This window comes from Hibiscus syriacus, unplaced genomic scaffold (assembly GCF_006381635.1).
Source record: "Hibiscus syriacus cultivar Baekdansim isolate YM2019G1 unplaced genomic scaffold, ASM638163v2 tig00002847_pilon, whole genome shotgun sequence".
Classification (NCBI taxonomy): domain Eukaryota; kingdom Viridiplantae; phylum Streptophyta; class Magnoliopsida; order Malvales; family Malvaceae; genus Hibiscus; species Hibiscus syriacus.
The window spans coordinates 136713-208801 of record NW_024061949.1 but is presented as its reverse complement, the minus strand read 5'-3'; the positions used below and the strand labels follow the sequence as shown (position 1 = coordinate 208801).

At 34.7% G+C, this 72089-nt stretch overlaps 5 protein-coding genes and 1 pseudogene across 5 annotated transcripts; 1 reads left to right on the top strand and 5 right to left on the bottom strand.

The window, feature by feature from the left end:
* Nucleotides 1-9848: 9848 nt before the first annotated feature.
* Nucleotides 9849-13949, bottom strand: LOC120160096 (probable ADP-ribosylation factor GTPase-activating protein AGD8). The gene is made up of 7 exons (XM_039170540.1): nt 13770-13949; nt 13556-13674; nt 12089-12521; nt 11694-11957; nt 11069-11194; nt 10254-10346; nt 9849-10149 (listed from the first exon to the last, which is right to left on the bottom strand). Exons 1-7 carry the CDS (start codon nt 13839-13841, stop codon nt 10042-10044), a joined length of 1215 nt encoding a protein of 404 aa, XP_039026471.1. The 5' UTR covers nt 13842-13949; the 3' UTR covers nt 9849-10041.
* Nucleotides 13950-21288: 7339 nt separating this feature from the next.
* LOC120160086 (transcription factor MYC2-like) lies at nt 21289-23589 on the top strand. Its single transcript, XM_039170534.1, has one exon. The coding sequence runs from the start codon at nt 21393-21395 to the stop codon at nt 23250-23252; it is 1860 nt and encodes a 619-aa protein (XP_039026465.1). The 5' UTR covers nt 21289-21392; the 3' UTR covers nt 23253-23589.
* Nucleotides 23590-31318: 7729 nt separating this feature from the next.
* On the bottom strand, nt 31319-31994 carry LOC120160116 (annotated as a pseudogene).
* Nucleotides 31995-32953: 959 nt separating this feature from the next.
* Nucleotides 32954-35415, bottom strand: LOC120160105 (mitochondrial carnitine/acylcarnitine carrier-like protein). Its single transcript, XM_039170551.1, has 3 exons — nt 35366-35415; nt 33582-33973; nt 32954-33499 (listed from the first exon to the last, which is right to left on the bottom strand). Exons 2-3 carry the CDS (start codon nt 33971-33973, stop codon nt 32998-33000), a joined length of 894 nt encoding a protein of 297 aa, XP_039026482.1. The 5' UTR covers nt 35366-35415; the 3' UTR covers nt 32954-32997.
* Nucleotides 35416-38272: 2857 nt separating this feature from the next.
* LOC120159655 lies at nt 38273-38659 on the bottom strand. The gene has a single exon (XM_039170228.1). The coding sequence runs from the start codon at nt 38657-38659 to the stop codon at nt 38273-38275; it is 387 nt and encodes a 128-aa protein (XP_039026159.1).
* A 5383-nt stretch (nt 38660-44042) lies between these two features.
* On the bottom strand, nt 44043-46290 carry LOC120159957 (protein LOL1-like). The gene is made up of 6 exons (XM_039170444.1): nt 46075-46290; nt 45814-45956; nt 45323-45436; nt 45091-45204; nt 44792-44901; nt 44043-44412 (listed from the first exon to the last, which is right to left on the bottom strand). The coding sequence occupies exons 2-6, from the start codon at nt 45890-45892 to the stop codon at nt 44374-44376; spliced, it is 456 nt and encodes a 151-aa protein (XP_039026375.1). The 5' UTR covers nt 45893-45956; nt 46075-46290; the 3' UTR covers nt 44043-44373.
* Nucleotides 46291-72089: the final 25799 nt, after the last annotated feature.

The window sequence follows — 72089 nt, the reverse complement described above, 5'->3', positions numbered from 1 at the left end:
ACCACAATGCTCTATGTCTTGAGCCTTAGTGACTTCAGTATTACTAGGTAGACTGCCATATGGGCAAAAATGTAATGTTGTGGCAATTCGGCCAACCTGACCCTCCAAGGCCCTCAAAGACGAGTTGTGACTTTGAAGCAAAGCTTCTTGGCCTTTTATAGAGGTTGCATGGTCATGCAGCATGGTCTTTGTTGTTGCGATAAAATCTTGCATCGTGGCCTCCAAAGAGCTTGTGTTAGATGAAGATGGTACTCCCTCGTTAGAATCATGCCATTGCATATTCGTTTGAAAACCCTGGGAGTCACTGAAGTTCTGCTGCCTAGTGGGCTGACTAACACTGCTGGTTCCTTGATTTTCCCAATAGAAGTTTGAACGCTGACATCATCCAATATTATTAGAATAAGGGTTGTTGTTACCTCGATTGTAGTTCTCTACATAGTTGATGGACTCCTGATTGGTCGGACACTCGCTCTCATTGTGATTGTCATGGCATAATAAACATGCTGAATTAGTTGCCTTCACTTCTCTCACCTCACTTGGCCTTTGCAAATTATTCAACATATTGGTGATAGCAGCAAGTTAGGCGGACACCGTATCCATAGAATCTAGCTCGAAATCTCCATGTGATTTTTGCCCAAGTCCAAGCCTTGTAGATGGAAATTGATAATGCTGTGGCAAAATAAGATGGATGTTGTAGAAATGGAAAGGTGGTAGTAAGGTAGCAGATGGATATGTCGTGGCAAATTGAATTGTGTTGAGTGCAAACAAATGGAAATGTAAGACAAAATAAATTGTAAATATACGAGTTAATTAATAGGACTTTGTCTTTCTCACACGACAAGCTGCTATGGGATGAGTGATAGGAGTCACTCTGGAAAATCTAAGTTTACTTCTCCGAACAATCTTATCTCTATGTCTCTTCTGCCCGACAGAGTATACTAAGGTGCCCTATGCTATCTCTAGTAAGGGACTCGACAAATTGAAGATACCCTGACAAAACCGGTTGGCGTAAACCCATGCAGTGATCCTATTGGTTTAGATAATAAGATATGTCTCGGTAATACCTTTATGCGGCAGTATTAACATCTAACCTATCGCTCATGCACAACTCTTTTTAGTCGAATAAAATCCTAGCCTTATCTCTAAGGTGGATTAGGCCTAGTTACTATCTAGAACCCCTTGTTTATGTGGTTCCTCCCTAGTTTCTCTCGAACACTAAGGATGTGTTACCTAGGTATTCTCTCGAACCCTAAGAATCTCCTAAGAAATGACTACTCTCGTAGCTCCTACAACCTTAAGGCACTAAGCTTCATAAACAAAACAGATTATAGCATAGAAAAATAACCATTCATTGAAATGAAACTTAAACATCCAAAATGAACTCCCACCAAATAGGATTAGTTCATGGTGGGGTTCAAAATAAACAAGCACAAAGCAAGTTTTATCCATTCCTTATAACCCAAGTGATAAAATATTAAAGCAAAGAACAAAGGGAAGGAGAAAAAGCCTTCGACGTGCACTGCCGAGCTTCCCTCGGCCACCACGAACTGCCCCCATCGAACTAGCTCCTCTCGGATGTCTAGAATGCCACTCCCTCAAGCTTATCACGGAGAAATACCACGACAAGTAGGATTGACGGAGAAAGATAAGACATTCTCTCTCTAACTTTTTAAGCTCATATCTGGGTGTAATCAAAGTCTCTAACATTGTGGCTTTATCCTCTATTTATAGGGGAAATTAACCCTATGACTTGGTGTTAAAATTCCTAAAAAACCCCAAACCATACTTAAATCACGTGGGTATCGGGCAGAGCATAGCAATGATCAAGTCTGGGTTGCCGACTGAGTACCCGACATAATCCCGCTGCAGACGCCCAAGGACAAACAGGATCTGCAGAGCAGGCGACGTGGTCAGCAGGATCGGCTGTAGCAGCGCCGACCCCTCCAGGCGGATCTTCGAGGCAGATTTCTCAGGCAGAGCTCTCGGAAAGTCGGAGACAGCTGACTTCAAAAATATCTTCTCGCACTTTAAGTGCTATTGAAATGCCAGTCGAACTTGGCAATTTCATTTTTCTCAACAATCTCCTTATGTCACGACATTTTCTTTCCTTTTCTCCTTGCTTTCAATTCCTGAACATCATCAAACAAGCACCTTTCCCATAAAGCAACACCACTTTAAAAATAAAATGCAGCTGCAAACTGAATTCCACCACATGCAACTAAATGCTTCTAAATGCATCTATATGTTCCTAAATGAGCTATTAGACACTCAATAACTTAAGTGAAAAGGTCCCAAAATGTGGCCTTTTACGGAGTTATCAGAGTACCTTGGGACCTTAGAGTGTACCCAAAGGAGTACCTTAGGGCTTACCCTTGGGTCCGTAAGGATTTGCCAGCTTGATCAGAGTTGAACCTCCATTATCTAGAATCCTACCCAGACAGTATCCCAATAAAATAATTCAGGTAGTAACAGTAGTTTCATGATCCATAAATCATGCATATTATATTTTCCAGTAAAAACAAATGACAGAGAGCATGTATCAGTTAAACATAGTTCATGACTAGTAAATCGAGAAATCATGATATTGATCAGGTAAAACATTTATAAATCAATTCAAGTAACCCATCACTTTTCAAAATAGATAAAACAATTATATAGCACACAAGGAACACAACTCAAAAGGATCAGTTTGGAAGGTCTACTAATCACCAACCTCGCTACGTTCTACAGTACTCGAACCTAAATCATAATGAATTCAAGTTACTATTAAAGAAATATTTAAATATAAATAATTATAGGATTCACAAAAATACACGAGTAATCACGAGCTCGCGTGGTCAAATGGATTGAGAGAAGTTGGGTTGAGTTGATGAGCGGTCTGGAGAGTCTTGAGTACCTTCAACAAATCAATATAATAAATAAGTCCTTGACCTTAAAATAAATGCACTTAAGTAAATTAATTAAATACATATGCATGCTTGGGTTTAACATTCGATTCGGGGGCTTTCGAGTTAGAATTTGGTTTGGACTCAGGATATCGAAAAACATAAAATATGACTTTTTGAAAATTTTGACTTTTTGGTCAAAGTTAACACTGTTCAAAGTCAACGGTTCAGTTAAGACTCAAACCTGTCTGAGATAACTCGATTACGAGTTGACTCAATTTCTCAACAATTCAGGTCGGTTGAGAAGCCCACACACCAAGGCAGTGTGTGAGGGTACGTGAGGTGACAGAATCAATAACGGTGACCGTCTGATTTCTCCCAATGCGTTAATCTACCTTAATCGGCCTACAACAACTCGTAAACCAGCGAAAAACCAACTAAAATAAATGAGAAAATATCAGAGGTGTTACCAACGACGATGAAAAAAACGAAGACGATGAAGATCAACCGATCAGATTTTGTTTAGATTAATGAAAGGATGATGCTAGTGAAGTGCAACGGTGACTAAATTAGCCGAAATCAAAGAAATTATGTGGTAGTAGTGTAGTTCTCCGATTGGAGATCAAGGACAGATTCACGATGAACAACGATGTTTTACAGTGAGGAGTTAAAGGGTTTTGGTCGTGAGGTCATGATGATCATGTTGTTATTGGCAGTGTACGTCATGGTTGTCGGACGAAGCTTAAACAATGGTAGGGATTGCGGTGGAAGGTTAGAAATTTAGGGATTTGGCTTGAGTCTGATTGTGAGGAAAATAGATTTTGGATATTTAAAATCCATTTTAAATGATAGTTTAGCCTTATAGTTAAGACACAACACACCATTCTTATGGTTAGGGGTTTAATTCCCCTTAACCACAAATTTAAGAAAAATCTCAATTTTTCCAAATTTTTCCTTTGGCTGAAAAGGAGGGGTAAATGCCAGTTTGGGTCCCCTAAACTTATAAGAATTTCAAAACTAGCCTAAGGTCTTTAGAATCTTTTAATTTGGCCCCTTAATTAATTAAATAAATTTGAATTTAAAAACAAATAGAAATTGAGGGTGTTACAATATCTCTTTAAAAATGCTATAATTTTTCTTTTCTTTTTTTATTTCTGGTTCGAATCAATGATGATTCTGACATTGGCGATTAATGAGACGCATGAGAGCAAGTGGACACGTGCATCTTACATGCAATCGATCGGATGGTTAGGATACTTCTGTCGGTGGTTGTTGAGGTAAAAAGTTTAGGGTGAAACCCTAGTCATTCTTCAATCTAGATTGTTAGATCTGGTTAGATCCAACGGCTTCCATGTGCAGCAGCTAGATGGTAAAATAAGGAAACCCTAATTGTTTTTGGGTCTTCACGTGGGCTTGCTGAATGAACTTATGTTGGATTGTTGGGTCTCATTTATAAATGAGTTGGATGTATGTAGTTTGGGTCCTTGTAATACTTGGGTTGCACAAATAATAAAAAGTTAAAATTAACCTTGTTTTAAAGTTTAATATTTAATTATCATATGAATAACTAGTAATATTATCTAATAATAATAAATAGTAATATTAAATGATAATAATATTAATAAATAATTAATGACTAATAATAATAAACACCATTAATAATTAATAATAATATTAATAATAAACAATGACTAATAACCTGGACAAAAACAAGTGTCTACAACTATAATAAGAGTATGTATGTATGTATGTATACATCTAAGAAAGAAAAATAAGTTTTTTTATTAAATTTATTGATAATAATAATTTGATATTCTGGCAATAATTTTTAATTGAACAACCAATATTAAAAAATCACTATATATATATATCCTTATTTAATATTTAAAAATAAAAAATATGAATGAGATATCAAGGTTTTTTAAACCAACTGAAATTTAAAAATTATAAATGAATTAATAATAATAACTCTTAACGACTACATATTGTTCCTACAAATGCATGATTTGATTATCATATAACTCTATAGGTGTGTTTGGTTGGGGGATGGGACAGCATTGTAGTTGCTCAAATAATAAGGGGCTCCACGTTAATAACCCAATCAATTCTTAGAAAATTTATTATATTACATTCATTGATAATAGCTAAAAACATTGTCCGTATGTTATTATTTCAATTTCCTGAGTGGTCCGAGGATTTAAAGGATTGGAATCGCGAAATGCATGTTAAATGCACTTATAATGGTGTTCCATTATCCGAAACCGAATTTCCAAAAAAATGGTTAACATACGGTATTCAGATAAAGATCCTATTTCCTTTTTGCCTGAAACCTTGGCATAGAGTTAAACTACAACCCTCTCATAAGGATCCAATGAAAAAAAAGAAAGGTCAAAAGAATGATTTTTGCTTTTTAACAGTTTGGGGAATGGAAACTGAACTACCTTTCGGTTCTGCTCGAAAACGGCGTTCGTTTTTTGAGCCTATTTTTAAAGAACTAAAAAAAATAAAAAATTGAAAACGAAATGTTTTATAGCTTTAACAATTTTAAAAGAAAAAACAAAATTGTTTCGAAAAGTCTCAAAAGAAACAAAAAAAGGGTTCGCTCAAAGTATTCTATTTCTAAAGGGAATAATAAAAGAACTTTAAAAAATAAATCCAATTCCATTTTTTGGGTTGAGAGAAATATATGAATTGGGCGAAACTAAAAAGGATTCGCTAATCAGTAATAAGATGATTCGCAAATCATCCCTTCAAATTCAATCTATGGAGCGAACAAATTATTCATTAATAGAAAAAAAAATAAAGGATACTACGAGAACAAACACAATCAAAAATCAAATAGAAAAAATTAGAATTATAAAAGACAAGAAAAACGAATTTCTAACTCAAGAAATAAATATTATTTCTAACAAAATAAGTTATCGGGATAAAATATTAGAATCATCAAAAAAAAATTGGCAAATATTAAAAAGAAGAAATATTCGATTAATCCGTAAATTCTATTTTTTTATAAAATTTTTCATTGAAAAGATATACATAGATATTCTTCTATATATCATTAATATTCCAAGAACCAATACACAACTTTTTCCTGAATCAACAAAAAAAATGATTGAGAAATTCATTCACAATAATGAAACAAATCAAGAAAGAATTAATAAAACAACTAAAAATACAACTCATTTTATTTCAACTATAAAAAACTCACTTTCTTCACTTTCTAATGTTAGTATTAGAAATGAAAAAGCTTTTTGTGACTTATCCTCCTTCTCACAAGCATATGTATTTTACAAATTATCCCAAACCCAAGTTATTAGTTTTTTAAAATTAAAATCTATCCTTCAATATCATGGAACATCTCTTTTTCTTAAAAATGAAATAAAAGATTATTTTGAAGAACAGGGAGTATCTCATTTTCCCAGATTAAGACATCATTATGGGTTAAGACAGAAAATCTTTTGGCATTTTGGAATGAATGAATGAAAAAACTGGTTAAGGAGTCGTTATCAATACGATTTAGTTCAAAGTAGATGGCTTAGATTAGTACCAGCACAATGGAGAAATGGAGCCAATCAACGCTATCTGGCTCAAAATAAAGATTTAACAAAATGGGATTCAGATGAAAAAGAAAGATTAATTCATTACGAAAAAAAATGATTTTCAAGCAAATTCATTACTGAATCAAGAATATAAACTGAATCAAGAACAAAAATATAAAAAATCAAATTTGAAAAAACACTATGGATATGATTTTTTATCATATAAATCTATTAATTATCAAGATAAGAGGGACTCGTATGCTTATGGATCACCATTCCAAGTAAATAAGAGGGAAGAGATTTCTTATAATTACAACACGGATAAACGAAAATTGGTTGATACATTGAGGGATATCCTTATCCATAATTATCTAGGCGAAGACGATATCGTAGATGCTATGGGGAAATTTCCGCATAGAAAGTTTTTTAATTGGCGAATTCTTCATTTTTGTCTTAGAAATAAGGCCGATATTGAGTCCTGGGTCGATACCAATACCAAGAGTAACAAAAATATTAAGACTACGGTTAATAATTATCAAATAATTGATAAAATGGACCTTTTTTATTTCACAATTTATCAAGATCAAGAAAGCAACCCATCCAATCAAAAGGGCTTCCTTTTTGATTGTATGGGAATGAATGAAGAAATACTAAGTCGTCCTATATCGAATCTAGAGCTTTGGTTCTTCCCAGAATATATGCTGCTATATAATGCGTATAAGGTTAAACCATGGATCATACCAATAAAATTACTTCTTTTAAATTTAAATGGAAACGGGAACATTAATAAAAATATTATTGAAAATAAAAAAAAGGACCCCCTTATAGCACCGAACGAAAAAATAGCACCGAACGAAAAAATAATGATTGGATTGGAGAATCGAAATCAAGAAGAAAAAGAACTCATAGGTGAAGGGGATCTTGTATCAGATGCACAAAAACAATGAAATTTTAAATCTGTTCTCTCAAACCAAGAAAAAGACGTTGAAGAAGATTATGGTAAATCAGACAGAAAAAAACGTAGAAAGAAAAAGCAATACAAGAGCAACACGGAAGCAGAGCTTGATTTTTTCCTAAAAAGGTATTTACATTTTCAATTGAGATGGGATGGTTCTTTAAATCAAAGAATACTCAATAATGTCAAAGTATATTGTCTCCTGCTTAGACTGATAAATCCAAAGGAAATTGTTATATCCTCTATTCAAAGGGGAGAAATGAATCTGGATATTTTGCGGATTCAGAAGAATTTAACTCTTAGAAAATTACTGAAAAAAGGAATATTTATTATCGAGCCAGTTCGTCTGTCGGTAAAAAATGATGGCCAATTTATTCTATATCAAACTATAAGTATTTCGTTGGTTCATAAAGATAAACACCAAATTAATCAAAGATACCAAGAAAAAAACTATATTGATAAAAAGAATTTTGATGAATCTATTGCAAGACATCAAAAAATGACTGAAAATAAAGACAAAAATCATTATGATTTGTTTATTCCTGAAAATATTTTATCCCCTTACCACCGGCGAGAATTGCGAATTCTAATTTCTTTCAATTCAAGGGATAAAAATGCTATGCATAGAAATCCAGTATTTTTAAATACTGTAAAAAACTGTGGTCAAGTTTTGACTAAAAACAAACATCTTGATAGTGATAAAAAGAAACTAATTAAATTAAAGTTCTTTCTTTGGCCCAATTATCGATTAGAAGATTTAGCTTGTATGAATCGCTATTGGTTTAATACTAATAATGGCAGTCGTTTCAGTATGGTAAGGATACATATGTATCCGCGTTTGAAAATTAGTTAATGGTACATTTTCCCATATATTATGTATGTACCGTGCCGGGTCTATGAAAACAAATAGATGGGCACAAGGATTGTCTTACATTTCATTCTGATACATGATACTAATTTAATGACATACATATCAAATATATATTACAAATATATATTAATTAGAAATTAGATCGCCAAATGAATCACTAAGATCCTCTTATTTGAACTCTAAAATTTTCTCTTTTGTAGAAATATATCACTCTTTTGTATCACTGTACGAATCAAATTGAAAACGGGATTGATTAATTTTATTTGAACAAATTAGAAAGCTCATAACGAACTTAAAATCATTGTGTATATCAAAATGACTGGTATTATTATTACTGATCAGTAAAATTCACATTCAAAAAAAGGGGGAGAGAATATTTTGTTTTATGGTAAAAAATTCATTCATCTCAGTTATTTTTCAAGAAAAAAAAAGAAGAAAACAGGGGTTCGTTGAATTTCAAATAGTTAGTTTCACCAATAAGATACGAAGACTTAATTCACATTTGGAATTGCACAAAAAAGACCATTTATCTCAGAGAGGTCTACGTAAAATTCTAGGAAAACGTCAACGGCTGCTGTCTTATTTATCAAAGAAAAATAAAATACATGTAAGATTCTCATGGGAATTGAATACATATTCCCCCCCGTTTGGTTGGCCGGGAATGTTATTCCCGGTAATCTTACATTACCAATAGTGAAATTTTTGGGGTATATTAACGAGAATGTCATTACCTCCCTTTCCTTAGGTATTGTTGGATTACCAGCGTTTTGGACTAAAATGCCCTTAAAAAAATATTTCTTTCAAAAATATTCTTATTCTGTCGTTGAATAATAAAAATTCTACGAAAGTTCAATTACAAATTTATCCTTAAACTATTTTAGATTTACAAAAAAATCTATAATTAAAATTTTATATGAAGTTCATGGGTTAAAATAAAATTTTACCATTTTATTAAACCTTTTTTATATTTTTAATTTTGTAAAAAAAATTATATAAATTTTATGAATTTAAATTTTTAAAGAAAATATATAATTATTTTCCAACTTGTTAAAAAAATAAATATATAATAAGGACAATTTGATAAAATATACATTCCAATAATCTTTTATTCCTTTAACCAAACACGGTAATCTTACATTCCTGCTAAACCAACCAAACACAAAATACAACATTCCCAGTAATCCTATTCTCGGATAATCTTTTATTCCCACTGGTAATTTTACATTCCATGAACCAAACGCACCCTATGAGTTTTAACGACTACTATTAACTACTTTTCAAATATTTTTAAACGACTACCAATACTACTTTTAAAATATTTCTAAACAACTATATATTTAAAAAATATTATTTTAATAAAACTCGCCACCTTGACGTAATGAATTTTAATGTTTTTTATTTTAATTTAATTTAAATAAATAACTAGAAAAAATAATATTATTGTTTTAATAGAATTCATTACCTCGAAAAGATAAAAAGCCATTTCGGAAGCTTTGAAGTTGGATTATGTAAGGTCCAAATTTGGTTTTTGGATAAAGTGAAAGTGATATATTTATAATAATACTATGAAAACCCAACACCACCAACCAGTGCCATGAAGAAAACCATCCCGTTACTAGTCTGGAGGGTTTTTTTTTTACTTGACCCTGTGAACCAAATTTATAATAAACCCCCCGAAAAAGAAGTCATTGCAAAATGCAAACAAAAAAAAATGATGAAACCACTTTGCATTTCTTTCACTACAAATCTTATCGGCTGGTCATACCATGTCATGTGTGCATTCAGACCACATCAGAGGATTCTATCCTGAAGATCCGACATAAAAGTGGACGCAAAGGAGCTAAGTTTCTTTCCGGTCTCCCCTGCAATGTTCTTTAGGTTCGAGATATCCTGTTGTGCCTGACAATAAATTTCACAAACAACAAAACAAAACAAAAGATGAATTCCCATGTATATAATACGCACTAAAACACACAAGGGATGATGCAATTTAGACGGCAGACCTGGAACGAGAGTCGGTTGATGAGGTCACTAGCGGAGAGGTCTAGATCCCCATCCTTGCCAAATAGCTCAGCACTGGAGATAGCTGTTGAACCCTGCAAAAAGTATTCATCTCAGGAACCACATTTCAAACGTAAATTAGCTTTTACCCACTACTTCCTCTTATGCCTATGTTTTTGGTTAAAATAAGCATTTGCTATTCTACCTTACCGCTATTAACTGATGCTATTACATTAAAACTTATGATGATAAAGAAAAAATAAATAAATCTTATGACTACAGTTCTTCTAAGCATCTAATTTATTTACAGCCGACCGTCTATCAGAAAATTAAAGGAAAATATATTGTACAAACGTAGTAAAAATTCGTAATTAGAGATGGTAATGGACGGGGCAGATGTTTCCTCGTCCCGACCCTACATAATAGAAACCTAACAACTTGATTTCAACATAATTTATTTCGACTCAAATCCAAACACAAAAGTAAATGATATATCCGACCTTTTTATAACAAAAACCCACCAGATCTAATTTTTTAATAAAAACCCTAAATATATTATATTTAAAAAATTAGAAAATGATATCGTAGCAAATATACGAGGGAGAGATAAGTTTCGTCTAAATCATCCTGCCATACTTCAAAATTGTTACCAAAAAACCCACTCCAAAACCCGACTTACAAAATCAAACCTTATTAAGATTGGGTTAGAACTCGTCGGTCTCGGTTTTTTTGCCATCCCTATTCGTAATAGAATAATACAGTCTCTTGAGCACATAAAGTAGATATCTTTCGAGAAAGGAAAAGCCAGTGTACATACAGAGAATTTCTGCAAAGTAGCTTGAGCTTCATTATCTGCTGCTCTGGTCTGATTACCAAAAAATTGGGCTGATGAAATAGATTTCGCATTGGAGAACTTTTTCCTAGCTTCATCAGTTTCCTGAATCTGGGATAAAAAAAAAAGCAATAAGAAACACAGCGAGAAGGCAGAACAGATGCAAGAAAATAATAAAAAACATTGACCACTTCAAGGGACAATTAGAAAAAAAATATAATCACACAAAAACTTCCTACCCGTCGAGTTTTCCAACCTTTTATCATGGACGTGTGATCCAAGTAGATTCAAGGTGTCTCATAAAGTTTCCACAAACACAGAATGCAAACTTAAATGTCATGTATTGAAATTTGATTTTCAAGGAAAATATAAGTTCACTTTAGCTAAAAGCATGACCAGAATTATGTATACTGGGTTCAATCACTTGATGTCAGACATCCTCAATATGAAAGTTATAAATATATTTAGCAGAAGTTTTGCAATTGACCTCGAGTGATATGAAGAATCAAACGGAAGAGCCGTATGTTCAAACCAGAAAGAGACTTTCCATCAAACTATCTATAGACAAAATATGCAAGTTCTAGGTCTTTGACAGAGGTACATTACTTACTTGCACTTTTGGGGATTTTGAGCTTGATTTCTTCTCAACTCTACTGTTCATTTCAAAATCAGAAAAGAAGCTAGATGACTTTGGAGGAGCGACGTGGCTAAGCACTTGTGGGCCACCAGAATTCAACTCCGTAGATTGACCATTTTCTACATACTCAAAACGTGATGAAAATGATGTGGCAATGGGTGCTGCAGGCTTTTTTGTTGAGGAAGAAACAGGGACAACGGGTTCTTGAGGCTTCTGGTCATATATATTTTCACTCGACTGCAATTAAAATGATGTTATAAAGAGAAAAAGCACCAACAATAACTCCAAAATAAGTAATCGTTCTAATTGATATATCCTTGTGATCAGTCTAATGTAATTGCATTGCTCAAAATAATCTATGTGAATACCTTAGAAGCAAGCTTTCGGGCACCAAGGCCCCCAGCTTTCCCAGATTTCTTTGAACCAAGAGGCTTCTTGACAGTGCTTGTAACAGTTGTACGAGAAGACTTTTGCGGAGCAGAAACTTCTGTTTTTTCTAACCTGTCTAAAGAACTTTCTTTGGTAACCTCATCAATCTCGCTATCAATAAGTCCATTGGATGCTTGTGATGACTGAGAGGCAACCAGTGATGATGGAAAACTCGACTCTTCTGCCAAGCTTTTAGTGACTTCTTTTGATAGTATTTGCCTATATAACTCAGCAGCCCTTGAAGTATATTTGGACTCAATTTTGCCTCCATCAGTCCATCCATGCTGCTTAAAGAAAACTTGTGCACGGTTGTTTCCTCCATAGATCATCATTTTCAATTGTTCAGGAGACCATGAATCTAAATTTGTAGACCTGCATAGAATATGAGTGCTGTTAAGAACAAGAAGAGAGGAATGCAAAGTCTCACGAGTATAATCAATAGAAGGGACATTGTATGATAGTATCAACATCAAAGATTCTCAAGTCACAAGTCTTCACTAATGAACATGTGAACATGTTTCAGAGTAGACAGAATATCTGAAAGCTCATGCTTTTCTGGCTAGTAAGGAGGACACTCTTGAAAAAGTATTTTTTGGGCCAGTATGGATGTATTCTTGAGAAAGTGCTTAAGTGATTATGTATATCCAAATTTGGCTAAACATGAGTACCAAAAAACCTACTACCCAGAAAATAGCAAGTTGGGAAAAATATGCATACTGCATGTTAAATATGATAGCAGATTAATATCTAAAAGAAGGGTTCCAACTATCGAACCATTACACCCCCCTAGAAGAAAAATTATCCTGAGTAGTTTTTGGAAACTTAGTAGCAGCTTATCTCATATGCATAATATGCCAGACAATGAATTTATCACATTCATACAAAAACAGAAAAACACAGAAAAAGAGGATATTTCATATTAGGTTTCGAGTACAATGCAAAACATCATTTTAAATATGAACAAAACTCACACAAAAAAATCGGGGGGAGGCAACATTGAAAACAAAATATAAACCAACAAGAAAGAATATATGCAGATCATACTTCAGTTGAGGCGCTTATAAAAAAAATAACATTAACTATAAAAGGAACAAAATTTTTCTCAAAATCATTCATTTGGCGATTCCACCTTCTGGAGATCCTCTCCAACAGTAATAATATGATAGCTCAAACCTCACATATTAAATTTATAAATTTCAACACCAGAGAGTTCGGTTTCTTTATGAAGAGATGAATCGGAGGGCAAAGCCAAATCAATTTTCTTCCCTTTAAATAATTCAGCAAAAAAAAATCCAACGTGTTCACACATAATTCGGAGCTTAGATGACAACTAAAATTAAAACTAAAACACAAATGAAAAATAAACAAAAGGCATGGGGTATTTAATAATAAGAAGATGCCGATACCTGACAAAGCTGACGTGGACACCGAGACTCCGATGAACGGCAGAGCAATCAATGCAGAGAAAAATCCCATACGTCACCGACGCCCATGTCGGATTCCTCGCATTACAATCGAAACACATCTAGGAAATAAAATAACGATGAATAATTGGAAATGTAGAAAAAAATTCCAGATCTTAAAAAAATAAAAATCAATCCAAAAAACAAACAAACAAACCTTGTTATCTGATTTAGTTTTCAGCTTTCTGAAAACAGCGTTCTTATCGCTCAGATTGTCGGAGGACGCCATAGACGTTGTTGTTTTCTAATATTATTTTGATTAATTATTTAGGAATTTAAAAAGAAAATTGGCGTAACTTTGGTTGTTTTTTGAAGAAGAGAAGGTTTGTTGTGGAGAGGCGTTGTATCCTCTCCTCTCTTTTCTTCTCTTCTCCTCAGCAAGGCTTTTGAGCCGGCGACGACAATGTATAAATGCAACCAAGTTTATTATGGAAATGACGATTGTAGCATTGTTAATGTCCAACAAATTGACGTAAATGACCTTGACAGGAACGTGGTGGCGGGAAAGGAGTCCCGCAGCAGAGGATTGTCTCCGGAAAGACATACTAATATATAGTTAATATACGGTATTATTGAATACATTAAAAGATATTTGACAAATTCGATTTAACGTTACCGGAAATATCGAGTAATAATAATGTAATAGGTGGAAATCATGAAGAAATATTAAAAAATTTGATAACCGGCAAACTTAACTTGTCGATTTCTGTCGATACTTTATAAAAATATATTAATCCATAATAATATGGCAAGAAAAAAAATTACAAAACCGGTCTATAAATGACAAAACAGGTAAAGCGCTCAATACTTTATAAAAATGTATCGATCCATAACAATATAACAGGTAAAAAAAATGACAAAACCGGTCTATAAATGACAAAACAGGTAAAGCGCTACCGGATATGTTGATAGTGTCGATACTTTATAAAAATGTATCGATCCATAATAATATAACAGGTAAAAAAATGACAAAACCGGTCTATAAATGACAAAACAGGTAAAGCGCTACCGGATATGTTGATAGTGTCAATACTTTATAAAAATGTATCGATCTATAACAATAAAACAGGTAAAAAATGATAAAACTGGTCTATAAATGACAAAACAGGTAAAGCGCTACCGGATATGTTGATAGTGTCGATACTTTATTATAAGTATCGATACTTTTGGAATTTAAAAGAGAAGAAGTTATAGCGCTAATAAAGTGTCGATACTTTATAAAAATGTATCGATCCATAACAATATAACAGGTAAAAATATGATAAAACCGGTAAAGAGCTATCAGATATGTTGATAGTGTCGATACTTTATTATAAGTATCGACACTTTTGGAATTTAAAAGAAAAGAAGTTATAGCGCCAATAAAGTGTCGATACTTTATACAAATGTATCGATCCATAACAATATAACAGGTAAAAATATGATAAAATCGATCTCGAAATGACAAAACCGGTAATAAAAAAGTGTGTTTGTGTGGTCATTTTTATTTCAGAATTTTCATTTTTTAATACAAAAAGTTGGATATTTTAAGCAAAAACCTATTAAGAAAAAAACAAAAACTTTACAATAATAAAAGAATAACATTGGGAAACCACCATGTTATCAGTTTCTCAAAGAACAAAAACCCAGAAGCAGACATCTCTGAACGCAAACTTATGATATACTCTTATTATCTCCATAGGATAAAGTTAGGTCAGTTTTAGTTTCTCAAAGAATAAACTTATAATTGAAGAACTCAAACTGGTGCACGTATAAATGTCGATGCATTTATGAAAAATATCGATTCAAAAAACATCGAAATCAATAATTATTATGTAACAGGTAAATTTACAATGTAATAGGTAAAAATATACTGGTTAATTAGCAAATAGGTTTACATTATGTATCGACACTCTTTAAATATGTGTCGATACTTTTTTCCCAAAATGAAAACACAACGAGTTACACGCATAAAGTGTCGATACATTTAAAATTGTATCAATCCCAAAAACATCAAAATCGATAATTATAATGTAATATGTAAATTTACAATGTTATCGGTTTAAATATACATGTTTAGTTAGAAAATAGGTCAATATAAACGTTACCTATTATATTATATAAGCGCTACCTATTATATTATATAAGCGCTACCTAATATATTATTGTACTTGATAATATTTCTGATTAAATGATATAACATAATCGGTCTAAATTTTAATCGATTACTTATCTAACATGTCATGTCTTTTTTTTACCTTTTTTTTTTTTAACGCCGCACAGTAGAATCACCTATCCCGCGGAGTTTGGTGGCCAAGTTCCCCGCCCCCTAAATTGGATGTTTAAAGCTGAACTAACTAAGTACATATTTGTTCCACCTCAGCTTCATTTGTTTTGATGGCTCAACCTATTTCTAGGGATTATTATTATATTATTTGGAATTTTAAGGTATTACTATTTGTCAATTATTTTAAATTCCATCATTCCAAAGTAGGAGGAATATGGAGCGACCTTCTCAATTCAGTTTGTTTCATTCGTAATTATCAGTATTTGAACTTTTAATTTTGTTTAAGAGATCTAATATCTCATCACACTAGACTAATTATTGGTATTTCTTTTAGTGACTTTTAAAATGTGTACTTTTATTTTTTTAAGTATCATTTTATTTTACTAACATGTTATTAAATCATACAATTCAGGTCACATAAAAATATAATTGATCATATTAAAAAAAATTATATGTCAGTTCAACGTTTATTGCTATTTTTAAAGAAATTTTATATTGTTTTAATTAAAATAATTAATTATGTGTCCGATTTAAATTTACTGCTAACTTTGTAAAAGTAAAATTATGTTAAATTAAACCATAGGAATTAAGTTTTAAGTTTCAGAATAATAAAGGACTAATTAGATCATTTTAAGATAATTATGTCTGGGCTTTATTCCTTAGCCCGGATTTTGTTTGTAAGGACCCAAAATCCCAAATTTAAACGTTAATCGTGTCTTGCCCTTCAAACTAGACGCCGAACTTTTATTTGACATTCTTTTTGGAGAGAAACTAACTATACATCAAACATTAAGTCTAATGTTCGGATGTCAAAATTGGGCCGCTTTCGTTGCTTGGTTGTCAAAATCATTAATATAAGAATAAATATTAAAATATATTTGAATTTAAAAATTTTCGTCCCATTGACCCTTCTGGATCCGAAAAGTTCTATAGTGTGGCACCATTAATATACAATTAAAAAAATATGTTATTTAAATTACTTAAAATATTATTATTTTTACTTAAAACATTAATATTTTTTTAACGTTTTCGGTAAAGTGTTCAACAATAATAAAATCGGTAAAAAATAATAAAATCGATAGAAATAATAATTTTTTCGATAATTTTTTATCAAATTTATTATTTAAATAATAACAAAACTGTTAATATTTTTTAACAATATATTAAGGATGCGATCATTTCCCTCTGGAATATCCATTCTTGTGTCAACCATTCTCTAAGTGAGATGAATAGGGTTTGTTTTCTAAAGTAAGTAACTATTCCACCAAAAGTATAAAATATAATTTAATTAGTATTTGGTCTTCATGCAATGAATTTGTACTTTATAAAGCTAGCCTGCTTAAGTAAGTTGTAACTTTTCCTATTATGGTTGGCGGGCTTTTGTTTAATTGTTTTACCAAGTAGCTTCACAATGTTGTCAATGGATGAAAGAGCAATACAAAAATCAAAATTAGTAAATGCTAAAACCCTAATTGATCCCCATAACCACCAGGGCCGGCCCTGGACATAGGCCAGAGGGGCGACCGCCTAGGGTCCAAGCTTGGAGGGGGCCTATTTTTAAAATTATTTTTAAGTTTAATAATTAAAAAATATTTTTAAACATACTTTTTTATTTTAAATACTTGAAAATATGACAATTTAGTAGGGCCCAACAATTAAAAAATATTTTTAAACATCATTTTTATTTAAAAAACTCAAAAATATAATAATTTAGTGGGGTTCCATTTTAATGATGAAGAAATCTAGGTATACCCCCACTTATTTCTTGTCAACACCTTTCGGCCTAGGACCCTTAAAATGTCAGGACCGGGCCTGATAACCACCCATAGGATTGTAACATATAACATGGATTAGATGACTCAAAGGCACAGCTTCAAAATTCCAAATGCTAAGTTATATAATTTTAAGAAAATAAAATAAATCATTAGCAAAAAATATATAAAAATAAATAAATACATTATATAAAGATTTTAAAGCTTGACCTGAAACTCAACCCCAATCTAGCAACCGTTGTTGACCAGCATGATCCGTGGATGCTTTGTACAACGAGAAAAGAGTTTATTTTCGGGCAACTAAAAGGATTATTTCAATAAACGCCCTCAAACTATTATTCAGAATTTAAATTGGTCTCCTAATTTTAAAATATTCTAAATGGGCCATCAAAATACTAGTATCTCACTGACGAAGTCATTTTATCAGCCTGGTTATTAGTTTAGGCATTAAATATTGGTTTAAATAACATGAAGAATATTTAAGACACACAAATTAAATTACGAATACGTGTATACTTATTGTATGAAAATTTTGGATGAAGTATATGTTAAGAAATATATAACTCTTAAAATTGGTATAATGACAAAAAAAAACCTCAATATTTGCCACTTTTGCATGTTAAACAACTCGTAAAATTGAATAAAAGAGACCCAATTGAATAAAAGGAAAAAATATTTTTTGGAAAAAAGGAGACCAAATTTTAAAGAAAGAAGATGTGGAAAGCTTGAAATGCTTGATTTGTATTGGATGACATTTTGGAGTGCTTTGAATAGGTGAGTTTTGATTTTATACTTTTTGGAGCATAATTTTATTCGTTTATGTGCGTTTTCTTATGTTGGTAAAACGCATGTATTATATCAATTCAATGAATTTGTATTAAAGTGATATCTAAAGATATGAATATGTGTTCGGACTATCAATCGACTATCCAATACTAAATAATCTAAAAATCTAAACATTGACTGTCTTGATAATGTGTCAGACAAAGTTGATATGTTATAGGATTTTTATTACAATTATACGAGTTGTATGGGGTACGAGTATTACTACGATACAAAATCATTACTTTAAAATTAGGATTTGTGAGTTGAAGCATAGGATGTGAGGGTTAAGACTTTCGGACTATGAGGTATGCATATGTTGATTTGTGTGTTCGTAAAGTTATTAAACGAGTTAAGTTTGAATTAATAATTGAAATAGATATGCAGATGTTGATTGGTGTGCGTGAACCTCGTCCCCCAAAGGTTGAAGCGTTTGTCTGGAAACTTGTTCATCACAAAATCCTAACTTTAGTGAAACTCGCCAAGCGTATCGTTGTGAACATTGGGGAGATTGTATGTGTTTTCTGCAAATCGGACCCAGAATCGGTAATCCATCTATTCTGTCACTGAAAGATCATTTGGAGTGTGTTACAAAGTGGTGTAGTTATTCGAATACAAATGACTGTCCCAGGGAATTATAGATCGTTTATTTTTTGTTGGAATCATCAACCTAATCGATCAAGCTAGGTACAAGTCAATCTGGAGGATGGCCCTTTTTGGTCTAATTTGGTCAATATGACTATGCAGAAACGAGCCGGTGTTCAACAACAAGATCCTAAATAGTGACCAAATCCTTGAGGTAGCCCTTCTCCGAATCGGTATTTGGTGCAATTTTTTCGCTTGTAGATCTGTGGTCAAGAGGTAAGTGGTATGTCATCTAATCTTGGTGTGTTTTACCTCCGAAATGGTTTGTGTTTATCTCGTGATTGGTGTTAGTCCTCTGAGATGAGTTGTAATGCTGCTTTCCATAAGGAGCTCTGATCCTACTCTATTCAGTGGGTGGTTGCCTGCCTTGCTTTCTCTGACTACTGTGTAGGGGACGTGTTGTCATGGAGCTTCTGATTTACGTTAATCAAGTAGTATATGAGTATATGAGTAACTAGAGTAAGTATAAAATCATAGCTTAATGATAAGTATGAATAAACGGTGCAAATGCATAAATAATATGATGATTGGGACAATTTTGAAGACGCATGTAAGTATCTTGAGCGCATTTTATCTTTTGTTGTTGTCTAAACTATCCTACTTCGTGAACATACTCAGTTTAAATTATAAATAAAGGTATTGAATTGATTTTTTTATCTAAAGTTTGAGTTAAAGTTATATTTTATCTTAAGTTAATGTTAAATTTGTATTTTATTTAAAATTCAAGCGTCTAATAAAATTAATTTTTTTAATATGTCACATCATCAAACTAATTAGAGTTAACTACTTGGTGATTAAAATAAAATAAACCACTAATAAAAATGACTATTGTATAACTTTTCAAAATTGATGATCAAAATAAGAAATGTCAAGAACAAAAATGACCACTCGTATAGTTTATCCAAACAAATAATACTATTTAGATATTTTAGAATTTTAAAAACAATTGTAGAAATCAAGTGACATTGGTGGTAAATGAATTGTTGTTATTCCTTGAGGTATCGGATTTTAGTACTAGAAATGTTATGGTTGTGAGTGTTCAATGTCAGATGGTTAAGAGTTATCTTGAAATAGTTATTGCCTTCTAATTACCTTAGATTAATAAAAAAAAGAATTTTATAAATAATTTAAAATTAAAGTAGACTATTTATTTGTTCACCCATCTATTATTTAATTTATATTTTGGTCACTCAACTATTATTCTTTAAAAAAAACGATACATAATGTTACATTATGATCATACATCGTTAAAAAATTAACGATGATATTGATGCGTTATCATAAGATGATGTCACGTTAGCATTAAAAATTACCACCTCAACATCACTGTTGATTTTTAACAACAGGTGATCAAAACAGAATTAAAACATAAATATTATGTATGATTTTTAAAACAATAATACTTTATGGCCAAAATAGAAACTAAGTAATGGGTGAGCAACCGAATAGATATTTTACGCTTAAAATTATTATAGTGACTTCAAGTGAATTATCCCAAAGTAAAAAGATTCTTTAAATAAGTTAAGTATCAAGACGAGTGATTGACAGATGGCGATTATTTGGGAAAATGTGAGGAAATTTGAGGAAATATACATATCACCTTTTTAAGAGTTTTTTTTCCTTTCATAAATAGAGGAAATATTAGGCCAATTTAAATATTTTTAATAATTTAATAATGAACTTCACTTTCATATTGATATTTTTTTTTCATTTATAAGTTTCGCACTTATAGAATTGCATAATGAATATTAATGTTTTGATTACTCATTTAGATAATTGAAATATTTAATTATTATTTTTTTTATTTTTAATAATTGATATCTGAATTATTAATTAATTTATATTTTATAAAAAATATTGTATTATACTCTTAATTTAATTATATTATTCAAAATATTTAAATTTAAATAATTATTTTTATTTAAAAATATAACATTTCATTTAAATAGGCAGTTAAAAGTCGATAATTTTTATAATAAAAACTTAAAAAGACAACTGCTTCATGCGCCAGATATTCAATATTTACCGATTTAATCGGCTCTCCTCGGACCCGGCCTTGGTAGATTTTTCTTCTCTTTTTGTCTGCTCTCCAATCCCTATACTATTCACCTCCAATTGAAAAAAACTCGGCTGCTCCCCAAATAATATTTTTATACCCTTTTTTCCATTTGCCTTCATCCTTACATTCTTCATCTTCATCCCAACCACGAAACGAGTTCCTCTGATTAAAAACAAAACAAAGAAAATAAGCTCACTTTCTTGTGGAATTTAAGGTATGAAGGATTCTCGATTAGCGTCGACGATGAATCTTTGGACGGATGAATACGCATCGGTCACGGAAGCTTTTATGAGCTCCGATCTTTCTGCTTTATGGCCACCGCCGCCTCAATCCTCTGCATCCACTTCCACACCACCTGTTATTACTTCTTCTTCTTCTGCTAGCGCCCCAACCCAATCTCAGCCCCCCGTTTCTCTTTTCAATCAGGAAACTCTCCAGCAGCGTCTCCATGCTCTCATCGAAGGCGCCCGCGAGTGTTGGACTTACGCCATTTTTTGGCAGTCCTCCTACGATTACTCCGGCTCCTCGGTACTGGGTTGGGGCGACGGGTATTACAAAGGCGAAGAAGATAAAGGGAAAGGGAAGTTGAAAACTTCATCTGCGGCTGTGGAACAAGAGCACCGTAAAAAAGTGCTTAGAGAACTCAATTCTTTGATTTCCGGTTCCATGGCTCCTATGGACGATGCCATCGACGAAGAAGTCACCGATACAGAGTGGTTCTTTTTGGTTTCCATGACGCAGTCTTTCGTCAACGGCTGCGGGCTTCCGGGTCAGGCTCTTTTCAATTCAACTCCAGTTTGGGTTGTTGGATCGGACCGGCTAGCCGGTTCGACGTGCGAACGAGCGAGGCAAGGGCAGATCTTCGGTTTACAAACGATGGTTTGTATACCGTCGGAAAATGGGGTGGTTGAATTGGGTTCAACGGAACTCATCACGCAAAGCTCCGGTATGATGAATAAGGTTCGGGTTTTGTTTAACTTCAATAATGGAATTGATGCTGCTTATTTGTCTCTGTGTAATAATATTGCTAATGAAGGCGAAAATGATCCGTCTTCTCTTTGGATTAGTGATCCAAATTCTGTGGTCGAACATAAGGACAACAATAATCCTAGCAAACAGAATCAGCAGATTCAAAAGTCGATTCAGTTCGGTGAGAATCCGAGTTCTATTCATGTCGGAAATCATCATCAACAGCAGCAGAATCACCAGCAGGGTCAGAGCTTCTCGGATTATGGTTTCGATGGGATTAACAGTTCAAGGAATGTGAATTCTTCTAATTTGCTAAAACCAGAATCCCAGGAGATACTGAATTTTGGTGAGAGTAAGAGGAGTGGGAATGGGAATTTGTTTTCAGGTGATTCTTCTGGTGTAGTGTTGCCTTCTTCTGGTATGGAGAAATCAAGTGGAGGTGCTGCTGATTCGGATCACTCCGATATCGAAGCATCTGTCGTTAAAGAACCTGATTGTAGCAGAGCTTTGGAGCCTGAAAAGAAACCTCGGAAACGAGGGAGAAAGCCGGCAAACGGAAGAGAAGAGCCTCTGAATCACGTCGAAGCTGAGCGACAAAGGAGAGAGAAGCTTAACCAGAGGTTCTACGCCTTGCGTGCCGTGGTTCCGAACGTATCGAAGATGGATAAAGCATCGCTCCTCGGTGATGCTATCTCATACATCAAAGAGCTTAGCACAAAGGTACAGAATGCAGATTCAGAGAAATTTGAGCTGAAGAAACAATTAGAAGCAACCAAGAAAGAATTGGCAAATAAAGATTCATCACAATTGATGTGCAATAAATTGGTAGAATTGGAAATCGAAGTGAAGATCATCGGGTTGGATGCAATGATTCAAGTACAATGCAAGAGAAAGAACCATCCAGCAGCAAGGCTAATGACTGCTTTAAAGGAGCTAGACCTCCATGTTCAACATGCCAGTGTGACTGTAGTGAACGATTTAATGATCCAACAAGCCACCGTGAAGATGGCAAACCGGTTTTACACTCCGGAGCAGCTCAGGCTAGCTCTAACATCCAAACTCGGAGATGAAAGATATCGAACATTAACTCGAGCTCGGCCCGCATAAGCAAATCAGTTCAACCCGGAGATGCAACATACAGAGGATAGAGCAGAGCTTGACCCAAATAAGCAATGGGGATAAAGATTGATCGGAGATAGATACGACTGCGGTATGATTGTTAAAACGGCCGCAGAGCTCCGGGACATTTTAAGGCTCCTGGTAGCACACAAGCTCTGTAAAAATACTCTTGGATTTTGTTCTTAGTTGTGTTTAAGCATATTTAATAGTTTGATAGATTATTAAGTTAACTGGCAATAGCCTTTTTGTGTTGAATCTTGTTATGTATGTATGCATGTATATATAGCTTGTTATATATTGGAACCAATATGAAGTTCTGGGTTTATTAATTTGTTCTCCAGGTTTATCACATGCTCTTTTATTTTACTCTTGGAGGGTAGTTGGTATTGTTTCGACCATGTAATAATAACCACAACAATAATGATGTTTCCACGAGCTGAAAATGCTCGACCACATAATAATTCTTCACATGCCAAAAATACACCGACCGTGTGTAATGGAAACAGAGCTTATCCGATTGGGAGCTGATTATTCCCTCGAAACTGCATGTTAAAAGTATGCCTTCACCAAATTTACAGTTTTTGGTAGAAATTACATCGGGTAAAATCGATTTTTTTTCATTGGTCGCCGAGCATGTGGCTATAGAGCTGTAGGCGTTTCCTTTTTCAACTATTTGGACACTATGTTTGCAGGTGGAACTTTACAACCGGTAACCAAAATCCATTGTGGATCATGAAAGCAATCTATTCAATAATTCACAACTCAATCATGCTGCTGCCCGTAATGTCTTCTTCTTCCGTTTTGTCTTTTGTCCAAAAATATTAATGCCATTGTTGAAGTAAAAAAGGGCTCGGAAATTTCAAAAACATGGTTGGATTCAGAGCAATTAACCAGGAAAGCATGTGAAAATGAGGAGATTTTTCAACTCAAATTTTGAAACGCAATCGTTGAATAGCATATTCCTCACAGAGAAACGAAGCTTGAACTTACACCAGACAAAGTTTTCTTTTAAAAGAGATTCGCAAGGAGAGACTTATTTCCATTCGAGGAAGGATTTGTTGTTCGTTGAATGTTGAACTAAAAGCCAGATGCAATTATTCAAGTAAGATTTTTTTTTAAAAAAAGAGAACAGGAGAAGTGATAATTTGTATATACATTCAATGTTTCTTCAACCAAAAAACCAATTACAGTTGGTTTATGCAATCAAATATGCAAAAAGGTCCGAAGCATACTCATTGAATCCTTGAGAACATGCAAATTACAACAAATTCCATGTCCATCATAATTTAACAACAAATTACACCTTATAATAATAAATAAATTTATGAAATTTAAAGGGCTTTTAAAGAGAAAAGAAAAACTCTATGAACTATCAAAGAAGTGACTAAATAAAAGCGTTCATTAATTTGCATGCATGCATGTACACTAATGTCAACGCAATCTTCATCTCTTTTCTCATCTTTGGATCATCCATGGTTCTCTCAAATCCTCAAAGCTCCAATCCCTCCTTATCCCACTTCTCCTCACCAGCGGCTCAGCCTGATCAGCATCGAAACTGTAATACCCCAAACTTCGGGTCAATGACTGAAATGTAAGGATTTAAAATTTGGTGGTTTATTTTGAATAAATTAAAAAGTTCAAGGACTGATTTTGGAATTTGTGTCTAGACTTATTAATGAAAATGGAAGAGGGAAGGGAAAAGAGGTCATTTAGCATGAATGAATTTAAAATTCATTTTTAAAGGTTATTTAAGCATGTGGGAATAAGGAAAGAAATAAAGGAAAAATCTAGAAGTTTTGGCTTTCTTTTCTTCCTCTCTACTGTAAGTTTCTCATTTCTAAGGTAAATAAATTGAAGTTGGTTATTTTTTTTATTTTTAATTGATTTTGGTTCTTTAGGTAATATAGAAGCTTAATAAAGCTTAAAGATGAGTTGAGACTAAGAGATGGATGAATTAATGGTGAATTAGTAAAATGAGTTTTTAAGAGAATTGATAGAAAATTATGAATATTTGGATTCTAAAGGAATATTTGGATTCTAAAGAATATTTGACTTCTCAATGGTTTTAATAAGATGTTAGAAGTGTTAGAAACGATTGAGAACATGTTTGAAGAATTGGTATGATTTTTAGTTCAAGAGTTTTATGGAAGATTTTACATGTTAAATGGTTTTAATAGATATAAGTTAGTGGTAATAAATGTCAATGAGTTTAAAGTTATGAATAGAGTTTAAGGTAAGAGATTTAAGTGAAGTTTGGTAAATTTTCGAAGTAAAACAGATGAATTATAGGTAAGGGTATCAGTACTGGAAGAACATTACAGATACTATAAGGTTAAAATGTAAGAGAATAGTATAAATATGATGAATAGTATCGATACTGATTGAAGTAGTATCGATATGATATGGAGATATCGATACTGTAATTGAAATCTGATTTCCAGAATGTCAAAATGATATCGATACTGAAGTGTGTATCGATACCGTAGGAGAGAAGTATCGGTACTATTCAGAATGAAATGTTAATTATGTGTTTCATTTCGCTTAAATAAAAGTTAATGGGTTAGATGTTAATTGAGTTCCGGTATTCATATGGGTCATGCTATGTGTAGATTTGATTGAAACAAATGCGGAACAAAGAGACGTACCAAGATAAAGTGAAAGAGAGGAGTTGTTTAAGGCTTAAGTGAGGCAAAGGTGAGTGCATTCTGACTTACTTTGTATAAAATTGAAGGACAGCTTGCGATGAGCCAACAAGCTCATATGTATATGAACCAAATGAATTATATTACGTGATGATTTTTATGTAAACGGTATTTTAAAAGTATTGTTTCGATTTTGGTTATGAACATATGTGTGTGTGTAAAATATTACAAGTATATGATTTAGGTGAATATATGTCATGAGAACAACTGAGGATTTCAATAATGCTATATTCAGCAATATAAATATAGGTTATATTCGAAGAAATGGTAAGTTTAATAAGGTTAAATGAAATGTTATAAATAATTGTTCTATGTGAATAAATAATAAATTCAGGCAATGTTACGTGAAATAATATGTCGTGAGAACATGAGGATTTTGACTTAATAGCTGAGAAAACATGTAATTAATTGTTCGATGAACAAGAAGGGAAAAAAAACCAGTTTGTGTTACATATCACTAATGATCAAGGAAATCAAGCTAATAAGTTTGTGGGACTTGAATGATAAATGAACAACAACTAAGATGATCGATGAACAAGCAATTGCTTGCCAATTTATTTAATCAATCAGTTAGGTTCAATGTAGAGTCATCATCTCCTTTCTCATCTTTCATTCAAGTCGGATAAACTGGTTAATTTGTTTACGTTACACAAATTAGCCACTCAGATCAATCAAAGTAATTACTTGATCGATGAACAGCAGACAGATTCTAATCGGGAATTTGACTGTGGTATTCTATTAATTAAAGTAAAAACATTATCATCAGGGGTGGTGGCGCAGTTGGCTAGCGCGTAGGTCTCATAGCATGGATGAGTTATCCTGATGTCTGGAGTTCCAGCCTCTCTCACCCCATTATCCAATTTACATTTTGTTTTTTCAACTCCCTCCTCTACTATATATATTGGGCATTTGGCCTGCAATTATTGATTTCGCAAATGCACCGAATAAAAGTAAAATCAGCAAATCTCCCTTTAAACCAGGTGAGAGGATCGAATCTAAAAAATAAACAAAATATTATATATTAAAAAAACTAAATTTTTGAAATAATTAATTTGTGTTAGTCATTGCAATGGTTTTTTTTATAAGCTTAACAATTAGGTTTCTTTAATCATTTCTAATTTGGGAAATGGATGGTGATGTATGACTTGAACTCTTAGGGTGCGTTTGGTTCACGGAATGTAAGATTATCAGTGGGAATAAAAGATTATCAGGGAATATGATTACTGGGAATGTTGTATTTTGTGTTTGGTTGGTTTAGCAGGAATGTAAGATTACCGTGTTTGGTTAAATGAATAAAAGATTATTGGAATGTATATTTGACCAAATTGTCCTTATTATATATTTGTATAATATTACAAATTGTAAAATATTTATATATTTTCTTTAAAAAATTAAATTCATAATATTTATATAATTTATTTTACAAAATAAAAAATATAAAAAAGGTTTAATGAAAGAGTAAATTTTTTTAACCACTGAACTTCCTATAAAATTTTAATTATAGACTTTTTTTGTAAATCTAAAATAATTTAAGGATAAATTTGTAATTTAACCTTCGTAGAATTTTTATTATTTAATGACAGAAGAAGGATATTTTTGAAAAAAATAAAAATTTAAAACCATTTTAATCCAAAACGCCGGTAATGTTACAATACCTAAGGGAAGAGAGGTAATGACATTCCCGGTAATATACCCCAAAAAATCTATTATTGTAATAAAACATTACCGGGAATGAGATTCCCGGCCAACCAAACATGGAAATGTTAGATTCTCATCCCATGGGAATCTCACAATCCTTGAACCAAACACCCCCTTAGTTTATGGATTTCCTGATTTGTAAATCGTCCAAAAAGATATGGATTTTGACCTTGTTTGCATTCTTGTGGTCTATATGGCTCCATAGAAATGATGTTATGTTTAACAATAGGAGTTTTTGTATTGATAGTTGTTTTGACGCTGCGATTTGGAGGTTGGGATGCTAGTCCAAGTGGAAATGGCCTGAGTGCTTCATTCCTATCGCGGATTTTAGTAGGGGTCCGAGTATGGCTGTTGGGATTATTAGGCAGTAGTGCTTTTGTTGATCTTTTTTTCGTAATTGGTTTCTAGGGATGTGTTGCTGTGCATATCCAATCTCTATTTTTTATGGGTGGTTACATATCTCTGGAGGCTTTCTTTTTTCACTGCTCATGTTTTGAAGTTCTTTCATATGCTAGTTGGTGGTAGGGTCTTGCTTCCTCAGTTGTTTGGAGATGTTGTGCGCCTCGTGTTTGCCTTTCCAATGGTCATTCTTTGTTGTTGGGTGGACATTTGCTGTTTCGGTGCTGGAATGTTGCTGCAGTTTCTGGTTGCTAGCAGTGCCGTAGATATAGTTCATTTTTCCTTGCAGTGTCGTTGATTCGTCTAATCTGTGGTCTTGTTCTTTTTTTTGGTTTTAATCTTCTTCCATGACAAATCTTGCTACACTCTTTTTTTCTCCATTTAGGTCTAAGGAAGTTTTTAACGAGACTCTCGATGTTGTCTTATTCTTGTATTCTCCCTTTATTGAATACAAATCTTTTTTTTAAAAAAAAACCCTTAGTTTATATTGTCAACAAATATAACCTACTAACTATGGCTTCGCCAATTAAGGGCAATTTAGGAGTAAATTTTGAAAAACTACTTTTAATAATGTTGTTTAAAAGTGTAGCTTAAAATTTAATTAAAATTTAAGGTTTTATACGATGTCTTCTGCTTTTCGATCATAAATATAAGATTGAAAAGGAAAAATTACATACATCTTGTACTGACAATACGAATTTCTGTCATTGTTTTACATTTCTTCTTTTTCTTATTCTTTTATCTATTTCGTTTCCTTTGTATAATAGTCATAGATATTATCTGACCACCTAACCATATTTATCCTGATTAAGAATACCCCTACAATTTCTTATCACAAAGAAAAGAACTGTACCCTTAAAGATAACATATATTGTTTTGAGTTGTACGTAAATAATAATATTATGGGTAAATTACGTCAATGGTCACTAATGTTAGGATAAGTGTTTGTTTTTACCATTGATGCTTAAAGAGTCACAAATCAATCACTAACATTATCGTTTGTTACAAAATGGTCACTCGACGTTAACAGTTGTTAATAAGTGTGACAGAAAACATAGCTGGATTGTTATCTGGTGAGTTAGATCATTGACCGCCACAGCTGGACCATTTTAACTTGTTATTCTTTTTCTTTTCTTCTTCTTCACTTTTCTTCTTCTTTCTTTCTCTTCACTTTTCTTCTCCTCGCTTAGCTCCCAGTTAAAGGCGTTAGCTTTAGCTCCCGGTTTGTTGATTTCTTCGCTTCTGTTATCAGCGTCCGCTGTTGCTATCGTCGGCTTTCCCCAGTGTAATTGCGACGACGAGGGGAGTTTCTGAAGCACCGAGGGCATCTTAGAGACTCAAAGAGTGGGTGATTTCTTAATCACCGTTGTGTATTTCTCGATCCCCGTCGAGCTACTTTACTTTGTCAGGTGCTCAAATGTGCCATTCAAATTGGTTCTTTTTCAGTTCATCGCCTTCATCATGCTCTGCGGGTTAACTCACGTGCTCAATGGCTGGACCTATGGTCCACATCCTTTTCAACTCACGGTGGCTCACCATGTTCAAGATTTTCACGACTTTGGTCTCATGTGCCACCGCCATTACGCTCATTAACCTCATTCCCTTGCTTCTCAAGGTCAAGGTGAGGGAGCTTATGCTGAGGAAAAAGGCTCGGGACCTCGGTCAAGAAGTCGATATGATAACGAAACAGAACGAGATCGGTGCACATGTTCGAATGCTAACTCGAGAAATTCAAAAATCGTTGGATTGACATACCATTTTGTATACGACAATGGTGGAGTTGTCTAAGACATTATGTTTGCAGAATTGTGTTGTATGGATGCCTAATATGATCAAGACCGAGATGAACTTGACACATGAACTCAATGCAAGAAACCATTCATGTAATTTTACGATTCCAATTTCGGATCGGGATGTCGTGATGATTAAACGAAGTGATGAAGTGAACATTCTTGATTCCGACTCGATTCTGGCCACTGCTAGCAATGGAGAGTCTAGTGAGCCAGGACCAGTGGTTGCAATTCGAATGTCAATGCATCGAGTGAAAAATAAGAAAAGAATAAAAGTGATGAGAAAGAAAGAAGAAGAAAAGAAGAAGAAAAGTGAAGAAGAAGAAGAAGAAAAAGAAGAAGAAAAGTGAAGAAGAAGAAGAAGAGTCGGCCAAAATGATCCAACTGTGGCGGTCAATGGTCCAGCTGTGTTTTCCGTCACACCTATTAACGACTATTAACGTCGAGAGATCATTTTGTAACAAACAATAACGTTAGTGACCGGTTTGTGAGTTTTTAAACATCAGTGATAAAAATGAATACTTACCCTAACATTTGTGATCATTGGTGTAGTTTACCCTAATATTATTGATAAAATAGTCAAACATGCTAAATATTGGTTTATAAAGTTGTTAACCGGCCTATCTAGGGTTTTCCAGCCCAAAATTAAATGCACCCGTATGTCTTAATTACTTGGATAATGACGACATCTACCGGAAAATGGAAATTGCTGGGGACTTATCTTAAATTGAAATATACAGAGAAGAGCAGTAAAACAAACATATCATTGATCAGTCCATTTGAATTGATTAATATAATTTTATTGTTTAATGTATGATTATTATTTTTATATATTTGTGAATTACATGATGATATATTTTTATATTAATGATTACAATCCAATTATGTAGTAGGCATCATAAACAAAACTATGACGCTAATAGGTAAAGATGAATAGTGGGTACTTGTATATTTGAAGATTTTAAATTTTCATATAATTTAAATATTTTTTGTATCTTTACTGATGATTTAATTTTATACTTTCTGAAATTTTATAATTTTACATATAATGTCTTAAGTTTAAACCCCATAAAAATTATATATCCGTATTGTAAAAAAATTCCGCTAATGACAAAAATTAACATTGATATACAATAGATTATGTATGATTACATGATGGATCGAAAGGCGATGAAAGGAATGATACTTCCTGAAAATTTTAAATTTTTATATACTTTTAAGATTTTATTTTTTTAAATTTTACAAATTTAATCCTATTAATAAAATTTTATAAGTTTATAATTTAGTATAAAATTCTAAGTTATGCATGTGCAAATTAAGAGCTCTCATTAGATTAAGGGACCGGGAGGAGTGGAGAAAGCTCCTATTGGCCAATCAAAATGGAAAACACTGCTTTATTTTCATTATAGCTTAAAATAGAATTTGAGCCTGTAACTTACAGGAAACTGCCCCTTTTTGTCCTCCTGGATTTTCATTTGAATATGTACATACATTTTCCCACGTTGCTTTTTAACGTCGTACTATGATCTATTCCCGTGATGATCACGCGCTAACCCTTCGGCAACAGACGCTACCCTCTTCAAGTTCAACTTAATGACGGTATCAGCAAACAGTCGCGTGTCTTCCACCGTATTACCTTCCGGGACATCAACGACGTAAGATTCCGAAACGACCAGATCCTGCCGTCATGGTTGAAACCGTGAACCGTCGTCACTGACCGGTAATTCTTCAACCGGTGCTCCCCTCCAATAATGCTAAACCCGGTGACCAGTTGTTCATCATCCAAAATATCGAGTCTCCCGGTGCTGTTATCAGCCGGTAGCCCGGAGATCACGTTGCGTTCACGCGTGCAACCCACCACCATTCGCGAAACTTCTTCAAAGGCGCAGTTCCTGATGAAATGTTTGTAAGTTTGGGGTTTGTCGAAACGGCGGACGATGGACCAGACGACGTCGTGTGGGTCGTCGATGTGTTTGGCTAATAAGGAAGAACATTTGCCGGGATATACTGAGTAGGTGTGGAACTGAGTGACGGAAGGGATTAACTCGTCGAACTCATGATGGGTTATCCCGAGGGGAACGCTGAGGGGGTGTGTTGTAGATTCGGAGTCTGCCATTGCAGAGAAAAGGAGAAAGATAAGGACGGAGGGGGAGTTTTATGAGAGAGTTATAGAGGAGTCGAGAAAATAATGGAGTTAAATGAGGGTGGTGAAGGTGACATATCAACCTGCCCTTTTAACATATCGCATTACTGTTCAAAAGCCATCTTTTGTATTTTTCATAAATCAGCATTTATAAAATCCTAAATGCGATATGAAAACAAAGGGTCAATTTTTGAATGATCCTACATGAATTGGCTTATTTGAAAAAATTATGTCTTTTTGGAAGATCCATCTTGTGTTTGGTGTTACATTGTTCCATTATGCAAGAATTTTGAATCATAAGTTCATTATTCTCATCCATTTACTTGTCTCGAAATGATATAATCGTAAAGAAATTTTCAGAGAATGAGATCTAATGATATTGTCACACCTAAGATAATAATAACTATATGTAACTTAACGAATTAAATACATACGATTGTCAGATGGTGGATCGTAGATCACATGGGTTTGTTGATCACATCAAGATTTTATAATTGTCGAAAAGATATAAAGTTATTAAGACTTTGAAAAACTCCAAAGATTTTATGAAACGCGAAAATTTAGAAGAATGATAACAAAGACATTACTTAAACGAAATATCATATGAGAAAAGACTAACAATGATATCCAAATGATCCAACCAAGAAACAAGAGGCATTGAGAAATGACTTCCAATTCTCCATTCCAAATTCAAAATGAATAGGAAAGTTGCTAGTTCATTTTTCCGATGGTGCTTGGAGAAATCATCGAGGGACCATGGCGCTTGTCATAGATGCTATATCCGCTGTCCATGTTTTGGTTAATGATATTAATATTGTAACTTTCTCACATTTTGAAACAAGTTTATGCTGTGACTATTTCACTAGTCTGAAAAAAATTAGAATTTAGGGTTTATGATGTTATGAATCTTATGAGCTGCGTGCATATATTGTCTTTATTTCAATAAAATTATTGCCTTAGCGCAACGAAAAAGAGAAAAAAAAAGAGCAACAACACTTGAGTTAGCCCAAAGCAGACCTTGTGACTTCATATGCCAAGAAACATGCTGCATTTGCGGGCATACTTCGAGTCATGGCAGGTCCGAACCCCTTGAATAGTCCTTTCACCCCCTCCGAAGCTAATATACTACGAAATGCATTCACAAAGCCACTGTACTTTGGGTTTTTGTAGTCATCTACCTGTATCACACTCTTGCAAACATCAATTGGGTAGACACAGATCCAGAACGAAGCTCCGGCCATGCCTCCCGCCATGATCAACGATCCTCTTCCCAGCTTACTGGTGTCCGCTCCTCCTGCCATGTACTGCTTCACTGCTTCGTAAACACCGAAGATAGCGGAATTTCCCGGAATATCACGAACCAAGGTTGGAACGAATCCCTTGAAGAGACCCCTTATGCCACCCTCTGAAGCTAGAACATGCCTGACTACATCGATTGGCCCTCTATACTTCAATGCTGCACCAGCTGAACCAGAATGTGCCAAAGCATTCTGCGCTTGCAATCTGCTTTCCACCATAAGAATGGAAAAGTAAACATTAAGTTCGGACTTATCCTATTCGAACGAAAAAGAGCCATGTTACCGACCTGCATTTGAGCAACTCGGTGGGGCAAGTTAAGACTGAAACAGCACCTCCAGCACCTGCACCGGCAACGAATTGCTGGCTAACTGTGAGTAAGGCACCAGGCTCTGATCTCAACAGATCCTCCAGCTGCCCTCTCACCATAAACAGGGCAGCGTTAAGGGCTGCAACAGTCGCCAGTGGAGCACCCATACCCTTATACAAACCCCTTGGACCTTCAGCAGCTAAAGTCTGCTTGAATGCATCCATAGCACCAGCAAATTGGGGTGGTTGCCCAGGGTGTGGGATAGACTGGCTTTGAAGCTTAACCTTGATGGTATCGAAAGGATGCCCGACCATCAACTGTGCTACTCCTCCAACAGTTCCAGATAATAGGTCCTTAGCCACATCTCCCATCTGCAGTAAATTAAGCATGCAGTAAAACAATGGATTTACTGAAGCAGCATTGGACACATTAAACGGAAAGCCAGTAACATGCCCGATATCACATCTTATGTCGATATAGGCACAGATGCATTCATACATACTCTTATGTTTCGGTTATGAATAGCAGAGGCATAAAGCAAAAGCACAAACAAGTACTGCGTGTCTCTGGGGATAAAATCGGCTTACTCTTCCGTAAGGATCCAGAGGAGGAAGATCAAAACATTAGTAGCACATGACTTTTCCAGTGAAACGGCGATAAAGGGCAAATGAATGATTAACATATATTGAACAGCTTAAGGTAGAATTATCTGTCCAGCTCAGTTGGTAGAGCGCAAGGTTCTTAACCTTGAGGTCGTGGGATTGAGTCGCACGGTGGGCAATTCATAATTGCTGGAGGTCTTCCACGGAAATTGTTTTCAACCTAGCGTTGGGGACAGCCTACTATCCTACCACCCCTTACCCCATTTAATATGGGAATAGGATCATCTATTTATTTTTTGAACAGCTTAAGGTAGCAAATTAGCCAATAATCAAAATTCAAGGATCATTATCCATCTCAAAAGTGATTGCCTTGAAACTCGATGCCTAAATCGCTTTGGCCTCCGAAAGAGAATAGAGAACTCATTTGAGCTAAGGATTCGACAACAGCAGACAGTATATCAAACATGAAACATAACTTCTACTTGAAAATAAGGGCAGTGAGATTAAATAACCACGAGCAAATGATTAAATTTGAAAATATTACAAGCTTCTAATATTGCAGTTCGATGCTTTGGTTGCAGGAATATGGTTAAATATAGAAGACAAATATGAACAAGGATATTAACATTATAAAATCATCAGGAAAAAGTAGAGAACCACAAATAAAGCTTGAAATCTAAAGCTGTAAACAGCAAAATGATCATTTAAGAGGGGAATGGAAGGTTATTGCCACATCATCACATTTAAGAGCCAGTAAGAAAACGAAAGGAGAGTTTGGCAAGGAATTAAACGCAAGCCAGAATAAATCATCAAAGCAAGTTATAAGGAAGCGATATCTTTCTTAACTAGAAGGAAAATAAAATCAAACATAGGTCATTTTGAAACAAAGTACATCAAAGAATCCATAAATGCAATAACTTTGGATCCCACAGGCTTCTACTACAAGTTCAAAACTTAATCTTTTACGCCATATTAGACTTGGGTTTTGCATTAAAACATAAGATCACGCATTTCAATCAAAATAAGTCAACCTCAAAACATATGAACTCAGAAAAAGAACGAATGCACGATAAATAAATTGAATACTAAAACAGGGTTCCAGAAAACCAAATGACTGTTACATTTACATTCCACATATTCGACGAGAACCATGAATCTTACCTTGAAACACAGCACGATGGACAGTAATCGAATTCTATATTGAGAGTTTAAGTCCCTAACCAAGTGATCAAATCTGATAAAAAAAAAAACAAACCCCTCAATCAGATCAAAAAACGTTGCTTTAAAGTACACAAATGATAAAAAGGAGATAATCAAGGCAAAATATTACCATAATGTGACAGAATTTCCTATAAGAAGCCCTCTAAACGTCCATTTCCTTTTTGAGACGAGTGTTTGATGAACCCTTTTCTTAATATGAATGGATTTCTAAGAGGTGAGAGATTGATGCGAGAAACTAGGAATCAAATTAAAATGTGAAATGGATCATCGGGTAGTACTGAGATCTACCAGAGAGTGGCTGTGTTTGGGACTACAAGGAGTAAGGAAAGGAACAAACCAATCGAGTTGGCTCCCAAAAGAGTGACGTGATATTATTGGTCCTAAACTTCAAACATTCTCATTATATCTTCAAAATAATCAACATTATATCAAACAAGTTATTTCATTAATATAAATATAAATTTAAACATTAAATATTAATTCAAATAGCACAAACCAAACTATTTCACGTGAATAGTTGTTATCTCTAGAAGTTTCAAGTTCAAATACTAATAATTATAAAGTACTGAACGTTTATGATGCTTATGTTAAGAAATACATATAGTATAACAGAACTATTATTGTGTGCTTATGTTAGAGTGATCCAAGTCTCATCCAAATATTCGATCTTATTAAATTAAACAAATCAGAATTTCAACTGCTTATCTTTCATAGTACGTTATTGATATACATGGTGAACATGTATAATCATTGACCTCACGTCATATTTTAGTGTTAACTCTATTTTTGTCACACTTAATGTCATTGTTTGGTTTGTAATATTGGAGCTTCGTAGTTTGTATAATCTAAAACTTTATCTATTTGATACAGCGAGCATGTTTTATGATTAAGTAAATGGTTTAAAAATTATTAATTACTTTAGTGATTTTGTATGACACTTGAATTCTTCAATTTTGAATCAAAGTAAATTAGGGTGCTACATTTTAGTGAAGATTTAGGGTTCAATAACCAACCAGCCTCGGAGAGTCTCTCCCTGTAAAATTAAAACTCAAATATTAAGATTAAAATAAGATGAATCAATTTAAACAAAAAAATAAACTCAAATTTAAATATAATGTGATCTCGAGACGTATATAAAATTTTATGTTAGAAGATAAAATTATAAATTTTAGAGAAGAATTTAAAAAAAAAAATCATAAGGACAATTGTCTCACTTGCCCTCCTGTTAACACCTTTCATGATTTTATTTTAAATAAATGTGTGTTTATATTGAAAGACCTAACTCTCTCTAACTAGGGGTGAAAACGAGCCGAGTCGAGCTCAAGTATTGTTGAGCTCGGCTCGACTAGAAAATTCTGAAATGGAGCTCGACTCGAAAACTCGTGAGCTTAAAATTTTCAAGCTCGACTCGAACTCGAAATCCTGAACTGAAGCTCACGAGCAGCTCGAAAAGGCTTGAAATGAAAAAAAAAATCTTAAACTTAACTCGATTGAAGCCTTAAACTCGAACATAAACATTAAATACATAAAAATCTTACTATATTTTAAAAAAAATCAATATATAAATATTAATATTATTAATAATTTATTTTTAAAAAAACTAAAATCTTAATATATCATATTTTTGAGTTGCTCAAGAGCTTTTCGAGTCGAATATCAAGTAGCTCGTTTTGGCTCGTTAAGAACTCGAGTCGAGTCCATTCAATCCGAGTATTTATCGAGTCTTGATCGAGTCGATCTCGAATAGCTCACGATCTGTCTCGTCTCATTTACAGTCTTATCTCTAACAGTTTGAAGTATTCAATATGATTTGCAGACATAAAGAAAGTTGTAAAAAATTAATCTGGCTCAGCTGAGCCGCAATTTCATTTGTAAAGCTAAGAGCTGAAAGGTAAGGGTTGAATACTGACAGCAACCAAGCGTCTAAAGTACAGGAATCCACATACATATAAACTAAAAGGCTTAATACTAAAATAAGTGATTAAACTATATCGTTTTTTTCAAATGGGTGTTTAAACTATTTTTTATTCATCGATGTGTCTAACGTTACAAACGTTATCCATTTAGGTGCCCTGACTTTCAACGATATTAATTTCCCTGTTAAGTAATACATGTCACAATCTATAGAATTTAAAAGTAAAAAATTAAAATTATATATATATATATTAAAAAGAAAACACAAATTTTAAACTAAACCCAAAACTTTAAAAATCTTCATTTCAACCCCTACACCTACGCCGACCACTGCCCTTTGCTGTCGATGAAACTCCACCTGGCCTTCCCTCCCCTGACGACCAAAACTCCTATAAAATTGTGACTGATCGACAACGAATCGATATTTTATACCTCACGAATCCTAGGTTGAAAATCGTAGTCCCACGCGATTCCGACGATCAATCGGCGGTAACTACGATGATGTATGACTAGGAGGATGGTAGGGACTACGACAGCGACGACAATCGTGACCGGAAAGGAAGGCGACGATATGTTAAGGTTAGGATTTCGGGATTTGTGAGCTATTTGATAGAAAATAGAGTTATTTTAATAAATATAATAATATTTTTAATATTTTTAACATGTGTCGCTTAGCGGGAGAAATTAATGTTATTGACGGTCAAAGCACCTAAATGGATAACATTTGTAACGTTAGTCACCTGGATGAATCAAAAAAATAGTTTAAACACCTAATTGAGAAAAACGGTATAATTTAAGCATTTATTTTAATATTAAACCAAACTAAAATTAAAATAATAAAAGATGGAAATTAGGTTTGAGGATTATCCTTGCTTGTGTAGTAGCGGATGTATCAGTGGTTATAAAAATAGTTAAAATACAAAAGATGGAGTTCTAATAATCTTGAGCATAGAAGTCAATAATCTCCCCAAGATTAAGCTGAAACAAAGAAGAACAATCATTGTTCATCAACCAAAGCATGTGTTCAAACAAGATAGCATCCACGTCCTCCACCAAAATTTCTTTTTTCCCCTCTCTTCTTCCATTAACTACTCGACCACCACCACCGCACCCCTTATTCATGGTTTCAATAAAAACCCAGAAAGGACTTTTATCCAACACAAAAGGGTCGACCAAAAACTCCCGTTTCTCTTTTCCGACCACCACCTTTACTTGTGCCTCGCCACTTCCATCCTCCTCGCTCTTCAGAGGCCGGTAACCTAGCCGCGATCTCGTGCTGCGCTTCCGCAATAAACAAACGGGCAATACCAAGCAATCCATGAACAAAACAACCACCCAAATCTGAAACTATGGGAAATGAGTAGAGGGCAATGGAGTATTTATATGAATCTGAAACTGGGTTGTTTTAATTGAATTTGAGCGTGGAAGTGAAGAGTTTTGATTGGGGCCTGGGGGAAATGTGATTGACAAGTTCTTGGGACTGAATAAGTTCTGTCCAAGCACGGCTAGAGAGAGAGAATTAATGGGGAGTATTAACCAAAGCATTTGCTGGCCGAAAGAGCCATTGGGATGTGAAAGAAAACATTTGTAAGGTCCGCGTAAGGAGTTGCCATCGAAATTATTGTAATAATAATATGGAAAGGTACGTTGAAATTTACGCATTACGTATTTTCCTTCGCAAAACATACAAGTAAATACGACAGCAGCATTTCATCGAACACCTGTCCTTTATAGATAAGAATATGCATTTTACCTCAATTTATTATTTATTGACTGGAAGAGGTAATCCATGGCGTTTTTCTCGAAAAATTACAGGTGATCGGTATATTTATTGATTTAATATCGGTTAGATTATATTTTTTGATCTAATACCCGTAGTAGTAAAGCGTGCCCTTATCCCGCGTTATATGTTGATTTGGCGTCACGTGGGATATAGCGCGCCCCCTGTACCGCGATATACCTGACATGAGTTACACGTGTATATAGCGCGCGCCCTGATCCGCGCTATACGCCACGTAGGGGTATAGCGCGGATCAGAGGCCGCGTTATACCTGATTATCTAACACGTGAGGTATAGCGCAGTACAGGAGGCGCGCTATACCTTTAATTACCCACCCGTTCACACCCCAATCCTCCCTATAAATACCTCATCTTCAATCACTTTCATCACACTAAATTCTCTCAAATTTTCTCAATTTCTCTCAAATACTCTCTCTGTTTAAGGTATATTTTATAATATTTTTAATATTATGTATTTAATTTATTTAAGTATTTTACTTTATTTAATATTTTACTAATATAATTTTTTATAGATATATAATGGAAGACAGTCTACTTCACTTGGATGGAAATCATATATCTCGACACTTTGTTGATACGGTAACATTTTAACGTTTTAATTTAATTTAAATTATTAGTAATAATTAGTTGATTTATTTAATGCATGATTCCTCCATGCGCTCCACATTTAGGTCGAAGAACCTACTACTTGCATGTCTTCCCCTTGAACTAGAAGGCATATCGACATTGAGATCGAAAAAGCTCGCAGTCGAATGCCTCCCCCTGGAGCTTGAAGCCATCGTGTCAAATGAAAACTGCACAGATTGTTGCGTCGATGACATCTCCATATTAAGGTCAAAGAAATTTGCAGATGAATGTCTTCCCCTTGAACTGGACGCGGTGTTGCCATACGGATTGTTCGTAGACCCACCTCAGTAAATATCGTAAGGAGTTGCGGATGAATGTCTTCCCATTATTGCATTAAAATCATTACACAATATTGTAGTCGGGCTGTCAACTTGTTCAGCCAGCCCATAGTGGGAGCTTAATGATTGACCCCGAACAGCACGCACTTGAACAAAATGTGCATACATTTCAATAGCGGCGTCTGAATAATTACTTTGAGCTTCAACCATCATTTGAACATCATCATTGTTCGAAAGTTCGAACGTTATATAAGTTAATGGCAACAATGATGTTGGAAATCTGTACTGCAACGACGACATTCTTCTACTACTTCCAACATGAATCTTCCTCGAAATCTTCGTTATCAGCTCCTCAAGAGTTATGTTTCTCTTGAATGATATTTTAACACGCTCATTTGATACGAAAACAACGCCGGTTTCATCTTCTCGAATTTCACCATCATAATAAACAATAGCTGAAAGTCGCGCCATTCTTTGAGTTTAAAAGTGCGGCAATATTATATCTGCAAAAAAAATAACTGAAACAAACCTTATTAAATAAATTATATATATGAACGAAAATATAACACAATAAATTTTTTACACATCGACGTAAATAATTTAAATAATATAATATTATATTATTACCTGCACCGTAAAACTATTTCGACGTATGCTCCCGCTTTTCAATTTTACAAACATAAAAATTAATTGAAAATAATTAGTATAATATTTTTTCAAATAATGATAATAAACAATAAGTATAATTAAAAAATTATAACAAAATTACCTTATAACGAAAAATCGCACGAACTTCTAAATCAAATATGAGAAGATTTCCTGAATTATTACTTGTTGACGGAATTATTGTATTAATTTATAAGTTGAGAGGAGAGATGCGAGGAGATGTGAGAAACTTAACCGGCGGAAGAGTGTATTTATAACCATATAAGGCGCGATACCTGCACCGCGCTATATGTAATTATTCATAAAAGATATAGCGCGGACCAGAGACCGCGTTAAATATAATTCTGGTATAGCGCGGCCGCGCTATAGCCCTACGTAGCTTATAGCGCGGTATAGGGGGCGCGCTATACCTCACGTGGTGCCAAATCAACATATAACGCGAGACAGGGGCACGCTTTACTGCTATGGATGTTAGATCAAGAAATATAATCTGACCGGTATTTAGTCGATAAATATAATTATCACCTGTGATTTTTCGAGAAAATCACCTCAATCCATGGACAATCAATGAATATTTTCCGCTTGACAACAACAAAAGGGGAAAAAAAGTTAACATTTTGGGAGTCAAATCACTTCCACACATGCCTGTGCTCATTTTACATCGCCCCAACTCTGCATTTGAAGTGTGCAAATATATGGTCAGAGCTGAACAAAATCACTTCTTGAATCCCCATTTAGGAATTATAGAATAAGATTTTTTTTATTCAATCATTTTACACAAATCATTTTCCTTGATGAAGCCTGTACAGAAATATCAGGTGGCAGGTGCATATAATGAACAGAAGCCATACCCCAAGTTCGAAGTGAAGTACAGTAGGAGACGAACAAAGGTGAAGGACTCAGGTGATGTCCCATGATGGTAAAATCCAACCGTGCGTGTACTAGTAGGGAAGACTACAACGGGCCTGATTGTTGGGTCTATTAGAAAAACCTGTGTCACCATTTCTGTTTGATAGATTCTTCCTTTTCATTGTTCTAACTTCTGCTAATAACCTGTATTTTGACTTGATCATGTAGAGAAAGGGTTTGTAAGAGGATTTTGGTTTAGGCTTTAAAAATTGTTGGCTCTTCTATCATAGATCCAAGTCGTTATGACTGTAATACCTGCAAGTGTCCAAATTATACCTAAGTTAGCTTTTCGGCGTTTAATTTTTTTTTAAAATTACTACAAAATTTTCCTTTGTTTCATGTTTAAACATGCTTAACAACATCTATCACTCCTCGAATTTATTAAAATTAAAAAAATCTATGTCATCATTTATTTTAACATTAAATTTATTTAATTAAATTAAAATGATGACTAGATTGATAGAATACATGAATATTGAGTCTCAAATGTATAATTATATTAATTTTTAACAACCACATCACTTCTTCAATTAGTTGTTAACGATCTTGGCTTGATTAACAATAATTAAATAATTATGTTGTTTGATTGATAAAAATGAAAGAATCGGTGATCAAAATAAATAAATAAAGCAATAATCAAGTGGTCATAGGTGATTAGTTATAATTCACCCTAAATATTATAATACACTAGAATACTAAGGGTAAATTATGCGTTTAGTACATAAACTATCAGTTTTAGTCTATTTTAGTATAAATTTTAAATTTTTTTCAAAAACATACCTAATGTTTAGTTTTTGTTCCATTTCAGTACTCTGTCATTAAAAACTAAACGGATGGGCTCGCCGCTCATGTCCTCTACAATCGCCAGTCGTCACATCTGTCGGTCAATGAAGCCCAAACTTTCTAGCCCATACCTTTTCGACCTCCTAAACGTGATTTCGACTCCCATTTCACTAGAAAATACCTCAATCTCCCCAAATGGAGGATGTTCTCTTCAACTTCTTCATCCTCCAATCTCTGTCGTCAATCGTCCGATGGGCATGAAACTAGACTATGTTGGTTGATTCGTCATTCTCTTGTGGTCCACCGTTCGGATTGGTCGTCTTTCCATCAAAGCTATGCCCCATCAGCCCGTCCGTTAAGTTTTTAACGACGAGTAGTAGAATAAAACAAAAACTAAACATTAGGTATGATTTTGAAAAAAAATGAAAGTTTAAGTACTAAAATGGACCAAAACTGATTGTTTAGGTACTAAATGCGTAGTTTACCCAATAATAAAGTTAAATATCAAAAGTTATATTTATCCTAACTCGATCCAAAAATGGAATCAGCAGTACTGCTGAGACTCTTAAAGGATCGGATCGGGTGCGAATATCAATTAATTTGGATAGGGACCTTTAAGTTCATAATGATATTGTTTAGGTATCAGAAACAATAGGGTCAAAGATAAATGAGTGAAGGTAACAATGTAAGCAGAATATATTGCAGAACAAAAGCAATGTTGATTGGCTCAACTTGTCGAAAGACTCGAACATGAAGCCTTTTGGTAGGAATTCACACTGCAGCGTTTCGCTTTCTGGTAATTCAATTATCAGCTTAAAAGTAGGACTGGAAAAGAACCTGTGCCTTCAAGAATGCTAAAGTAGCTTTGCAACCTGTCTTCCCTTAGGTGAAAGTATTGTGGGGCTATACCTGAGCCATATGGACCATCTACCAATAAATATAGAGCCTCTACTGTCCTTGTTCAGAGTCCTCCTCCAAGTGATGATAAGTCTATGTAGACCTCATCATTGGCATCGGTCTGATGGAGCGTAATTTGCTGAGACAAAGTCGCGGTCAGTAGACCCGAAGCTTGGGTGCATTTGCTTCTGCAGATAAAATTAGCTTTGGTCTCTGAAATGTGTCGCATCTTTATTGGTTAGAGAATATACCTCGAGAAAATTACAGTTTGATCTATGAGATCTGAAAGGGACACCATCAAGGTGTTTCTCAGAACCTAAACACTTTTTCCAGAAGTATTTATTATGATGTCCGAGGATATAATTGAGTTCATGTCTCACGTTCGGGTCCAGCTGACTGTATTCGGTGCTCACCGACGGTTTAATATCGACTATGCGAGTCTTAGACTTCTAGTATTGAAAAATTTTCATCTCTTAATGTGCAACTCATTCGGTTTAACCTGATTTTACCGGAAATACACTCTGGAGTTCAAGATTCTTTCTGAAGTTTGTAGTATGAACTCTGAAAGAAGTTATAATTTACTTCATCTCACATCATCTACCATGTAATCAACTAGACTCTATAAAATATTCACCTCAACATTTTCTATAAAAATCTATATGGTCCCCTTTGTTGGTTGAATGGCTATGAAACAGTTGTCTGAACTTGGACCTTTAGCAACTAAAACTTCAGAAAAGAAAGAGTATCATAGATGGACTTTATGCCCTGTATTTATTACCACTCATATTCATTGCAAAGTAAAAGAAATCGCAGTTTTTCGTATCGGAATTCGGAAGATAACCGATTGCTCAAACTGTTACAGGTCTTCTCCGATCGAATTACTTATATAATGCATCCAATCAGCTAACCAAAACTGCTTATTTCATAAGTCACTTAAGGTAAAATAACTCGATACAAAGCTAGGAGGGAGTTTCCTCAATTTTCCGATTCAATGTAAATGCGGAGAAATATATTTGTAATGTGCAAAACCAAAGTTGTAGCTTCTGACAATCAACTTGGGCGTAATGTAACCTTTTAGCTGTTGAACTTCTGTTCGGCAGCGCTTTCCGAGCCCTGCAACCATCAATGGCAGAAAAGAACAGTGAACACATTGCAAAACAGAAGAAATCTTTTACAGGAAGAAATAGTTACGGGAAAAGGAAAAACTTTTCTTGAGATAGTCACACTTGCAAGAAAGCATGTCTTTCTTGTACTTGATCTATTGCTGCAATGGTTTTAGACTTGGGATTAGAGCATAAAACCTTGCAAGCAAATTTCTTATCGCATATTGTCCATCTTTTGGTTGCAGTGCATGCAAAATTGATTTGTTTAATCGTATTATATGATTGGATAATACGATTTTCTTTTACGAAATTCCGTCTTTAAAGATGCTAAGAAGACGGTGAATCGGGTATATAAACAGTTAGTAAGCGAGAACAAATTGAGTACTAACCCCAACTGATGTCACAAAATTGCAAACTGCACATTTTACAGATCTTGCTCCATACTGGTACATTAGTAACATTCTGCAGTTCCCACAATTCACATGTGCCACCTGATTTGCTGTCAGAAATGTGAAGGAAAATCTGAAGCTCTCACCAAAACTAATATATTATATTTAATATATGATATTACGTAGTTAAAGTAAGATCTATCGGTACATGTTATAAATTTTTATACTTGTATATATACCTATAATGTTGATGAATAAAATACAAGAAAGCATGCCCTTCCTATTTTTTGTACACATACCTTCCAAGGCCAGATTGACAGTGAAACAACACGAACATTGAACGCTGGTTGCTCCACGGATATACATTAGTAAGGTATGGCAGCCTCCGCAGACCAACTGGGCCATTTCCGTGCCTGTATTTCCAGAATTCGGCAAACATTTCATACACAGGCCTTCCAGAAGGAAGATTCAGTGGATGTGATGTTTCAGAATTTCATAAAAAAGTAACGAAGAAAATAGCAGATGATGCACCTGGAGGTGGCACTGCTGTTACTGCATTGCAAACTGCACAGCACACGGAGGTTGCTCCAATAGGATACAGCAACAAATTTTGACATCCCGAACATACAAGCTGGCTTTGACCACCTGGTTACATAGATTTGGTTGTAGATGCATACACATAGAATCACGGTTCCTATTTTTTTTTTCTCGGAAAAGTATTTTCTTTGAATAGTCTGGATGATTATAAGGTAGTATCTATTCAGAAATTTTTAGACTATGACAACACATATCCTGAAAATACAGTTGTTTGAACCCACGTCCTCTAGAGAGAACAATATTCTGGCCACTCAATGTTAGAGAGTAATATTTATTTCTTGGACCTTTTTTTTCTCTTCGCATAATATATGTAGTTACAAGGAGGCTTCAACTCTATTTCAGCCAATTACCAAAGTTTCTCAAGGAGTATTCACATTGTTTCAAGATAAATCTGTTGCAGAACAGAAGATAAGAGAATAAGATACCATTGGCTGCAGGAGGAATGTAAGGCGCCGGCGGTGTCGGATACGGCACAAGGGGAACTGGCATTGTAAAATTAGACATAGCTAAACTCTCCTTTCAATAGGTCACTGCCTTAGAACCAGAGAGCACCAAGCTTTCTCCCATTCTTAACCATGACAGACAAGAAATATAACATAAGAAGGACTTAGAAATGTATTATAAACATGATCAACTCAGAAAGTGCATAAAAATGAAAGCATAATCGACTGTAATTAAAAGCATACCAGTTTTAACGTAAGAGACAAGGGAGAGTTGCATAACCAGCAAAATACTGGAAAAAAAGAAAAGAATCCAATTCCCAATTTGGAAACTTTTCTTACATAGCCATACAAGATGGTAGTTTTTAATGAATATGGAAAGAGAACAGAAAATAAAAAAACTAAACCTCAGGACAATTGATAAACCAAAAAATTCAGTTGAATCATTATGAAGTGGGGAAAACATATACCTTTTAGCAGATGAAGGGGAGAGAGATAGATTAAAAGAATAAAGTAGTTATTTTGGCTGAAATTTAAGAAGTTAGTGTAAAAAGTAGATTTTTTATTGTTCTGCAGTTTCAATTGGTGAATATGAAAAGTGAAGGATTGATTTTTAACCCCGATAAAAAGATGGATTTGTTTGGTCATTGGTGAGAAGCGTCAAATTCCTTTATGGTAGCATATCAAGATCAACTTTGGGTCTGAAACCCTGGACCCCCGGCCCCTCTCCTTCTCTCACTGTCAATAAAGCTTTTGCTTTTACAGTTAAAAAAAAAATAAAAATTGCATGGACGCGAGTGTGTCGGAATAAGTCCACACTCGCCCATCTCAAGAGAGTAACGGAGCGCTAACTACACCATTTAGCCACATCTCATGGCAAACACAAATCAGGGGACCATCTGTCAAAATTGTCACTGTGGGGGCAAATTTCATAAGTTTTAATTCATACAAAAAGTCGGCATCTAGTAAGTTTAGAGTTCGAATCTTAATATCGGAATCATATTCTCATCTAAAAAATCTCAAAATCCAAACCCTTCTCTTATGCTCAAGTTACCCCTCAATACCAAAAAATAATTATGACTTTTAGCTCTTGTTTTTAATTCCCCTGCATTATTATGGCATAATTTTGGATGAGTCAATACGACAGAATACTGTAACAGAGCAAAACACATTAAAAAAAAAAGAAAGAAAAATGAGTCACATGGGACCACCATGTTAATCTCATTTGAATTTGAGTGGTGAATGATAAATCATACTTTTTATTTATAAAAATTAAAGAAATATTTTTATATTAGTAAACATACAATTCGTTTAGTGAATTTAGTGATAGAAATGAATTTTGTTTAGAAAGGGTTTAGATTTATAGTTAAGGATGGACCTAAAAGGGTGACTGGGTGGGGCCATTCATCCCTTTGAAAAATTGTAATTCTAGTATATTTTACATATATTATTTATATTTTCTGTTGATAATATGTTTTCGTCCTTAAATTTTTTTAAATGTATTCCTCCTTAAAAATTTTAAGTTTGCCCATAATATAAAATTTTATACGAGTAATCCTTACAAGAGAGTGCATTATTAATATCTAAGAAAAGATTTTTGAACAAATATTATCTTATAATTATTTTAGTATATTAAAAATACAAAAATATGTATATAAATTACTAAATTATTAATTTCAATTAAAGTATGTTAATTATTGATTTAACAGGGATGAACTTAAAATAAGAAAAAGACTAGAAAAGTAAATGCACGTAGTGTTGAATATAGCTGTTAGTAATCACGTGTAGTGTTCAGTTTGTATGAGAGAAGTTAGATGATTAGTTGTGCAGTTAGACTGTTAGACTAGCTGGCATGGTTAGTTGTCAATTGCATGAGGTCATTGAGTGTTATATAAGCATTTTATTAGTTCATGAGATTTGGCAAGTTTTTTTTTGTCACACACTGAATTTTTGGATTAATATTGGTAATTTTAATTATCTTATTTGAGGGACCAAATCGCTAGATTTTTAATTTCACGTTAAATAGTTTTAATGTCGTAAATAAGAGGACAATAAATTACAAATTACCCTTGTGAGATAAATAATTTTAATGTCGTAAACTCTGATTATTTCACGTTAAATAGTTTTAATGTCGTAAATACGAGGACAATAGGTTACAAATTACCCTTGTGAGATAAAATGACCCGAATTGACCCTAAAAACAAAAATAACGCTAAAAATGTCATTCTTGATCTGATAAACTACTGATTCACCTGTTAATTACTTGAGTTGTTTAGTAAACTTCTGATAATTGATTTTAACCTCTAAGATGGCAAAGAAATTAGAATTTTCGATTCTAGAATAAACATTGGATGATTAAATTATTGGAAATAAGACATTCGAATGAATCAAGAGAAATGACCTAAATACACCTGAACCTTAAAAGGGTAAAAATACATTGAACTCTAAAACGACCGAAGTAAACTTGAGTATTAAAATGACCTAAATACCCTCATTATCTAGAAATAAGTGGATGTCATTGGATAAATTCAAGCAACATTGATAAACCTAAGTATTGTACCACCCCTTGAGGTTTAAAGCATGACCCAAGTGTGTCAGTCATTCTGGATACAGTTGCAATATAGAAAAAAATAATATCATCGAAATACATGTTCATCCCCTCGAGATCTGTTTCAATGGTGATTAGACAGTGACCAGTTCAACTAGTACAATCAATAGGATATTCTGAAGGATATTGCCTGAATGATTAATGAGTACTGCAATGATGGGAGTTGTTTAATTTATTGACCCGGAATCCTGATAATTCGATATAAATCCCGAATACTGCGATTTACCATTTAACCTTCATTGGTTTAAATAACTAATAATTCTTCTAGTGTGTTCCCTATACACAAATATGTTTTCTCTGATTATAAAAAGTATGACTCTGATATCTGAAATAAAAACTCAATCTCTGATCTCTATTTTCTATATATAATATATTTGGCTCTTGATCTCTAATATTAATGGTTACCGTTTACTATTTTATGATATGATTTTTATTGGGGGTACTATATGGATAGGGTTATGGAGTTCTGAGGTTCATCTCTAATCAAGCTGATAATTCTTTATAGACCTAAGGTGACCCTTGGGTAGGCCTATAGGCCCCAAGGTATCCCCTTAGGTAGGCTCGTAGTATTGGGGAATTGCATATGAAGTGTTTGGGTGGAGGGTATCATTGTATTTAAAAAAAATATGTTTTACTTAATAAAATACTATTTTTTATTTTGTTGGAATACACTAGACTTCCAGTTTCATTTCCTAAATCTGTCTCTCTAAATGTTTCTTTCGAACTGTACGTTTTCTGATCTTTACCTGAAGAATTACTTAATGAAACATCAACTTATCACTATAACTTGTTTGTGCCAGGATAGCTAAGGGAAACTTCATGTTGCACCATTTATATGATGTTCTTTGGTATCATCTGATAGTTTTGTATTACTGAGTTTTCCTAAAGTTCACTCCGTTATTCACCATTTCAGGTTAAAGGAATTGACCGTGTGCATTATCAACATCGGTAATGGAGTTCCTTCGACGTTGCTTGCGAGTACGGTTCATGTGTAATTAGGGGGCATATAGGCCACACTTAATTTTATAATGAGTTTAAAAATTTTATGGTACTATGTATGATTGAATTTTGTTTTTGATATGTGAATTATTTCCTGAACTTGTGATTATTTATAAGTTGTTTTACTGATTTATAAATGGTTTATCAAAAAATTTATTTATGACATATTTTTACTGTAGGTTATTTCAATGGCCCTAATGTGATACCTCAGATTGGGTCACCCATATAGGTTTGGGTGTATTATATTTTTCTACGTAAATAAATAAGTTTTATTTTTTCTGTTTGGTTGTTAGAATAATTTTTTAGGTATTTCAACGTGGTATTTTTCGCTGAAGGTTCAATAGCTGTGTGGGTTGGTTCTTTCTAAGCATTGTCGATCTGTTTGGATCTTTTTCAAGATGTGGAAAGTAAGTCTCTCTTTAAAATCATTGAAAATATTTTCGAATAAAAAGGTTAACGTCGTGCTCGATGAGTCAAATTTTTTCTTATAGAAACAACAAGTGTTACTCACAGTTCGTAGTCACCGTCTCGAGCGGGTGCTGATTGGGATGATGCAAGCACCTTAAAAAACTATTGTTAATGAAAATTTTGATTCGGTTCCAAATGACACATAAAATTAGCACACTTGCATCTTGGTTATTGTTGACTATCAGTGCCTCCTTGCTGCCTCAGTTTTTGGGTACCGAGAGAGCTACCGATGTTTGGTCGACTGTTCTTCGTTTCTTTGCTAACAGGTCTACCACGACGGTGATGAACTTACATTATAAGCTACATGTATTGAAGAAGAGCGATGCTTTGGTGTCTTGTACAGTCTGGTGGCTCAAGTCAAATATGTCGTTAGCATCTTGAAAGGGTTGTTGAGGGGCTTTCAACCATTCATGGCTCTTATAATCACCTCATGTGAATCTCTCTCATTTGAAAAGATTTGTTCTATTCTGGTGGATGCTGAAATGTAGATTGTTGGGTTCGAATCCCAGTTTGAGGGACTATCGATCAATGCAAACCTCGCACAAGGTAAGGTCACCTCTGAAATGAGTATAAGCATCATCGATACTCATCAAACTCTGGTAGTAGAACCAGTGGAAGAGGTCACGGAGGTCATGCGCGGTTGTAGTGTCAACTATGTGGGAAGAATTACCACTCTGTTGACCGATGTTGATATCGGTTTGATCAATACTTTCTTGGCGTAGGTGCAAGTGCAGATCAGTATCAGTCTAAGAAAGTGTCTGGAGGTGCTCATAATGTGGCCTAAAATGATACAGGTGCTCATGTTGTACTACCAATAGTTGTGATGATTCAATCGGCTCTCTACCACAAGTACATGTTGCTTATGCCTCAAGAGAATATTGGGTTGTGGACTCTAGTGCCACGCACTACATGACTTATGATGTATCTAACATCTTGAATCCGATATAGTTTAATGGCCCAGGTAATTTGGTTTTTGGTAACAGAAAATCATTAGGAGTTAATATAGTTGGTAGATCGGTAGTTGCATCTTCTTCTTCCTAAGCTTTGTTCTTGAACGATCTTTTGCATGTGCCTAAAATAACAAAGAATTTGTTATTGGTTTCTAAGCTTGATAGGGATAACCAAGTCGTTGTTGAGTTTCATGCCCAGAATTTCTTTGTTCACGATAAGACCATGGGTGATGTGCTAGTTTGTGGCTAACAGAAATATGGTATCAATGTTTTTTACATGCAACGTGACTACAACAAAGCAGAAGTAAATGCAACTATAGCTTCGCTTAGTCCCTATGAGCTATGGCGTAGGCGCCTAAGGCACCCGTCTGTTAATTCCTTGAAGAAAGTCTACAATACTATTGATGTAAACATTGTTGGGGAAACCAAGTTATTTCTCACACAAACGTAGTTTCAAAATTGACCTAAAATGTCAAGATTAAAACCACCAAAGGTTGTACAGCGGATAAACCTGTCAAATTATTGAATATTGAAACACAATGGAAAAAACCAAATAAAAAAAATAATAAAGGAGAGAACACACCAAATTTACGAGGTTCGACGAGAAATATCGTATACTCCTCGGGCACCACTTCAGATGATAACTTCACTATCAACAAATATTACAACAAATAGAATTCTTTAGAATTCCTAAAGTGAGATAATGAAGAAAACAAATGGAAGAGAGAACTTTTTTTGGGATGATTTCTAATGAAATACTTAGGCCTATTTATAGTTGAGTTTTAAGGATTAAACTTATAAATAACCTAATATTTTAGGGACCAAATATGAAATTCCCATGTGCAAAAGTTTGGCCACATACCAAAGAATTTTCCAATGTGTACAAGTTAGCCACCAACCAACTTGTCAACTTTGCCAACTTACCAAATTTGACAATTTGCAAGCCAAACCTAACAATTATCCACCTTGGCTTGAAATTACCAAGCCTACTCAACTTCTTCAACTCCCCAAATTTGTAGTGCCTCTAATTGCGCTCACAAGCGCAATATACCCGAAAGTGCTCAAACTTTCAGGATGTTAATCAAGTTTAAACAATGATTGAACTTGATTACTGTTACTATCTTGGTCATCATATCTGCAGGATTTTCTGCTGTCGCAATTTTTTAAAGCAGAATCTTTCCTTCTTCAAAGATCTCCAGCACAAAGTGATATCTTACATCGATATGTTTAGTCCTTGAATGATAGACTTGATTTTTTGCTAAGTAAATAGCGATCTAACTGTCACAATAGAGACTAATGTGACTTTGAATAACTCCCAAGTCTTCCATCAACCCATTAAGCCAAATTGCTTCCTTTACAGCCTCTGAAACTGTCATGTATTATGCCTCTGTAGTAGACAAAGCCACCGTAGATTGCAAAGTAGACTTCTAACTTACTGGGGCTTTAGCAAGAGTAAACAAATACCCAGTAGTTGATCGACGCTTATCCAAATCACCAGCATAATCGGAATCAACATATCCAACGACACACTGACCAAGTGCTTCATCTTGTTCAAAAACTAAACCAACATCCACGGTTTGTTGGAGATACCGTAGAATCCATTTCACAGCTTGTCAATGTCTTTCTCCAGGATCATGCATGTACTTGCTCACAACTCCAACTGCTTGTGAAATGTCAGGACACGTACACACCATTGCATACATCAAGCTCCCAACTGCATTAACATATGGAACTTTTGTCATATACTCTCGTTCTTCGTTAGTTTTAGGAGATAACTGAGAACTAAGTTTCAAATGAAAAGCTAGTGGGATACTTACATGTTTGGTATTTTCATTCATACCAAAACATTGTAATACCTTCTTCAGATACTGCTTCTAAGTTAAACAAAGCTTCTCTCCCTGTCTATCTCTGCTTATCTCCATACCAAGAATTTTCTTGGCCTCACCTAGATATTTCATCTCAAACTCTTAATTTAACTGAGCCTTTAATTTGTCTATCTCCTTTTGACTCTTTGAAGCGATTAACATATTGTCAACGTACAAGAGAATATAAATGAAAGATCTATTTTTGAGCTTTTGCAAATACACACAATGATTATATTTGCTTCTAGTGTACTTTTGTCTCCTCATAAAGCTATCAAATCGCTTGTACCACTGCCTCGGAGATTGCTTCAATCCATATAGCGATTTGTTCAGCTTACAAACCCATTTCTCACAACCACCATCTTTGTATCCTTCTAGATGAACTGTGCTACCAAGGCCAATAATATTCTAATGGAGGAATGCTTCACAACAGGGAACAATACTTCATTGTAGTCGATTCCCTCATTTTGAACCAACCTTGCCTTGTAGCGAACATCTTTCTTACTATAAGATTCATCTTTCTTTGCAAATATCCACTTGCATCCAATTGTTCTTTTACCTTTCGGTAACTGTGCCAGTTTCCAAGTGTTGTTCATTTGGAGATATTACATTTCTTCATCCATGACACTTTTCCACTTATCACTTTTCAAGCTTTGTATTGCTTCTTGGTAATTGATAGGGATATCATCATCTACAACTGGAAGAGCATAGGCCACCATATCAACAAATCGAGCAGGTCTATAAATTTTTATCCTTGGCCTTGTAACTGCAAGTGGTTCTGGTGTCTCCAATGGTTATTGGGTTTGAACCTCTTCATCTTCTGATTCTTCTATTGGAGTTGAAGAATCAACTGCATCAAATTCTGGGATCATCGTCTGCTGAAACTCCACCTGTTTTGGAGTATGCTCCACCTGCTGCGGAGTACTACTTGTCTGGACAGATTTATTTGTTACATTCTTTACTAGGGCAGATTCATCAAAGGTAACATCTCTGCTACAAATTATCTTCTTGGTGTTTAAACACCAAATGTGGAATCCCTTCACTCTATGGGTGATTCCCATAAAGAGAGCCTTATTTGCTTTTGAATCAAGCTTGGATTCCTTCACATGATAATAAGCAGTGGATCCAAATACATGTAAGGAATCATAATCAGTAGCAGGTTTTCCAGACCATACCTCCAATGGTGTTTTTCCTTTTATCGCTGATGAAAGCAGACGATTGATGAGATGGCCAGCATATGTCACAGCCTCTGCCCAAAATGCCTTGATTAACCCAGCATTAGACAACATACATTGAACTTTCTACAATAGTGTTCGATTCATAAGCTCTGTCACCCCATTCTGTTGTGGTGTATTTCTAACAGTGAAGTGTCGAACAATACCATACTCATGGAAGACATCAAAAAATGAGTCACTTTTATATTCCCCTCCATTGTCCGTCCTAAGACGTTTGATTTTTCTACCAGTCTGGTTCTCGATCATATTTTTCCATTTAAGGAAAATTTGAAGCACTTCATCTTTAGACTTCATCAGATACACTCAAACTCTTCTGAAAAAGTCATGTAAAAAAGTTACAAAATAATGGTTTCCTCCCAAAGACAATGTCTTTGAAGGACCCCATACAGTAGAGTGAATATAATCCATAATGCCTTTTGTATTATGTATAGTGGTGTCAAACTTCACTCTCTTCTGCTTTCCTAGGACACAATGTTTCTCAAAATTTCAATTTGCAAGTCTTTGCACCTTTCAACAATCATTTCTTTGTCAGAATTTGCAAGGATTTCTCTCCAACATGTCCCAACCGCATATGCCACAACTAGGTTGTGTCCAAATCATCGCCTCCAGAAGTTGCTGCAACTGATCTAATAATTGTACTACCTTGGTAGTAATACAAATTATTTTTCCTGATGCCCTTCGTCATCACAAGTGCGCCAGATATGACTTTTAAAACTCCATCTCTCATAGTGACTACTGAGCCTTCAGAATCCAAGGCTCCCAACGAGATGAGATTTTTCTTCAAACTAGGCACGTATCGGACATCAGTCAGAACTCTGGTTGATCCATCTTGATTCTTCAATCAAATTGAACCTATCCCAATAGTTTTACAGGCATTTTCATTGCCCATATAAACAACTCCTACATTTAGTTCTACTAAATCGGAGAACCACTCCCGATTAGGGGACATATGATAGGTACAAAGTAGCAGTTACATCTTTAAGGGTAACATTATCCTTACCATGAAGTAATGTTGTCTCAAGGTGCTCAAATTCATCTGGAAGAGATGATAACAACATCAAAGCCAAATCTTCATATTTGAAGGTTTCATCTATGCCCAATAAATCTGCCAATAGCTTATTGAACGCAGTGATGTGTTCATTCATACTGGTGTCTGGTTGATAATCAAATATGAACAATCGTTTCTTTATGTGAAGAAGATTCTGAGAGCTTTTCTTTAGGAATTTTTCCTACAATGCTTTCCAATCTTACTTGCAGAAGTCTCGTTCTTGTAGCCATACTTCTGCTCCTTGGAAAGATAAGATCGAATCGTGCTGCATGCCAAACGATTGATTGTTCCCCATTCTTTCTCCTCCATATATTCGGGCTTTTCTTCCTCAATGACGATGTCTAGACCTTGTTGGAATAAATCGTCTAACACTTCTCCTTGCCACATGCCAAAATGATCAGATCCATCGAATAACTCCATTGAGAAATTTGTATTTGACATCCTCCTCCTCACCGGTCCGGATAAAGAGCTTGATGTCTCAACTGATCCGTACTTTGGCATTTTAATTCTAACGAACAATATTCAATAACACGAATTATATCTTTTCAGCAACGGGACCACCATGATAACCTCAATCGAAGCTCTAGATACCAATTATTGGGGAAACCGAGTTATTTCTCACACAAACGTAGTTTCAAAATTGACCTAAAATGTTAAGATTAAAACCACCAAAAGTTACACAGCGAATAAACCCGTCAAACTATTGAATATTGAAACACAATAGAAAAAACCGAATAAAAACAATAAAGGAGATAACATACCAAATTTACGAGGTTCGATGAGAATATTGTCTACTCCTCGGGTACCACACCAGATGATAACTTCACTATCAACAAATATTACAACAAATGGAATTCTTTAGAATTCCCAAAGTGTGAGAATGAAGAAAACAAATGGAAGAGAAAACTTGTTTTTTTGGGATGATTTCTAATGAAATACTTAGGTCTATTTATAGTTGAGTTTTAAGGGCTAAACTTATAAATAACCTAATATTTTATGGACCAAATATGAAATTCCCATGTGCAAAAGTTTGGCCACCTACCAAAAAATTTTCCAATGTGTACAAATTAGCCACCAACCAACTTGTCAACTTTGCCTACTTACCAAATTTGACAATTTGCAAGTCAAATCTAACAAAACATTTCAACAAATATTAATAATATGTGTACTGCCTGTTTCATGGGAAAGAGTCACGAATTTCCATTTCAAAATTCTCAAATTATTTATTATACTCCGTTTCAACTCTTGTTCACCGATTTGTGGGATCCCTCGTATGTGCCCACGATCGGGTTTTGTTATTACGTCTCCTTTGTCGATGCATGTACCATGCATACCTGGTTGTATTTGCTTAAAGATAAGTCACAAGTAGTTGTTGTAGTTCGTTTGTTTCAATAAATGGTTAAGAAGCAATTTGGGTTGCAAAGCGATTGGGGAGGAGAGTACAGGCCGTTGTCGACAGAGTTGCTTAAGGTTGGAGTTGTGCACCATGTAACATGTCCACAATCCACACACCTCCAAGAAAAATGGGGTGGTGGAACGCAAACATAGAGATTTGATTGAGTTAGCGTTGGTATTGTTAGCTCAAGCCTCTATTCTTTTACGATTTTGGTTATATATTGTAACCACCATTGTGTTTCTTATAAATAGGTTACCAACGAGGGTGCTCGGTGATCTGACTCCGTTTGAGAAGCTCTTTGACGAGAAACTGTATTACAATTTACAAGTTTATAAAGTTATTCAGTTGCAGTTGTTTTCCCCACCTTCGACCGTTTCAGAAACATAAATTGATGTTTCGTTCCCAAGCTTGTACTTTCCTGGGATATAGCTCGCAGCATAAAGGGTTTTATTTTCTTCTGCCTGAGGGACGTGTGACTGTATCAAGACATGTTATATTTAATGAGTCATCTGTTCCTTTTGCATATGAGACACTAAGGAGTAGATAGTACTCTTCCACTCAGACCTGGCAGCCAGAAAAAATTACAAATAGTTACCGATCTTCACAAGTTCAATCCCTCTAGTGTAGTTGAGTCGAGCTCACATATTCCTTTGCCCGTGTCGCAGCAAGTTAGTTAAGATGGGTCGCATGCAGTTGGTAGTTAGTACACAAGCTTTGGAGTCGAGGAGTGATGTGATTACTTTCTTTGTTCCTCAGAATGCTTTGGTAGTTGTGACCAGTCCTGTCTCGAAAATCACACTGGCAGGAATGATGTGGTTGAGCACTCGCAGTCTACTGCTTCATCGAGTGGAGAAGTTCGTGCATGTGTCTGTATAAACTCCCATCCTATGCTTACAAGAAGTAAATGTGAGGTGTTTAAACCCAATGTTTTCACTACTAGCTTGGATGATGTTGTTCCTAACAATATTCATGAGGCTTTAAAATCTGCAAGATGGAAGGTAGAGGTTCAGGATGACTGGATGAGCTTTCAGCTTTGGAAAGAAATGGGACGTTGACGCTGGTCAAATTGCTTGAATGACGAACGACAGTTGACTGCAAATTGCTGTTCAAGGTGAAGAAAAATTATGATGGTTCGGTTCAACGCTACAAGGCCCGCCTGGTTGCTAAAAGATACTCCCAAGTTCCTGGGAAGGATTTTCTAGACACATATAGCCCTGTGGTGAAGTTTCCTACTATAAATGCCGCGCTATCACTTGCAGTCTCTCGGAAGTGGATGTTGAGACAAGTTGACATTAACAACGATTTTCTCAATGGGGGTCTTGGTGAAGATATTTACATGCAGAAACCTCCGGGGTTTGAGCGTTATGCTACTAATGGTACTAAGTTTGTTTTTAAGTTGCAAAGAGCTCTTTACGGGCTGTGGCAAGCGCCTAGGAACTGACATACAGAGTTGAAGAATGTTTGAAGCATATGGATTTTCAGGAGTCTAGGGCTGATGCTTTGCTGTTTCTGTTCTGAACAAGGATTGTATGTACACATATATGTTAGTCTACATCGATGATATTATTATCACTGAGCAGTCAGATTTTGATATCGAAAAAGTGGTATAGTTGTTAAATGTGCAATTATCGTTAAAAGATCTTGATGATTTACATAACTTCCTGGGGATTGAAGTAAGACGGTGCCCCGAGTCACTTTTGTTTAGTCAAAAACAATTCATAACGGACATCTTTATAAAAAAAAATGATAAGAGCAACTCCAACGATTACCCCCATGGTCGCATCCACAAAGTTAACTCATGATGTCGGGGATCTTTTAGAAGATACTTGTGAATATCATAGTATCGTGGGAGCGCTACTTTATGTGTGTCACATGAGACCCGACATTGTTATTAGTGTTAATAGGGTGGCTCAGTTCATGCATGCCCGTCGAGAGTTGCATCTTCTTATTGTAAAACATATCTTAAGATACTTGGAAGGAACCTTGAACTATGGTTTGCGCTTTTCTGCGGGGGTTTAGAAGCTTATGTCGTTGCTTTTGCAGATGATGATTGGACAAGGAGTGTTGATAGTCGAAGGTCCATTTCTGGCCATTGTGTCTTCATAGGCGACAACCTGGTGACATGGAGTTCAAAGAAACAAAATGTTGTTTCTCGATCTACCATAGAGGAGAAGTACAGAAGTTTAATAGAAGCGACAACCGAGGTAAACTGGGTTAGTGCGTTAATGGCAGAATTGGGCATTTCACAACCCAAGAAACCAGTCATTTGGTGCGATAATACTGGTGCAATTGCCTTGTGTCGTAACCGGTTTTCGTCCGGGCACGAAATATTTACTTGACGGGAAAAGTGATGTGAATAAATGGTTTTGAAAATAATTTGGGAGTCGCCATCGACCTTTTGGGTCAGGTAGGTCGAATACCTAAAAAAATATCTTTTAAAAGAGTTTTAAGAAAACATCAATTAAAAAAATGAACTGATCTGCGTTTATAACCAAAAATTCGTTCTTTTTAATAATAAAAATGGATTCGTGGTCGGTTACGTTTAGGGAAGGATTAGCACCCCTACAACGCCCAAAATTGGTACTTTTTAATTATAAATTGTCTCTATTATTAAAATTTAAAAATTCAAAATATATTTAATTTATAATCCTATTATTTCAAAATTATATAAAAAATATTTAAAAATATCGGAAAAAGACTTCTAGGTGCCTTAAGACAGCTCTTTTCTTTGATATTAATAAATATTAATTTGAATAAATTTAAATAATAATTTTTTATAATATTTAATTTTAAAATACCAGAATAGGACATCCAGTTGTATTAAGACTGCCCTTTTCTTTGATATTGACAAATAAATGTTAAAATAATTTATTTAAAAAAAATAATAAATTATTATTTATTATTATATATATATTTATGACTACATAATAATAATAAAAATATTTAAATATATAAACAAGTAAAATTAAAACAATAAAAATACAATTAGAACTATATATTTAAAAGCAATAAAATAAATGAAAAGATTTAAAATTAGTGACTAAATTATAGTAAAATTAAAATTAAATATCTAATTCATAATTAATCAAAATTATAGGGATTAAACATGCTATTTTCTTATTTATTAATTTAGTGACTAAAATAAAATTATATAAAATTCAGATATTAGAATAAAATAAATTAAAACATACTATTCAGATTAAGATATTAATTATTAAAATTATAGGACTAAATCTGTTATTTATCCTAAATATATTATTTTAATACAAAGGACTAAAATAAATAAAATTAAAATTTAGAGATCAAATTAAAAGGATTATAAACTCGATTTAGTGACTAAAATGTAAGAGATACAAGTTATAATGGCTGCGGACGGGATTTAACAATTAAAATTTGCACAAATAGTCCTTCCCGAAACGACGTCGTTCGGGAAGGCCTATTTAAGGTCTGAAACGACTGTCCCGAAGGGCCAGCCTTCATTTCTCATTTTCTCCTCTCTCTCTCTTCTCTGAGAGAGAATTTTCTCTCTCGCTTCTCTCTAAAACAGAGAGAAGCCAGCCGACCGGCAGCCGCTCGCCGGCGTTGATCCCGCCGCCGGCCACCGCCTTCGGTGGCCGGAATAATTTTTTTTTACATTAAAACGTAGATCGGACCGTCCAAATGACGGTTCCGATGGTTTTTTTTTCTAAACGACTCCCGATCGGAGTAGATCTAAAAAAAATACCTTCGGTTTTCGAAGGTTTTTGGTGACGTCTAGAGGCCGGTGGTGACTCCGATCAAGGCGGTGGCTTTCACGGTAAGTCTCTCTTCTTCCTTTCCTTGCTGTGTTGTGGGGTTTTCTTTGTTTTTGTTCTCCGTTCTTTTTTTTTTTTTTTTTTTCTGTTGGCTACCTCCCTGTTGTTTTCTATCTTTGTTCGCAGATGGGGTGATGGCTTTATAGCCATCACCGGTGTGGCCATCGGACCGGTCCGAAGGGTGGAGTTCGGTGAGTCACCGGACTCCCAGTGGTGACTCACCGTTGGGATGACAGGTGTGCGGCTGGAGTGGCGGCGAGGCTGAAGCAACGCCTCGCCGCGTGGTCTTCTGGAATCTACGGCGGCGCTGGGACGTGTCCCTAGGGTATTGATACCCTAGGGTTTCCTCTGGCAAACTGTGGACCGTTGGATCAAACCAGATCCAACGGCTGAAATTGAGCGGCGGCAGCTGGATAGAAAACCCTAATTGGGTTTTAGCGTTTCTGATTTGGGCCAGTTGGGTCCTTTGTAATTGAGCCGGTCCAATCTGGGTCTGTTTGTAATATTAATAAATAATATATATTAATAATAATAATAATAATTATAATAATAATAATTATAATAATAATAATAATAATAATAAAATGAGTAAAAAAAATTTTTTAGTATCTTCAGCTGCCCCTCTTTGCTCATTCTTGTGTTAACAAGAATAGGGCAAAGATGAAAAGATAAATTTTTTTTTTATCCATTTGGCTTCACTTGATAGCAATGTTGAATAAATTCTTCTCTTTCTTCAGATGAGTTCTTCTCATTATGAACTTTCCGCTGGGGATGATGTTGACATATTTCCTTCTGTGATAGAGTCATTCCAAAGGTTGAATAAGTTCTTCTCATTATGAACTTCTTCTTTCTTTTTCAGATGAATTCTTCTCATTATGAATTTTCTCTATAAAGGTTGATATATTAAATGATGAATTCAAGCAAAAGTTGAACAAATTCTTCTCATTATGAATTTCTTCTTTCATATGAGTTCTTCTCATTATGAACTTCTTCTTCTTCAGATGAGTTCTTCTCATTATGAACTTCTTCTTCCTTCTTCAGATGAGTTCTTCTCATTATGAACTTCCTCTTGAAAAGCTGATCCATCGAATGATGGATTTGAGCATAAGGTTGAACAAGCTCTTCTCATTATGAACTTCTTCTTCCTCCTTCAGAGGAGTTCTTCTCATTATGAACTTTCTCTGGAAAAGCTGATCCATCAAGTGATGGATTTGAGCATAAGGTTGAACAAATTCTTCTCATTATGAATTTCTTCTTCCTCCTTCAGATGAGTTCTTCTCATTATGAACTTTCTCTGGAAAAGCTGATCCATCAAGTGATGGATTTGAGCATAAGGTTGAACAAATTCTTCTCATTATGAATTTCTTCTTCCTCCTTCAGATGAGTTCTTCTCCTTATGAACTTTATCTGGAAAAGCTGATCCATCAAGTGATGGATTTGAGCATAAGGTTGAACAAATTCTTCTCATTATGAATTTCTTCTTCCTCCTTCAGATGAATTCTTCTCATTATGAACTTTCTCTGGAAAAGCTGATCCATCAAGTGATGGATTTGAGCATAAGGTTGAACAAATTCTTCTCATTATGAATTTCTTCTTCCTCCTTCAGATGAGTTCTTCTCCTTATGAACTTTCTCTGGAAAAGCTGATCCATCAAGTGATGGATTTGAGCATAAGGTTGAACAAATTCTTCTCATTATGAATTTCTTCTTCCTCCTTCAGATGAGTTCTTCTCATTATGAACTTTCTCTGGAAAAGCTGATCCATCGAATGATGGATTTGAGCATAAGGTTGAACAAGCTCTTCTCGTTATGAACTTCTTCTTCCTCCTTTAGATGAGTTCTTCTCATTATGAACTTTCTCTGGAAAAGCTGATCCATCGGATGATGGATTTGAGCATAAGGTTGAACAAGCTCTTCTCATTATGAACTTCTTCTTCCTCCTTCAGATGAGTTCTTCTCATTATAAACTTTCTCTGGAAAAGCTGATCCATCAAGTGATGGATTCAAATCTTTGCTAAAATCTTTGAAATTCGTGTCAAAATTCAACATGGATGAGAATGAATGAAAATGCACCTATTCTTGCAAATGCCTAAATATGATGCATGATTGTTAAGTTATTTGATTTCAGATTGGTGAACTGAATATTTCTTCAGTTGTAGAAACCCAATAAATCTTTCTTCTTCAAATCAGAGAATCTATCATCTTTGACAAATGTAGATGTAGATATAATGTCACAAAACCTATTGAGAATAAAACTCAATAGTATAGGCTCTTGAAAAGCTTGCATTCATGCAACATGTTAATTCTGATAACAACTCATCTGATTATGAAGTGATCTTTCAAGATGATTTCACAGATATCGATAGTTCTTTTAATACCAAGAAATCTTGAATTCTGATTCTGATGAGGAGAATAAACTGTTATACTTGACAAAAAATGGGATTCTTAGAGGATGAAGCTTCAATAGCTATGGAGAGATGTGGTCCAGATTCATCAATTGCAAAATTGATAGACTTTATATGTGCTGCTCAAATGACTAAGGTTACTGACACATTTCTTCCGGTAAAAGATGGGAAGCCATTATGCGATGATCCCCATTACAAGAAAAGGCGAAATTTGGGCTATATTTTTTGGGAAATGAATAAACAGAAGAAGCTTGAAAAGAAGCTTCTTAATGAAGACGATCATGCAGTTCATCTTTTAATTCTAATGATTGGTTCTGTAGTTCCTACCAAACCAGATCAGATAACTCAAAGAACACTTCCAGAAGATGCTATTGAGTCTCCTTATTTCTACTATGAGCAAATTCATCTTTCAAATTTAATGATTGGTTCTGTGGTTTCATATCAAACCAAATCAGATAACTCAAAGAACACTTCCAGAAGATGTTATGAGCACATTCCTTTTATTCCAGTTAATATTTGGACTGGGATATCACAGTACTTATTCGATGTGGAGCCAGAATTTGTAGATTCGAAGCATTTTCATGCTACTATACTGAAAAAGACTATATTCATGACTCTGCCAATTGAGAACAGATTTTCTCTTATTCTGCTTCCTCCATGTGCTGATGCTTTTCAATTGACAAAGAAATGATGGCCTTCCTGGGATCCAAGAACAAAGTTGAACTGTTTATAAACATGTACAGGAAGTGCCAAATTGACAGAAAGGATCTGTAAGGCTCTTGAAGCTTATGACAAAGAGCCATATTCGAGTGTCCAGAAGTATGTTCTTGATGAGTGCTGAAAATGGAATCTAGTATGGGTTGGAAGGAATAAAGTTGCTCCACTTGGATCTGATGAGGTGGAAATGCTTCTAGGTTTCTCTAAAAACCATACACAATAATCTGTATAGAGACATGTTCCATGGTGGTATCAATGTTCTGTCTCTTTTCTCTGGGATCAATTGATGCAAAAGTTGCCTTTTACTGTCTTGGCATACTTTTGAAAGCATATGTGCAAGAACTGAATGATGATCGATTGGAGCAATTGATGAGTAGATTTGTCGAATTCGACCTTGTTGTCAGTTGTATCTAGCATAACAACCTTATTGTTCATGGCTTTAAGATGGTGATGATTTGCTTACTTTGTATTCCATGTATTTAAAAGTATTAACATAAAGTGATATTCAGAAATCTTTAACTTATTTCAAAATTATGTTAATTCATAGAAGAATAAATTGAATTTTCGAAAATAAATTGAATCTCAAATAAATTGAACTTGAAATAGATAGAATTGTATTCAAAGTTATGGCAAGCATAAGAATGATAAAAATTCAAATGTCTCAACAAATTATTAGTATAAGTATTTCTAAATTAATCAAGTTGACACAATTTAGAGAAATGATGTAAGCTTTTGTCTGGAAGATCTCAAACGTTGTCAAAATGCTTGTAGATGTGAAGTTTCTCCCAAACTGTCAAAATCTTAAGAGGGTTCAATTGCCAGATGCCTAATATCAACCTGCATTTGAGCCGCCCATTCAGGTTTTCAACTCAAATCCTTCCTTTGGTTACAAGATGCCCTTTGCGGGTTTTCACCTTGACCCTCCTTTTTCTTCTTTTTTCTTTTTTTCTTTCTTTTTTCTTTTTTCTTTTTCTCTCTTTTTTTTTCTTTTTTTTTTTCTTTTTTTTTCTCTTCAAGCATAATATTTCTTGATAGAATCTGAGTTTATTGGATTTCTCAGAAATTTTCCATCCATTTCTGCCAAGATCAACGCTCCTCCGGAAAAGGCCTTTTTCACAACGTATGGTCCTTCCCAATTAGGCATCCATTTCCCACGGAAATCTTTATGTATAGGCAAAATCTTTTTTAGTACTAGATCACCCTCTTGGAATTCTCTTGGATGTACTTTTTTGTCATGAGACTTCATCATCCGTCTCTGATACATCTGTCCATGGCAAATAGCTTTTAATCTTTTCTCCTCAATAAGGTTCAATTGATCAAATCTAGCTTGGATCCATTCAGATTCATCCAATTTTATTTCTCTCAATATTCGAAGCGATGGAATCTCAACTTCAATTGGTAAGACTGCTTCCATCCCGTAGACTAAAGAAAACGGTGTTGCCCCAGTAGATGTTCGAACAGTAGTTCGGTATGCATATAAAGCAAAAGGTAACTTCTCGTGCCAATCTTTGTAAGTTTCAGTGGTCTTTGTAATGATTCTCTTGATGTTCTTATTTGCTGCTTCAACTGCCCCATTCATCTTTGCACGATATGCCACTGAGTTTGCATGTTTGATCTTAAACTGTGCACAAAGTTCGGTCATCATTTTGTTGTTCAGGTTCAGAGCATTATCTGTAATGATCCTTTCTGGTAGGCCATACCGACAAACTATCTCTTTCTTTATGAATTTGCAGACTGTGGACCTCTTAATATTGGCATATGAAGCAGCTTCAACCCATTTGGTAAAATAATCAATTGCCACAAGGATGAAACAATGTCCATTCGATGTTTTTGGTGTGATTGCACCAATGACATCTATTCCCCACATAGAAAATGGCCAGGGTGTTGTCATTACATGTAAAGGAGATGGGGGTACATGAATCTTGTCTGCATATATCTGGCATTTATGACATTTCCTTACATAATCAATGCAATCTGTGTGCATGGTAGCCCAATAGTATCCATATCTCATTATTTTTCTGGCCATGGAAAGACCATTTGCATGTGTTCCACATATTCCACTGTGTACTTCTTCAATGATGCTTCTAGCTTCGCTGGTATTTAAACATCTCAATAGCATTTGATCATTGCTTCTTCTATACATAATCTCTCCATCAAGAAAATATCCAGCAGCCATTCTTCTCAAGGTTCTTTTATCAATTTTCGATGCATTTGGTGGATAACTTTGATTTTTGATATATTGCAGAATATCATGATACCATGGTTTACCATCTACCTCTTCTTCCACACTATAACAATGTGCAGGAATTTCATATACTTGCATTTTGATTGGCATCATATCAACTTTCTTAGTTACCTGAAACATAGCAGCTAATGTAGCCAAAGCATTTGCCATTTGATTTTCTTCTCGAGGGAGATAATTGAAGGTGACTCTCTCAAATTCTTTCACTAATTCGAGGGTAAAATTTCGGTATTCCAACAATTTGGGATCTTTTGTTTCCCATTCTCCTCGTAATTGATACACCACTAAAGATGAATCTCCATATATTTTGAGACATTTGATTTTTCTTTCTATAGCTGCTTTCAATCCCATGGCACAAGCTTCGTATTTCGCCATGTTATTGGTGCAAAAGAACTCCAGTCTACTTGTAAAGGGATAATAAATATTTTCTGGAGAAATTAACACTGCCCCGATTCCTCGTCCCAAAGCATTAGATGCTCCGTCAAAGTAAAGCTTCCAAAATGCAGATGCATCATTTGTTCTGACTTCTTCATTCATGGATATGCACAACAAATCTTCATCGGGAAAATTGAAGTTCAAAGGCTGATAATCATTTGATACACGACTGGCCAGAAAATCAGCTATTACACTTCCTTTTATTGCTTTTTGGTTGACATATACATATCAAACTCAGATAATAACATCTGCCATCTAGCCATTCTGCCTGTCAAAGCTGGTAATTCCATTAAGAATTTCAAAGGATCAAGTTTTGATATCAACCAAGTAGTATGGTATAACATATATTGTCTGAGTCTTCGAGTAGTCCACACCAAGGCACAACATAATTTTTGTATTGGTAGATATCGAATTTCACAATCAGTAAATTTTTTACTCAGATAATAAATAGCTTTTTCTTTCTTTCCAGATTCATCATGCTGTCCTAGTACACATCCCATCGAATTTTCGAAGACCGTCAAGTAGAGAATTAACGGTCTATCAGGCATTGGTGATACTAAAATGGGGGCATTGGATAAGTATTTCTTAATAATATCCAAAGTTTCTTGACATTCTTCATTCCAGACTTCAGGATTGTTCTTTCGAAGTAATTTGAACACTGGATCACATTTGTCAGTTAATTGAGAAATGAACCGAGATATATAATTTAATCTTCCCAAAAAGCCTCAAACTTCTTTTTTTGTATTGGGTGGTGGGAGATTTTGAATTGCTTTTACTTTATCTGGATCAATCTCAATTCCTTTTTTGCTGACCACAAATCCCAAAAGTTTCCCGGAAGTTACCCCAAAAGTGCATTTTGCGGGGTTGAGCTTTAATTGATACTTCCTCAATCTCTGGAAAAGCTTTCTCAGGTTTTGAATATGTTCTTCTTCAGTTCGGGATTTGGCAATCATGTCATCCACGTATACTTCAATCTCTTTGTGCATCATGTCATGAAACAAAGTTACCATGGCTCTTTGATACGTTTCCCCTGCATTTTTCAATCCAAATGGCATCACTTTGTAGCAGAATGTGCCCCACATGGTTACAAATGTTGTTTTTTCCATGTCTTCAGGATTCATTTTTATCTGATTATATCCTGAAAAACCATCCATAAAAGAAAACCATGCGTGTCCTGCAGTATTGTCCACCAATGTGTCTATGTGGGGTAATGGAAAGCTATCTTTCGGACTAGCTTTGTTGAGATCTCTGTAATCCACACACATTCGAACTTTTCCATTTTTCTTCGGTACGGGAACAATGTTGGCTACCCATTCTGGGTATTTAGCTGTCTGTAGGAAACCTGCATTGATCTGTTTCATCACTTCCTCTTTGATCTGCAACAACATTTCTGGCCTCATTCGTCTGAGCTTTTGTTGGACCGGTTTATATTCTGGATTGATTGGAAGCTTGTGTATCACTATATCTGTGCTTAAACCAGGCATATCTTGATAAGACCAGGCAAAGATATCTTTGAACTCTTGAAGGAGATTTATCAATTCTTGTTTTATCTGGATTGTCAGAGTAGTACCAATTTTCACCTCTTTCATTTCTTTATATGTTCCCAAATTCACATTCTCAATCTCTTCTTTATGGGGTAGAATTTGTTTGTCTTCTTTTTCTACTAATCTTAATAGTTCAGTAAGCACATCACATTCCAGTTCATCCTCACACCCATTGATTTCTTCCAGACATATGGGTTGCTCTAAATTAATCTCTTGATTAAATTTAGGAATAAACATGCTATTAACATGGTGACACCTGCAAATTTAAGTCGGACATATTTCCGAAAGAATATAGTAAATTTATGAAATAAATAAATGTAAAAATGTAAGAAAATGTAAAGAATGATTGCCATCTGAAAATTTTAAAGAAAATTTCTTATATTTAACATAATTTCCTTTACAAGATAACAAAAAAGTTTTCATATTTTTGAGCTAAACATAAAGATTATTTCTGAATATTACTCTGCGTTAATATTAAAAACTATAGGAAGATCTTCAGTGGTCCAATTGTTGAGTGTTTCTCCAGGAAAACATGGGCGAATTCTATCCAAGTATTTGCCAGTCTTGTTGTCATTCATGATCATGTTGATAAATAATCCATTCATAGCTTCTTCAACTATGTTTTGATCTTTCGTCAACTTTTCTTCTTTAAAGGCTTCAACAAGCTGCTGTTCTACATTAATTGTTCCCCCTGATCTGAATGTGGTCTTCAACTATGGGAAAAACATGTGTTCCCAAAGGATTTCTTTCCCTTTCAACCTTGCCTTTCTGTCTTCACATCTTCTTTTCATCTCTTTGTTCTTTTGCTGAAAATTGGGCTTAAATCCAAGCCCAAAACGATCTTTCTTCATCTGTATATTTATAGGAACCGAAATCCCTTGAAGACTCTTTCCTAAACCTTTCCCAGCTTTAGCTCTGATGCCTAAAGTTTGTCGTACCGTCATCTTGGTGCAATCAGATAATCTGGGATATGGAATTTTACTTCATTCTGCAATAAAGGTTGTATTGACAAATTCAAGGGCTCGGAAAGAGCATTCAAGTGCATCATCATTGGTTTCAATATATAGAACATCACTTGTTATAGACGCAATGATTTCTTCTTCAGCTCCTACGCATATTAGTTGTCCATCAACAACAAATTTCAATTTCTGATGTAATGAAGAAGGAACGGCTCCTGCTGAATGAATCCATGGCCTCCCTAATAAACAATTATATGTAGGGTGGATGTCCATCACCACAAAGTCAATATTGTACATGACTGGTCCAATTAACAACGGTATTTCCATTTTCCTGAGCACCTCTTTTTGAGTACCATCAAAGGCTCGCACTACATTCTGATAACTCTTCATGTGTGATTGATCCACAGGCATTCTTTGAAGTGTGACTAGAGGCATCAAGTTGAGAGCGGATCCATTGTCAATCAATACTCCTGGCAACATATGACCATGACAATGTGTCGTGATGTTCAAAGCTTTTACTGACCCCATTCCGCCTTCCGGTATTTCATCATCCGTGAACGTTATGTAATTGTCAGCGGCTATATGTCCCACAATTCTGTCAAGTTTATTGAGGGATATATCCTCAGGGATAAATGTTTGATGAGCATTTTCATCAAAGCATTTCTATGTGCTTCTGAATTCATCAATAGATCAAGAATAGAAATTCTCGCTTGTTGTTTGTGTAGTTGTTCAACCACACTATACTCACTATGTTTCAGGAATTTCAAAAATTCTTGAGCTTGTTTTTCTGTCACAGGCTCATTGAATGCTGGAGGGGATTCATCATCAATACCTTCTGAGGTATTGCCATGGCTTTTCCTTTTGCTTTCACTTGTTCTGAAGCATTGGATGTTTCGGGAGAGTAACATCTCCCACTTCTTGTAAAGAATCCGACTTCGCTTACTGCTTCAGACGTCGATGTTGTACCCAAACTCTGTATTTTCTCTTCTATTTTTTCTAGAGAAACAGATCCTCCTACCATTGAAACATTGGTAGTATAATTCCAAGGTACCCTGCGGGTATCTTTGTATGGAAATGGTAGAGGAGTGGTGATAACTACTTTCGGCTTTATTGGTGCAGGAATCACGTAGATGATTTCACATTAATGATCACAGGATCATTTATTCTTTGACTAGGTTTAGAATCCTCTGATGAGCAAACATCATCTTCTTTTTTCCCTGGTTCTTCTTCAAAGAATTCTATTTCTCTGTTGTTCATCAATTTTTGCACCAAATCCCTAAACTCAGGACATAGTTGAATTTTATGCCCCTTCTCTTGATGATATTCACAATAATTCTTGCCTTCATTCTGCTTTGGCCTGAATTGTTGTGGAATTATACCGGCTAAAGAGAGTTGTTGGAATACCCAAACAAAAGGAGATTTAATTTCAGATATGTCAGTTTTTGCTTTCTTTCTGTTCTCTTCTTGAATTGCATTCACGTTTTTATCTCCATGATTTGGCAATGGATGATTTGATGCAGATGGTGTATTGAATTCCAACTTTCCAGTGTTGATCAAATTTTGAACCACCCTTTTGAATGCCAAACAGTTTTCAATAGAATGACCCGTAATTCCTTCATGGTAAACACAGTGTGCCTTTGTATCATACCAAGGAGGGAATGGTGGTTGCATGGGAACCAAAGGATAGGGCCGTATGACATCTGCTTTTAACAGCGAATCATAGATCTCAGCATATGGTACTGGTAAAGGTGTAAAAGACAACCTTTCATTTTCCTTTCGAGATCCTCTGGACTCTGCTCGATTAGTGTTTGTTTCTTCTTTCTTAACCCTTGGCTGGGTTATTGTAACACTTTTCGATGAATCCTTGTTGTAAGAGTTTGCATTGTTAACTTCATTCTCTTTTTTCCGGTACATAGGTCTTTTGGAACTAGACCCCTCATTTGATTCAATTTTACCACTTTTCAAGACATTTTCAATGAGTTCTCCAGAAATGACCAAATCTGCAAAATTTTCGGTTGCATTCCCCATTAGATGATTTAAATAAGGAGCTTTCAATGTATGGACAAATATTACTGTGGCCTCTTTTTCTGACAAAGGTGGTTGAACTTGAGCTGCTGTGTCACGCCATCTCTGGGCATACTGTCTGAACGTTTCATTATTCTTTTTCTCCAAATTTTGGAGAGTCTATCTATTAGGGACCATGTCTGTTACGTGGCGATACTGCTCTAAGAATGCTTTGGCCAGATCTTTCCAGGATCTAATGTTGGCTTTGGTCAATTGAGTATACTATTTTAAAGCTGGTCCTGTCAAACTATCCTGAAAGCAGTGAATTAACAATTTCTCGTCTTTCACATATCCTGCCATTCTGCAACAAAACATAGTAATGTGGGATGAAGGGCATGTAGTACCGTCATATTTATCAAATTCAGGAGCTTTGAACTTGATGGGGAGGATTAGGTCTGGAACCAAACTCAACTCACTAGCGTCAAACCCATAAAATGATTTAGTTATTTCCACGGATTTCATTCGTTCTTCTAAGCTCTTGATCTGTCTGGTCAAATCTTCATTTACTTTTTCTTTCTCATTCAGCTCATTCAAATCTGGGATTAAATGCTCAGTATTAAGATCCCCTGTTTTCACATCTGATATAAGCGGATTTTTGCTTGAAGATGCAGGATCCACTTGTCTATTTTCATGTGGTTTGGCTTCTTGAAATGCTGATGTACGAGCATTGATTTGTATAGGTGTAGTACCAGAGTGATAAATTGGTTCTGGTGGAAAACCTAGAGGATACATAGGTTCTTGGTCGAAAGATACAGGATTTTCATGCATTTTTCCAATGATAGCCTGCCTTTTAAACATGTCCTCTATTTTCTGCATCATGCTGTCTTGTGAATTTGCAATACTGTCTTCAATTTTTTCCAGCTTCATTCTCATTTCTGCTTGTTCTTTATTATGCTGTTCCTCAATACGTTGTATTTTATCCTCCATAATTCTCTTAGTAGCTTGTCTAGTACCGTAGTGATGTTGTATTTCTCTTTTGGCCAGAATAACTGCGATTGAAAAATCTTTTAATATTATTTTTTCCAAATTTTAATTAATGAATTTTATCTTTAATAATAAAAATTATACATAAAGAAAATCATGAAATGAATAATGAATGTATGCAAAATGCATGTATGCAAAAAGGTATTGATCCCAAAAAGTTAACTGTCATAGAACAACTTTCATCGGCATACAAAAGTTTCTTTATAATAGTTCATAACTACAGATAAGGCGTAGCTTTCCTATTAAGCTCTATAATTTCTTTCATTAACCATGACACCTTCTTTCCGCACTTAGAAACTGGATCAACGTGTTGCTCAATTATTTTGGCTTCAACAGCTAGTTCCCCAACATATCTAGCAACTTCGCTCATTTGTACCATGGCCTCGAACACCATATTACTTCTTTCTTCACTTCTTTCAACATAGAAATCAGTTGACTTTTGCCATTGTTCATTCGTTCCTTCAAGAGTTTGCTCTAACTTAGTGATTCTGACTTGACAATTGTGCAGAATTTTTTCAAAATCTCTAATGCGTCTTCGCAGTGAAGCACTTT

Coding starts and splice junctions, on each gene's coding strand:
- LOC120159655 (XM_039170228.1), bottom strand. CDS start 38,659: ATGGATTGCTTGGTATTGCCCGTTTGTTTATTGCGGAAGCGCAGCACG.
- LOC120159957 (XM_039170444.1), bottom strand. CDS start 45,892: ATGTCTAATTTTACAATGCCAGTTCCCCTTGTGCCGTATCCGACACCG. Junction 45,205..45,322: donor AACAGCAGTGCCACCTCCAG/GTGCATCATCTG, acceptor CTGGAAATACAG/GCACGGAAATGGCCCAGTTG. Junction 44,902..45,090: donor TGTCAATCTGGCCTTGGAAG/GTATGTGTACAA, acceptor CATTTCTGACAG/CAAATCAGGTGGCACATGTG.
- LOC120160096 (XM_039170540.1), bottom strand. CDS start 13,841: ATGGCGTCCTCCGACAATCTGAGCGATAAGAACGCTGTTTTCAGAAAG. Junction 13,675..13,769: donor AAACTAAATCAGATAACAAG/GTTTGTTTGTTT, acceptor TTTATTTCCTAG/ATGTGTTTCGATTGTAATGC. Junction 10,347..11,068: donor CTACTTTGCAGAAATTCTCT/GTATGTACACTG, acceptor TACTTTTTGCAG/GGTTCAACAGCTATCTCCAG.
- LOC120160086 (XM_039170534.1), top strand. CDS start 21,393: ATGAAGGATTCTCGATTAGCGTCGACGATGAATCTTTGGACGGATGAA.
- LOC120160105 (XM_039170551.1), bottom strand. CDS start 33,973: ATGGGAGATGTGGCTAAGGACCTATTATCTGGAACTGTTGGAGGAGTA. Junction 33,500..33,581: donor ACCGAGTTGCTCAAATGCAG/GTCGGTAACATG, acceptor GGTGGAAAGCAG/ATTGCAAGCGCAGAATGCTT.